At 45.4% G+C, this 72089-nt stretch overlaps 1 protein-coding gene and 1 pseudogene across 1 annotated transcript; both read left to right on the top strand.

Annotated features, from left to right (window-relative positions):
- The first annotated feature begins 33266 nt into the window (after positions 1–33266).
- On the top strand, positions 33267–39925 carry LOC121578474 (annotated as a pseudogene).
- A 1720-nt stretch (positions 39926–41645) lies between these two features.
- LOC121578215 (MAP kinase-activated protein kinase 2) lies at positions 41646–66804 on the top strand. Its single transcript, XM_041892420.1, has 10 exons — positions 41646–42456; positions 61545–61684; positions 62993–63057; positions 63185–63264; positions 63545–63671; positions 64207–64282; positions 64624–64748; positions 65372–65457; positions 65603–65683; positions 66152–66804. Exons 1-10 carry the CDS (start codon positions 42163–42165, stop codon positions 66305–66307), a joined length of 1230 nt encoding a protein of 409 aa, XP_041748354.1. The 5' UTR covers positions 41646–42162; the 3' UTR covers positions 66308–66804.
- Positions 66805–72089: the final 5285 nt, after the last annotated feature.

Here is a 72089-nt window from a genome sequence, read left to right as displayed (position 1 = left end):
AGCGTTAGCTAGGCTAGGGGTTAGGGTTAGGGTTAGTTAGGGGAAAGGTTAGCTAACATCCTAAGTAGTTGCAAAGTAGCTAAAAAGTAGTAAGTAGTTGTAAAGTTGCTAAAATTGTCTGATGAGATTCGAATACACAACCTTTGGGTTGCTAGACATTTGTGTTATACGCCCACCCATCCACCTTGACCATCCACCCTACTTTTGTTTTTGCTTTAAGTAACCTTCTGTCTCATGTAACTATACCAAACATACCATATCATACTAATTAGTATCTCAAATTTAGATTTAAAATGTTACGTCTAGTCTATGAGACCAGGCTGTGCAATAACATTTTAAAATGACCAAAATTACCCTGCATGGGATAGGCTTTTTTTCAGCCTGGCAGCACACAGACTGAATCCCAGACTCATCCACGAGGATTCCGTAAATGAGCGTGAGTAGAGTGTGTGAGGTAGTCTTATTTGCAAGGGCTCATGAACATGGTTAATGTGAACCAGCCGCATAGCACATACCAGCTAGCTCCATTACAGCACACAAACCAGGGCCTCCTTAATGGCAGGGTAGGAAATTCGTTTATCTACTTTTTCCTCCTGTTTTTTTCAGCCACAGTAATTCCTTATTACAGTTCTCTTTGATGCCCAGTTTGAAGGAACCTGAACCACTGACGAAAATAACCCAAGGGCACTCAATTCTTATGGCTTGATAGCTCATTGTCACACTATGATATACTGCACCATTCAATGTGAGCAGAACGAACCCAGATGACTCGGTGGCACGCAACGCGTACAAGGCAAGCAGGTACAAACTCCGCAAAACATTAGGATTCGACAACTCAGACTCGCGACGCATGTGGAAAGGACTACAGACTATCACAGACTACAAAGGCAAATCCAGCTCTGTGATGGCCACCAAAGCCTCCCTCCCAGACGAGCTTAACATATTCTATGCTTGCTTCGAGGCAGACAATACCGAGTCATCCAGGAAGTCTCTTGCTACTCCGGACGACCAGGTGCTTTCGCTCTCTGAGGCTGAAGTGAGGAAAACTCTTAAAAGAGTGAATACTCACAAAGCTGCCGGCCCAGATGGCATCCCTGTCCGCGTCCTCAGAGCGTATGCTGACCAGCTAGCAGGCGTCTTTTCGGACATCTTCAACCTGTCCCTGTCCCAGGGTTTGTCCCCACTTGCTTCAAGGAGCCCACCATCATCCCAGTGCCCAAGAAAACAAGGTGACATGCCCAAATGACTATTGCCCCGTCGCACTCACACCGGTCATCATGAAGGACTTCAAGAGGCTGGTCATGGCCCACATTAAGGCCAGCATGCCAGGCACATTGGACCCACTCCAATTTTCCTACCGCTCCAACAAATCCACGGAAGATGCAATTTCCATCGCTACTCACACAGCCATAACACATCTGGACAAAAGGAACACCTATATGAGAATGCTGTTCATTGACTACAGCTCAGCATTCAACACTATTGTTCCCTCCAAGCTTGACACTAAGCTCAGCAACTGGATCGACTTCCTGATGGGCAGACCACAGGCTCTGAGGATTGGCAACAACACCACCTCCACACTGACTCTTAACACAGGGGCCTCCCAGGGCTGTGTCCTCAGTCCTCTGCTGTACTCCCTATTCACCCACGACTGTGGCTTTGCACAACACCAACTCCATCATCAAGTTTGCTGACAACACCAAAGTTGTAGGCCTGGTAACCAACAAAGACGAGTCAGCCTATAGGGAGGAGATAAGTGAACTGGCATTGTGGTGCCAGGACAACAACCTCTCCCTCAACTTCAGCAAAACAAAGGAGTTGATTGTTGACTTCAGGAAGCAGAGGAGGGAACATGCCCTGATCCATATCAATGGAACTGCAGTAGAGAGAGTCAGCAGGTTTAAGTTCCTCTGCGTCCACATCACCGAGGACTTGACATGGACCAACAACACCACCACTCTTGTCAAGAGAGCGCAACAGCATCTCTACTTCCTAAGGTGGCTGAAGAAATTCGGCATGCCACCCTGGGGTCCTCTCCAAATACTACCACTGCACCATCGAGAGCGTCCAGACCGGACGATCACAGCCTGGTACGGGGATTGCTCCGCCCTCCAGCGGGTGGTGAAGAAAGCCCAGTACATCACTAGGATCATGCACCCACCCAGCCAGGAAATCTACTCGAAACAGTGCCTGAGGAAGGCCCGCAGCATCATCAAGGACCCCACACACCCCAGCCACGAGCAGTTCACTCCCTTACCGTTGGACAGATGGTATCGGAGCATGAGGTCTGATACCAATAGGCTCAGGGACAGTTTCTATGAACAAGCCATTAGACTGCTGAACACTTGAACTGGACTGACCACCTGCTCTGACTCTCCGCACACATGCACTCACTCACATACACACCCACACAGACATCCAATCATCCACACACACACATACAGTATATACATTCATGCTACACACACATCACAACTGCTGCTACCAGACTCTTATTATTATTGATAAATATTGCACAATTTAAACACCCCCACCCCCCAATCCCCCTTCTCCAAAACACTTGTAAATATTGGACTATAAATTGTCCCATTCTGTATTATATTATATTTATTCTATTCCACTGAGCCATTTACTTTATGTTCATATTCAATCTTTTATTATTTCTTAAGCATTTTGTTAGACGATGTGTACATTTACATTACATTTGACATTTTAGTCATTTAGCAGACGCTCTTATCCAGAGCGACTTACAGTTAGTGAATACATTTTTTTATTTTTTATACTGGCCCCCGTGGGAATCGAACCCACAACCCTGGCGTTGCAAACGCCATGCTCTATCAACTGAGCTACATCCCTGCCGGCATACTGCCAAATTCTCTAAAACGACGTTGAGGCGGCTTATGGTAGAAAAAGTAAAATTCAATTCTCTGGCAACAGCTCTGGTGGATATTCCTGCTATCAGCATGCCAATTACACGCTCCCTCAAAACATAAGACATCTACTCCGACCGCAAGGCACTACAGAGGGTAGTGCGTACGGCCCAGTACATCACTGGGGCAAAGCTTCCTGCCATCCAGGACCTCTATACCAGGCGGTGTCAGAGGAAGGCCCTCAAAATTGTCAAAGACTCCAGCCACACGGCAAGCGGTACCGGAGTGCCAAGTCTAGGTCCAAAAGACTTCTCAACAGCTTCTACCCCCAAGCCATAAGACTCCTGAACAGCTAATCATGGCTACCCGGACTATTTGCACTGCCCCCCCCACCCCATCCTTTTTATGCTGCTGCTACTCTGTTAAGTATGTATGCATAGTCACTTTAACTCTACCCACATGTACATATTACCTCAACTACCTCAACTAGCCGGTGCCCCCGCACATTGACTCTGCAACGGTACCCCCCTGTATATATAGCCTCCCTACTGTCACTTTATTTTACTTCTGCTCTTTTTTTTCTCAACACTTTTTTTGTTGTTGTTTTATTTTTACTTTTTTTGTTTAAAATAAAGGCACTGTTGGTTAAGGGCTGTAAGTAAGCATTTCACTGTAATGTCTGCACCTGTTGTATTCGGCGCATGTGACCAATAAAAATTGATTTGATTTGATCTACCCTGGACGACGACACTGGGCCAATTGTGCACCGCCCATGAGTCTCCCGGTTGCGGCCGGCTGCGACAGAGCCTGGATTCAAACCAGGATCTCTAGTGGTACAGTTAGCACTGCGAAGCAGTGCCTTAGACCACTGCGCCACTCAGGAGACATATGTGTACCATATTTATCCTGTACATATGACTGATGAACTGGATAGCCTACTAAAATAACTTCTCTGGACTTTATGCATGGTTGAATATATCCTCTATCCACTTTACCACATGCCTCTCTGACTTTGTATTAGCCTCAGAATCCTTTCTAATACAAGATAGTGATGCTCAATATTAAACACATGGCTTTCAAAGTGTTGATATACCACAGTGCTTCTATACTGAACAAAAATATAAATGCAACATATAAAGTGTTGGTCCCATGTTTCATGAGCTGAAATAAAAGATCCCAGAAATGTTCCATATGCACAAAAAGCTTATTTCTCTCAAATGTTGTGCACACATTTGTTTACATTCCTATTAGTGAGCATTTCTCATTTCCCAAGATAATCCATCCCCCTGACAGGTGTGGCATATCAAGAAGCTGATTAAATAGCTGGATCATTACACAGATGCACCTTGTGCTAGGGACAATAAAAGGCCACGCTAAAATGTGCAGAACACAATGCCACCGATATCTCAAGTTTTTAGGGAGTGTGCAATTGGCATGCTGACTGCAGGAATGTCCACCAGAGCTTTTGCTAGAGAATTGAATGTTCATTTCTCTATCATAAGCCGCTTCCAACGTAATTTTAGAGAATTTGGCAGTACGTCCAAACAGAGAGAGAGAGAGAGAGAGAGAGAGAGAGAGAGAGAGAGAGAGAGAGAGAGAGAGAGAGAGAGAGAGAGAGAGAGAGAGAGAGAGAGAGAGAGAGAGAGAGAGAGAGAGAGAGAGAGAGAGAGAGAGAGAGAGAGAGAGAGAGAGAGAGAAAGAAAGAAAGAGGGTCGAAACAGCAGGTCTGGGACAAGGTAGTTCCATAGCTGCAGGCAGAACAGCAGAACTGGATGAGCAGACTGGAGACAGGGACAGCCAGGAGTCATCAGGCCAGGTAGTCGTGTGGCATGGTCCTAGGGTTCAGGTCCTCTGGGAGGGGAGACATAGTGAGGAAGAGAGAGAGAGCGACTAAGGAGAATTATAGGTAGCATACCTAAGATCGCACAGGACACCAGATAGGACAGGAGAATTTGAGATCACACAGTAACCTGATAGGACAGACTGAACATAGCCCCTCGGCACATAGGGTATTGCAGCATAGATACTGCGGACTGAGATGGGGGTGGGGGGGTCAGAGGACAAGTTGGATGGGGCCAACCGGGCAGGATATAACCCCACCCACTTCGCCAAAGCATAACCCCCACACCAACAAAGGGAAATCAATATACCACTAACTTACTACCCTGAGACAAGGCCGAGTGTAGCCCACGAAGATCTTCCCCACCGCACGAGCCCAAAGGGGTGCAAAACCAGACAGGAAGATCACGTCAGTGGCTCAACCCACTCAAGTTGAGTATAGCGAAAAAAGCCTGGCAAGACGTGATGCGCCCTAGGGGCGGCATTGCAGAGTGGGAGCGTGAGCAAGCCAGTGACTCAGCCCCCTCCGCTGAATGCTTCTGATCTTTGCGCTTTAACATGACTTTGGTTCCTCCTAAAAGTCACAATGAGAAATGGGGCAAATGAAGAGGAGAAACCAAATGCAACTGTTCTAGAACTAGGTACAAGGTTTGGGAGATGCAAGGTTTGGGAGAAGCCCTGTTGCCACCCATTAAATGCTCTAGTTACGAGCATGCCAATCGTCCACCTGCGACTTGCCCCAACCCAAGGCAGCCACTTCATGCCCCCAGGAGGCACGGAGGTCACATTTAATCCGCCCTCACCAACCTGCCCGTCGTCAGTACCAACACTCCATAGGACATCCTTTCTTAAAACCCACAGCCATAAAACAATGCAGTGTTAATGTGACATTTGCTGCCCTAACGGTGTATCAATTTGATCTATTAAGTAGCATATATGACATTCATCTAGTGCATTGGTGTTGTTGTGAGTGCACGCCTCATAAAGACGAGAAATACTTTGAAAATGATGTGTTGCAATAGTTAATTGGTCGTAAAATCCAAGGTGTGACCATTTTCTAAAGTGTGTCCAGGTGTGGTATGCTCACACTTATTCCCGTCAGTCCCTCTATGATTAGTACTAAAGCACACCTCAGCTTCAGTCTGTAAGTGTGGAAGGGTTTTATATGCAAATGGTGCCTACAAACTATCCACAATGTTCCCTTGATTGGAAATACAAACAGCATCGTTTAGGTCTGAATTTAAAACAGCATGCATTAAAACAACATGCATACTATGTTATAAGATTACAAGAGGAACTAAACTTAGAATTGGGAAACTCAAAAACAAATGCCTCATTTTTTAAATGTCCTGCTACACACACATGCATGCTAGTATAATGTGCATTTACACACACTGGGGTGTGTCCACAGTTGTACTTGGCATGTAGGTTTTATAAGGAAAAGAAGGTGTGGGTATGTGTGTGACTGAGACCACTCAGTTCTTATGGTTCCCCAACAATGTGACACTGCTGAGGGGGGAGTCGGCAGTGTTTGATCACACCAGCCAACATCTGGTCATCAGGAGGAGCTAAGTTAGCAGCAGCACATGCTGCTCTCATTACTGTAAAATGGGAGTCACATTCATGCAGGAATGACCCCCACTACAGCCTAGTGCTGTAAAAGCAGGAGAGAAGGGGAATAAAGCAGAGCGGGTGGAAGCCAAGGAGAGAGCCTGGGTGAGAGATGCAAGAGAAGGGGGCATCGTGGTTGATGGTATGCCAGCTGGTTAATATGGGGATGGCTGCTACGGCGCTGGACTGCAGCGAGAGAGGGACTGGGAGAAGGGCCGCTGGGTGGATCAAAGCCATGACAAGCTTGTTAGATTTTAATCAGCTCCACACACCGAGTGCTGTTAAGCACACATCTGTCAGACAAAGCCGACACAGTGGTGGATTCTAGCTTCAGCTTTGACCACAGAGACACCGCCAACCCTGGCAGGCAGCCATGTTTGAGGACCACCACCCCATCAGAGACTCTGGGGCTAATATGGTTTTCTTTGGACCCCTCTGGATAATCCTTCTCATTGATCTCCTCAACATGATCAGCACCTGCTAATGAAAGGTTGTCAGCATCAAACAGCTGAGGGCTCTGTTAATGTCATCAGATGTGGGTTATTCCCTCATTGAGATCATTCACATGTGCGACAAAACTAGGGCCTGTAGGACCTGCCTTGTTGTTAAAAAGGCTGAGCAGCACTTTAGAATGGACAGACTTCTCCCCATCTTAGCTACTGTTCTATCAAGATGTTTTGACCACGACAGTTTACAATCCAGGGTTACTCCAAGCAGTTTAGTCACCTCAACTTGCTCAATTTCCACATAATTTATTCAAAGATTTAGTTGAGGTTTAGGGTTTAGTGAATTATTTGTCCCAAATACAATGCTTTTAGTTTTTGAAATATTTAAGACTAACTTATTCCTTGCCACCCATTCTGAAACAGACTGCAGCTCTTTGTTAAGTGTTGCAGTGACTTCACTCGCTGTAGTAGCTGACGTGTATAGTGTTGAGTCATCCGCATACATAGACACACTGGCTTTACTCAAAGCCAGTGGCATGTCATTAGTAAAGATTGAAAAAAGTAAGGGGCCTGGACAGCTGCCCTGGGGAATTCCAGATTCTACCTGGATTATGTTGGAGAGGCTTCCACTAAAGAACACCATCTGTGTTCTGTTAGACAGGTAACTCTTTATCCACAATATAGCAGGGGGTGTAAAGCCATAACACATACGTTTTTCCATCAGCAGACTATGATCGATAATGTCAAAAGCTGCACTGAAGTCTAACAAAACAGCTCCAACAATATTTGTATCATCAATTTCTCTCAGCCAATCATCAGTCATTTGTGTAAGTGCTTGTTGAATGTCCTTCCCTATAAGCGTGCTGAAAGTCTGTTGTCAATTTGTTTACAGTAAAATAGCATTGTACCTGGTCAAACACAATTTTTTCCAAAAGTTTACTAAGGGTTGGTAACAGGCTGATTGGTCGGCTATTTGAGCCAGTAAAGGGGGCTTTACTATTCTTGGGTAGCGGAATTACTTTTGCTTCCATCCAGGCCTGAGGGCACACACTTTCTAGTAGGCTTAGATTGAAGATATGGCAAATAGGAGTGGCAATATCGTTCACTATTATCCTCAGTAATTTTCCATTCAAGTTGTCAGACCCCGGTGGCTTGTCATTGTTGATAGACAACAATACTTTTTCACCTCTTCTGCACTCACTTTACGGAATTCAAAACTACAATGCTTGTCTTTCATAATTTGATCAGTTATACTTGGATGTGTAGTGTCAGCGTTTGTTGCTGGCATGTCATGCCTAAGTTTGCTAATCTTGCCAATGAAAAAAACATTAAACTAATTGGCAATATCAGTGGGTTTTGTGATGAATGGGCCATCTGATTCAATGAATGATGGAGCTGAGTTTGTCTTTTTGCCCAACATTTAATTTAAGGTGCTCCAAAGCTTTTTACTATCACTCTTTATATAATTAATATTTGTTTCATAGTGTTATAATGAGTTTCTCTGGCATCAAGTAATTCAGTATCCAAGAGAATAGTTAAACACTTAGATGGAGAGTTGGTTCAAAGTGTTTAATATTACAGTACCGGATTCAGCATAACGAACAGCACGTAGGTTGCCCCTCGTTATCTGAATGATAAGAATACAAAATCTCTCAGTTTATATATGGCTTTGCAAGCTAATTCCATCCAACAGTTGCCAAACATTATTGAGTGTCACTCCCAACAACAATAGTATAATCTTGCAACCCAGTCAGCTTGCACCCTAATAAGGATATTCCATCTCGTACTCATTCTAAGATGAACACAAGTGGGCCCCCTAGACCTCCTTGGCCCGCATACCTTCTGGCACCCACCAGTGACAGAAATAATTACATGGAATGTCCTCATCCTCCAAATCCTTATACAGCTCTCAATATTCCAAACATTAACTAATACTGTATAAAATATGTAATATCAATCCCCCATTTTCATTCTTTTTCTGTTGTAAGTATAATTCCACATATATAACATTACTTAAACCAAACAAACAAAACATACAAATGCATTCCTAACCTCATGACATCATCCCAGAAAATACCTTGATTCATGACAATTTCTAAGTTACATCTCTAGCTGTAATCACTAATCCCATCCTGTAGTTCTCTAATATTTCCCATAGCTTTAGTTAAATTCCCAAACCCTTCCCATTCTGATGGCAATTATGTACAACATGCATCTCCCCCTATAATCGCATACATTCCCCCTTTATCTACTGTAATAGCATCCAATGCTATGTGATTATCAATTGCATATTGTTCAATGAGTGACATTTCAGACCCAATTGCTTGAAAACCCATGACTGTTAATAGGTACCATGTTCAACTCTGTTCAACCCTGACTCTGTTCCCATAATATGCCTGAGGAGAGATACAAAGGATAACACTCTGGTTTCATTCACTGATAAATCAGTACAGCCTTGGATTAGTTAGGATTGAGGAATTCAACCAAATGTCAGATCAGATGAAAATAGCATAAACATTCCTATGTCACACACACCAAACCCCATGATAGGAACCAATTAAGTTATTGCATATCAACATAGATGTAACCCTATCTTAGTGTTCACTGATTAACTATGTTGATGTTATAGTTCACTGAGTCTGAATAAATGTAACTATAGTCTACTGAAAAATCATCAACATATACAAATTTAGAATGACAATGCTTAGTGATTCACATGGGCCTTATCAATCAAAGTTAACCCTCAACTTAGCACATATCACCACTCTCAGAATGTATACTTATATTACATACAGTATAACAATCCAGAATTCTAGTATCACCTTCCTCATTATGAGAATAACTACAGATCATTATCTCAATGCATTCTTAATCCCAATTACTATAAATTTAGATAAATCCAAATGAATTATGGACACAGCTGACCAACCCCTTCCTTCCCCGGCACGTAAATCTTCTGGTGTCTCTTCATTATGTTCTTCAGACAGCTTCATAGTTCAAAATGAATTGGCCATGACAATGTCCCAACTTCAATGTCTCATCCTAGTCACCACCATCTCTACAACCCCATTCTGTCTTGTCCATTTGCCAACCAGTATACCAACAACATGAGAAATGTTGTATTTTAACAGATCTCTCTCCATCCTCACTCCTCATGGACTCCTGTCACACTCCCGTGAGAAAAGCATGAGAGAAAAGCAGTTGATAGCTTCGATTGGCTGTTGTACACCTGTTGCAGGTAGAAGTGGTGCTGTACAGGAACGTCTTCAACGCCTCTGATGTTCATCTTCAGCCGGTTTAGAGTTTTTTTTTTTGGTTTACAACTTTGTAGGCCGAATTATCCCTGCTATGCATGAAGACACCATCTGTATTTACCTCAAGAGAAGACAGAACATAACAGTTAAATTGAGTTCATTTCTAATCCAAGAAATCCATATAAGCATTGACTATATGAGAAATTATTATGTTTTACCAATTATTCTTAATACCAATTTCTAATATAATCCCCTTATCACCCTATCAACTACACCGCAGATTCACAGGATCGAGAAGTTAGACCTCAATTTCTGTTAGGGAAACCCTCCACAGACAGAGAAATGAATGGTGTGAAAGTCAGGTGATTCTTGATCTTCTGGAAGATCCTGAAGTTCCTGGATGTTCTTGGAGGTCTGTCCCTCCGCCAAGGGAATCAGCCAGAGCACGTAGCTCATTAGTAGCATTCCCCTGCCATCGTCTCCCATCACCTGATTCTGGTCAGCTCCAGCGTCCTCAGCTCTGTTACAGTGGTTTAGATGATACCAGGTCGATCTCCCCTTTATCCATACAGCCGTTGGTGTAGCCTGGTTGACGATGTATGGTCCCTTTAGCTCTGAACCTTCCGCCGTCACTAGAGTCTCGGATCATGCAGAGTCCTTCTCCATTTATCAACATCGTTCTGTGGAGTGTGTCCTTCTGGCAGCGTACCAATAGGGAAGTTGAGAGTCACTGCTGCAAAGACACACAGACACAGACAGACACAAAATAAAACAATGCTCCGCCTTGGCGGTGCCATCTTCCTCCTCTGGGTTTGAACACTCCTACAGTGGGACACATGGATGCAGGTATCTCTCTCTGCTACTTTCCCCTCCATCGATATAGCCAGCAACACCTAGTACTGACCTCCCCACCTAGGGTTTGTCCATCTCTTACTTCTGTAATCCTTTACCGCCAGTCTCCAGGGCGCAGACAATGCTCATATTCCCCTGCTAGGTTTGGCAGAGAACCCTTCACCCGTGGGAAGAAAGTCTTAAGAACATTGTTAGGTGAGAAACCGTATGCTACTATACCCTGTCTTCTTATCAGTCAGGAGAAGCCTTGAGATTAGGAAGTGCTCATTCTTGCAGCTTATAGGTCACTAGTTTCAGAGACAGGCCTCCTCTACACCCTGCCTCCTACCACAAATACACTTGCACATAAAACATTTAATCTAACCCATAACACATTAATTACTTCTGCTCATATTCTTAATACAATTTGCATATTTACCAAAAAGCCCCATGCGACCAGTACTACCCCCCTTTGGACACATGACTCACAACGTGATTCATGCATTCAAAACAATAAAACAACAACATTGCCTGTTAAACCAAAATAATAAATTAAATTAGAATGACAACCTTTGATAATATCTTAACTTAATTGTATCCCATAAGGTAATTCAAGGAATAGTAAAATTGACTAGTGACAGGTGTCCCTCATTCAGGACTAGCTCTCTCACTCTGTCTTTGTTATGGTCCGAATCATATATAGGTCTATTGCCAAATTATAAACTTCTTCATAATTATCAGTATTACAAATTACCCTTAACTCGGTATAATAAATTACCTTAAATTCATCATCCTATGTCACTTTCCAGTGTGGGTGATCAAATCACACTAGAAAGTCAGGACAGAGGTCAGAGGTCATTCAAACCCTTCAAATAAGTGTTTCATTCTATAGTAGACTAATCATTAACAACAGTCAAAACATTTCATATATTTACAGTAAGTCCTCATTACATTTCTTCTCAAAAGAAATCACGTATTTACCCAAAACTCACTCATAAAACAAAAACTTCAGAAAATTCTGTGTGTGCCCCTTTAAGATTTATAATCTCTAACCCGTTAAAACCCCCTAAAATAAAAATAAAAACCATATATAACCATTATAATAGGTGGGTTGTGTGTGGTTATTTGAAAAACCATATTGGAAAACAACAAACAAAAATGGCCAGGCCTTATTTAATTTGGTAGCTCCCTCTTACAACCTAATCCCGATATCTTCATACTTATCAAACTGCCGAATGTAACTAACACCTCTTCACAAGACCACATACACGGGAACATCTAAATAAAGTTTACAAATTGTTAACATTTACTCATAATCATCAACAAGCATGGTGACGATAATTCCACTGTCTTCCCTTAACTCATTAATCGTTTGTTTGAAATTAAAAACTAACTTGACAACTTTCACAATCCTAGATTGCTGTTGTAGCTTCCTGTTTGGTTCAGTGTCTCTGTTACGATATTGGGTCAGTAAAATTTCTGTAGTGATCTCAGCTAAAAGTTTCTATATTCCTCAGTTAATGTTATCAACTTTGATCATAGCCACAGCTCTTATGAAACCACCAATCCGCCATTATTAGAAGTCAGCATATCTAGGTAACTGTCCTTTCTGATTTGGCTACAGGTAGTAAAACAAACATCTACAGTTTTTTTTAAATGATCATACATTCAATTTATATCCATATTATTAATATTCAATCTATTGATTGACATTACGCCCCCATTCACAGTAGTTTAAACTAGTAACTAAAAAAATTACTACCTCGAAATTGTCTCGCTATTCCGATGGCATAAGTGAGTCTGTCAATATGAACGAAGCACGCTGCTAAATCGTCCATTCTACATCACCAAACCAAACACTGTCTGCAGTATCTCTCTAAGCAACACATACCAACAGTTGATTTACACTCAGAAACCCAGATTTTACTCTATGCCATTGACCCAATGCTATTTAAATGACAAAGAAATCCCGCAAATAGCCCAATTACAATGGTTGGTCATCTTAACATCTGATCCATAATTAAATTCTTTCACTTCCTCACCTTAGCTCCGCAATGATAATTAGTTTAATGTAAACCCTAAATTGGCTTTGTACTGTATTATAAATTATGTTTATAAATTCCACTCCTTATGGGCAGTTTATTTCTTAAACCTTATCTCTATCAAATGATCCATCAACGGCACCAACTTAGAAAATGTTAATGTATTGTTTCCCATCCCTTACGTACGTCTACGTTTGGGTGAGTGAGTTAATATATAAATATTATTCTAATTATTACTTCATCACCTCTCCAGTAATCAATTACACACACATAAATTTCATCCTATTTTCATATCTTCACATAATCCATATAGAACGTTAGAAACTCCTAGGTACTCACATCAAACAATCCCTTCGTGTTTTTTAACGATTCTCAATCGACACAAATCAACTTCTTCAAACATACTCCCAGCGGAACCAAAAAAAACAGACTGTAGTTTCCCGGACACTGACCTTCCTGTCATGGGATCCTCATCGGTTCTCTAAATTCAGGAAACCACGTCAAAGTCAAGCCTCCCCTAAATATAGACTTTTACACTACTCTCTAAAATAACATCACGCTCTCGATACCACTCCTTGATATTCTATGACCTTATTCTGTTATATATCGAAACTTCTTATCCAAACTTATATCTAATTATCATACACATTTATGTAACTTATTATGCACCCTTTCAGATTAAAATTACTTTCTGCTCTTTGTTCATAAGATAACCTATGTTGTTCCATTCAATTACTTAACTTCGTTAGCTATCTTTTTCTCCTTATTAATTATATTTCTAGGCCATCATGCACTCATTAAGTCGCATGCTTTATACACCTCTTTCATATAATCTAAATCCCATTTAGTGTTGCTTACGGCGATATTGTCAATGATATATTTTCACGCTATCTGTAATTGATCCCTTTTAAAAATGCCTTCTTGAGGATACTCATTATCTGTCCATGCTGATACATCACTGAGATGTGGTTCCTCATAGACAAATCCTAATTTACTGTCAGGGCGTGTTGTAAGTGTAGTGTAGGAAATCAAACGCAGGACGCCGACTGAATGTTCCAAAAGCTGTATTACTGGCCCAAACACAGGCAACAGGACAACTAAGCCCGACAGCAAAAACACGCACGAAGGCGAAAGGCAAATGCGCACTAACAGGTGCGACAAAATGAAACGGTGCACACACAAGTGCAAATAAGCTCCAGCACAGTGGAGAAATACGCTCAACCGAGCAAAACACAACACTGACGGAAACAATCATACACAACACTAGACAAACACAACGAGAAACTTATAGGACACTAATTACGTACAAACAGAAACAGGTGCGGAAACAAACAGACAAAAGCAAACGAACATGAAACATCTATCGGTGGCAGCTAGAATTCCGGAGACGACGAACGCCGAAGCCTGCCCGAACAAGGGAGAGAGGCAGCCTCGGCCGAAACCGTGACAGTACCCCCCCCTTGACGCGCGGCTCCAGACGTGCGCCGACTCCGGCCTCGGGGACGACCAGGGGGACGCGGCGCAGGGCGCGTCGGATGCCTCCGATGGAACTCCGTCAGGAGCGACGGGTCCAACACGTCTCTCCTCGGCACCCAGCACCGCTCCTCCGGACCATACCCCTCCCACTCCACTAGATACTGGAGACCCCCCATCCGACGTCTCGAATCCAAGATGGATCTCACGGAGTACGCCGGTGCCCCTCGATGTCCAACGGGGCGGAGGAGTCTCCAAGATCTCATCTTCTTGGAGTGGGCCCGCTACCACCGGCCTGAGAAGGGACACATGGAACGAGGGGTTAATACACTTATACTCCACAGGTAGCTGTAATCTATAACATACCTCGTTCAACCTTCTCAGGACTTTAAATGGCCCTACAAACCGCCGACCCAGTTTCCGACAGGGCAGGCGGAGGGGCAGGTTTCTGGTAGAGAGCCAGACTCGATCACCAGGTGCGTACACCGGTGCCTCACTGCGGTGGAGATCAGCGCTCGCCTTCTGACGTCGGAGGGCCCGCTGCAGGTGGACGTGTGCAGCGTTCCAAGTCTCCTCCGAGCGCCGCGCCCACTCATCCACCGCAGGAGCCTCGATCTGGCTCTGCTGCCAGGGTGCCAGAACCGGCTGGTAACCTAACACACATTGAAATGGAGTTAGGTTAGTGGAGGAATGGCGTAGGGAATTCTGGGCCATCTCGGCCCAGGGAACGTACCTTGACCACTCCTCCGGCCGGTCCTGGCAGTATGTTCTGAGAAACCTACCCACATCCTGGTTTACGCGTTCCACCTGCCCATTGCTCTCCGGGTGGTAACCCGAGGTGAGGCTCACCGAGACCCCCAACCGCTCCATAAACGCTCTCCAGACTCTGGAGGTGAATTGGGGACCCCGATCAGCCACAATGTCCTCGGGTACCCCGTAGTGCCGGAACACATGGGTAAACAGTGCCTCGGCAGTTTGCAGGGCCGTGGGAAGACCCGGCATGGGGAGCAAACGACAGGCCTTAGAGAACCGGTCCACAACGACCAGGATGGTAGTATTCCCTTGGGAGAGGGGAAGGTCTGTTATAAAGTCCACTGAGAGGTGGGACCATGGCCGTTGTGGAACGGGCAGGGGTAGCAACTTACCCCTAGGTAGATGTCTAGGCGCCTTACACTGGGCGCACACCGAGCAGGAGGAAACATAAACCCTCACATCCCTTGCCAACGTGGGCCACCAGTACTTGGCACTAAGACAGTGCACTGTCCGGCCGATACCGGATGTCCAGAGGAGGGTGACGTGTGAGCCCAATAGATCAATCGATCCCCGAACCTCGAGCGGAACGTACTTCCGACCCTCCGGGCACTGTGGTGGACTAGGGTCGGTGCGTACCGCCCGCTCGAGTTCAGCATCGACCTCCCACACTACCGGTGCCACCAGACACGACTCAGGCAGTATGGGAGTGGGCTCCACGGACCTCTCCTCCGCGTCATACCGCCGAGACAGCGCATCTGCCTTGCCATTCTGTGACCCAGGGATGTACGTGATCTTAAAAGTAAACCTGGTCAAGAACATACTCCATCTTGCCTGGCGAGGGTTCAGCCTCCTCGCCGCCCGGATGTACTCCAGGTTACGGTGGTCCGTCAAAATGAGGAAAGGGTGTTGAGCCCCCCTCAAGCCAGTGCCTCCACACCTTTAGAGCCTGTACCACGGCTAACAGCTCCCTGTCCCCTACGTCATAGTTCCGCTCCGCCGGACTGAGCTTCTTAGAATAAAAAGCACAGGGGCGGAGTTTAGGTGGCGCGCCAGATCGTTGTGAAAGCACGGCTCCTAAACCGGCCTCCGACGCGTCCACCTCTACTTGGAACGGCAAAGAGGGATCCGGATGCGCCAGCACCGGGGCCGAGGTAAACAGGTCCTTCAGCCTCCCAAACGCCCTGTCCGCCTCGGCCGACCACTGCAGACGCACCGGACCCCCTTCAACAGAGACGTGATGGGAGCTGCCACCTGTCCAAAACCCCGGATAAACCTCCTGTAGTAATTTGCAAACCCCAAAAACTGCTGCACCTCCTTCACAGTGGTTGGTGTTTGCCAATTACGCACGGCCGACACCCGGTCTACCTCCATCTTCACCCCTGACGCAGACAACTGATAACCCAAAAAGGAGACCGACTCCTGGAAAAACAGACACTTCTCTGCCTTCACATACAGGTCGTGCTCCACCAGCCTCCGCAACACCCTGCGCACCAGGGCCACATGCTCGACACGGGTAGGTGAGTACACGAGAATGTCATCAATGTACACCACCACCCCCTGCCCCTGCATGTCCCTGAAGATCTCATCCACAAATGATTGGAAAACTGATGGAGCGTTCATCAACCCGTATGGCATGACCAGATACTCGTAATGGCCCGAGGTGGTACTAAAGGCTGTTTTCCATTCATCACCCTCCCTGATGCGCACCAAGTTGTACGCGCTCCTGAGATCTAGTTTCGTGAAGAAACGCGCCCCATGCAACGACTCAGTCATGGTCGCAATCAGCGGGAGTGGATAACTATACTTCACCGTAATCTGATTGAGACCACGGTAATCGATGCATGGGCGCAAACCACCATCCTTTTTCTTCACGAAAAAGAAACTCGAGGACGCGGGGGAAGTGGACGGCCGTATGTATCCTTGTCTCAGCGATTCGTCTATGTAAATCTCCATAGCTTTCTTCTCCTCCTGAGACAGAGGATACACATGGCTCCGTGGGAGCGCAGCTCCTGCCTGGAGGTTTATCGCACAATCCCCCTGCCTATGGGGTGGCAACCGCGTCGCCCTCGCCTTACTAAACGCAATAGCCAAATCCCCATACTCAGGTGGAACGTGCAATGCGGGCACCTGGTTTGGACTCTCCACCGAGGTAGCCCCTACGGAAACGCCCAAACATCTACCCGCACACTGAGCAGACCACTCCATCAGAGCCCTCTCCTGCCACGAAATCACTGGGTTATGGGTACTCAACCAGGGCATGCCCAGCACCACCGGATACGCAGGAGAGTCAATCAGGAACAGCTGAATCATCTCCTGATGATCCCCCTGCGCACACATCCTAAGTGGCGCCGTGACCTCCTGATTAAGCCCGTACCCAACGGACGACTATCTAGGGCGTGAACGGGAAAAGGAACATCAACAGGAATGAGGGGAATCCCTAACGCTAAACAAAACTTTTTATCAATAAAATTCCCAGCCGCGCCTGAATCTACCAGCGCCTTATGCTGGGAATGAGGTGCTACCTGTGGAAAACGTACAGGCATACAAAAATGGGCAACAGAGAGCTCTGGGTGAGTGGGGCGCCTACTCACCTGGAGGGAATCCCCAGTGCGGGACCTGTCGTCATCTCCCCTAGGAGGCCATCCCCAGCACCTAGCCGCGGTGTGTCCTCCCCGACCACAGTTGGTGCAGTGGATGGACCCCCTAGCCTGCCGACTCCTCCTCTCTCTAGCGCCAGCGCCCCGAGCTCCATAGGACAAGGCTCGGAGGCGCTGGAGGGTGGAATGGACGGCCCCTCCGCAGGACGTCCCGCGGGTAGCCAGCAGGGTATCCAGCCTGATGGACATATCAACCAGCTGGTCGAAAGTGAGGCTGGTGTCCCTACACGCCAGCTCCCGACGGACGTCCTCTCGTAGGCTGCATCGGTATAGATCGATGAGGGCCCGATCATTCCACCCTGCATCTGCCGCTAGAGTCACGGAATTCGAGCGCGAATTCCTGGGCACTTCTCCTCCCCTGCCGGAGGAAGACCAGACGCTCCCCCGCCGCTTTCCCCTCCGGGGGATGGTCAAACACCGCCCTGAAGCGGCGGAAGAACTCGGTGTACGTAATCGTTGTGGCGTCGATCTTCCTCCACTCCGCGTTGGCCCACTCCAACGCTTTTCCGGCCAGGCAGGAGATCAGGGCGGACACGCTCTCATGCCCTGAAGGTGCCGGGTGCACTGTGGCCAGGTATAGCTCTACCTGGAGCAGGAATCCCTGACACCCAGCCGCGGTCCCGTCGTAGGCCCTCGGGAGAGATAGTCGGACTCCTCGAGGTTCCGGCGCTGGAATGGGCGGGCTGGCCGATGGTGCTGGCAGGGCGGGCGGCGGTGGAGGCGAACCCCAGCCTCGGAGTGTGGTAATCACCTCCTGCAGGGCGGTCCCCATCTGCAGGAGCTGCTCTTGCTGGTCCCGAACCTGGGCTTCCAGTCTCGTCTGGGCTGCTTCGGCTCCTGCTGATTCCATTGGGGGTGTATGATTCTGTCAGGGCGTGTTGTAAGTGTAGTGTAGGAAATCAAACGCAGGACGCCGACTGAATGTTCCAAAAGCTGTATTACTGGCCCAAACACAGGCAACAGGACAACTAAGCCCGACAGCAAAAACACGCACGAAGGCGAAAGGCAAATGCGCACTAACAGGTGCGACAAAATGAAACGGTGCACACACAAGTGCAAATAAGCTCCAGCACAGTGGAGAAATACGCTCAACCGAGCAAAACACAACACTGACGGAAACAATCATACATAACACTAGACAAACACAACGAGAAACTTATAGGACACTAATTACGTACAAACAGAAACAGGTGCGGAAACAAACAGACAAAAGCAAACGAACATGAAACATCTATCGGTGGCAGCTAGAATTCCGGAGACGACGAACGCCGAAGCCTGCCCGAACAAGGGAGAGAGGCAGCCTCGGCCGAAACCGTGACATTTACTTAACATCCATTCGCGCATTCTCTGATTTTCAATACTTTTAGTAGAGACTTGTTTAAAATGCTGATTTGTCTGTAATAATTTCGTCATTTCCTTTCTCTCTCTTCGAGGTAAATGAAGCTCTGATTTATTCTTAATGGTGACTGTCTTGTCAGATACCGGTCTACTAAGTTGGCTATCCATTGCTTTTATTAGTTCATGCCATATTAGTAATCAAATAGTTGAATCAAATCCCCAACTTGATCTTATCAAAATTTAGTTTGCCTGTTTTGTCATTGGTGCCATGATTCAACATGCTCCTTTTGAGTAATTCACAAAGGACTAATTCTGTACTTCTTTTTATGATGATTTACCACACCAAAGGCCTGTAACCTATCTCTTTATAATGTCTCAATACACTAAGGGATACCTGTGCCCAATCTTTTTATAATGTACTTTAAACATTAATGGAATAAAACCCACTCACTCTTTATAATGTACTTTAAACATTAAGGGAATTCCTGCGCCCATTCTCTTTTAAGGGACTAACACCCACTCTCTTTATAATGCCATTACACATTAAGGGAAGTCCTGCGCCCACTCGTTTATCCTCTGTTGCTTTTTTACTCATTACTCTGAACACAACCTGTTTTGAATCATAGCACCATGTCATTATCTAATTTGATATTTCTCCTTACATATGTTTACATACTTGAAAACCACTAATCTATTCCCCTAAAAAAATATTGCATTTTAAATGTTTGTTACAGCTCAGCTTTACCACAGATAAGCAGGATTTAACCTAATCAAAAAATGAAAGTCTGCTTACCTGTTAGTTTGGCTGTAAACTGCATCCTGTTTGTTTAGACGCCAATCTGTTATAACGAGTTTCTCTGGCATCAAGTAATTCAGTATGCAAGAGAATAGTTAAACACTTAGATGGAGAGTTGTTTCAAAGTATTTAATATTACAGTACCAGATTCAGCATAATGAGGTTGCCCCTCGTTATCTGAATGATAGGCATACAAAATCTCTCAGTTTATATATGGCTTTGCAAGCTAATTCCATCCAACAGTTGCCAAACATTATTGAGTGTCACTCCCAACAACAATAGTATAATATTGCAACCCAGTCAGCTTGCACCCTAATAAGGATATTCCATCTCGTACTCATTCTAAGATGAACACAAGTGGGCCCCCTAGACCTCCTTGGCCCGCATACCTTCTGGCACCCACCAGTGACAGAAATAATTACATGGAATGTCCTCATCCTCCAAATCCTTATACAGCTCTCAATATTCCAAACGTTAACTAATACTGTATAAAAGGCGTAATATCACATAGTATAGTTTCTTCTTCTTTTTATTCAGTTTAGTCACATGATTTCTCAATTTGCAGTACGTTTGCCAATTGGTTGTGCAGCCAGACTTATTTGCCATTCCTTTTGCCTCATCCCTCTTAACCATACCATTTTTCAATTCCTCATCAACCCACGGGGATTGAACCATTTTTACAGTCATTTTCTTAATGGGTGCATGCTTATTAGTAACTGGAATAAGCAATTGTATAAATGTGTCAAATGCATCGTCTGGTTGCTCCTCATTACACACCACAGACCAACAAATATTATTTACATCAACAACATAGGAATCACTACAAAACATATTGTATGACCTCTTACACACTATATTAGGCACTATATGTTTGAGTCTTTGTTATCGGAAATGTAAGCAAGAGGATGATATAACCAGCCCCCCTGGCCCCATATGTTCATTAGAGGTGATGTGGCTCCATGGCCACAGCAAGTCAGAGGACCTCACATGGCCTCACTTTTAATTTTCACACGGATGCTGAACAGATCATCTCTCCCACCCCTCTACCCTCTTCCACATCCTCCCTATACCCCATTTCATCCTGACTGTCTTAGTCTGCAGTGTGTCATCTATATGTGACATGTGAGAGATCAGAAACATGAAACAACTCATTTGTGCTCTGTTACACAACCCCAGGCTGATGTGGTGGGTTTAGACCAGTGTGTGTGGTGCCTGTGATCTGCCATGGGAAACTGAGCGGGATATGGCACCCTTGTGACCCGGGAGTGTGGGGATGGTATGGGTCAGTGGGGTTTCTCCCCCTACCAGACACATTCAGGGTTGGACATAAAGGAATTGCTCATTTGAATAAAGAAACATGTCCATTCCAATGTTCTAGCTATCATTACCGTCATTATCATTACCGTCATTATCATCAGCAGCCGCATCATTGATTTGAGCTTTTAGGCGTTATCCCACCAGGAAGAAAGGCTTACATTTGAATTTGAATTTTCAGTAGGTCCACACCCGGATTGTAATGTATTTCTACAACTATGGCAGTTTTGGGGAAAATGTAGTACAGAACAGATAGCATTGCGACCAAATCTTCTAATATAATGATACTCTTTAGTTTGATCTGTTTTTCACACTTAATTTGCTAAACTTTAGATATACACACATTTGGTAGCACTAAACAGCAGAGGCTGACATAGAATGGTCTGTCTAGAGCCTTGTAGTAGGCCTACAATACAATACTCTCAGAGAATAGTAAATAATCGTGTCCTAAATGAGCAGTGAGCACTTTAGTTCTCTCTCATCTCATCTAACTATAACAAATAAATTATATTGTGTTCTTTCCACCGATGATGTGGATGTCGATTAAGGCAGCCCCCTGCACCTCTCTGATTCAGAGGGGTTGGGTTAAATGTGGAAGACACATTTCAGTTGAATGCATTCAGTTGTACAACTGACCAGGTATCCCCCTTTCCTTTTCTTTTGTGCTAAATTCTTCCAATATACATGTGCACTTAGCTATGCTATAGGCTACTCACTCCTGCAGTAAATCATCATCATCACAAGAGCTCTGGCACCCCCAGCTGTTTGATAGGAGAACTCAACTGTTGCTGCGTCCTACACTTGCGCACTTAGAAACCGAGATTTCAGAACAGAGGAATGGAAGTTGAAGGTGAATTTGAAGTCAACAACAAGTGGCAATTTTTATGTCTTAAAACTCATAGCATCTCCTAGATTTAATGTTCTTGAAAATATACAGGCATTTAGCAAGTGTCAAACGCTGTCATTACTTATTTATCATGTAGCCTAAATTGTTTTGCCAGCCAGCAACATTAGCTAACGATGTCAATATAAACTGCTCAAAAAAATAAAGGGAACACTAAAATAACACATCCTAGATCTGAATGAATGAAATAATCTTATTACATACTTTTTTCTTTACATAGTTGAATGTGCTGACAACAAAATCACACAAAAATTATCAATGGAAATCAAATTTATCAACCCATGGAGGTCTGGATTTGGAGTCACCCTCAAAATTAAAGTGGAAAACCACACTACAGGCTGATCCAACTTTGATGTAATGTCCTTAAAACAAGTCAAAATGAGGCTCAGTAGTGTGTGTGGCCTCCACGTGCCTGTATGACCTCCCTACAACGCCTGGGCATGCTCCTGATGAGGTGGCGGATGGTCTCCTGAGGGATCTCATCCCAGACCTGGACTAAAGCATCCACCAACTCCTGGACAGTCTGGGGTGCAACATGGCGTTGGTGGATGGAGCGAGACATGATGTCCCAGATGTGCTCAATTGGATTCAGGTCTGGGGAACGGGCGGGCCAGTCCATTGCATCAATGCCTTCCTCTTGCAGGAACTGTTGACACACTCCAGCCACATGAGGTCTAGCATTGTCTTGCATTAGGAGGAACCCAGGACCAACCGCACCAGCATATGGTCTCACAAGGGGTCTGAGGATCTCATCTCGGTACCTAATGGCAGTCAGGCTACCTCTGGCGAGCACATGGAGGGCTGTGCGGGCCCCCAAAGAAATGCCACCCCACACCATGACTGACCCCCCGCCAAACCGGTCATGCTGGAGGATGTTGCAGGCAGCAGAACGTTCTCCACGGCGTCTCCAGACTCTGTCACATCTGTCACATGTGCTCAGTGTGAACCTGCTTTCATCTGTGAAGAGCACAGGGCGCCAGTGGCGAATTTGCCAATCTTGGTGTTCTCTGACAAATGCCAAACGTCCTGCACGGTGTTGGGCTGTAAGCACAACCCCCACCTGTGGACGTCGGACCCTCATACCACCCTCATGGAGTCTGTTTCTGACCGTTTGAGCAGACACATGCACATTTGTGGCCTGCTGGAGGTCATTTTGCAGGGCTCTGGCAGTGCTCCTCCTGCTCCTACTTGCACAAAGGCGGAGGTAGCAGTCCTGCTGCTGGGTTGTTGCCCTCCTACGGCCTCCTCCACGTCTCCTGATGTACTGGCCTGTCTCCTGGTAGCGCCTCCATGCTCTGGACACTACGCTGACAGACACAGCAAACCTTCTTGCCACAGCTCGCATTGATGTGCCATCCTGGATGAGCTGCACTACCTGAGCAACTTGTGTGGGTTGTAGACTCCGTCTCATGCTACCACTAGAGTGAAAGCACTGCCAGCATTCAAAAGTGACCAAAACATCAGCCAGGAAGCATAGGAACTGAGAAGTGGTCTGTGGTCACCACCTGCAAAACCAGTCCTTTATTGTGGTGTCTTGCTAATTGCCTATAATTTCCACCTGTTGTCTATTCCATTTGCACTACAGCATGTGACATTTATTGTCAATCAGTGTTGCTTCCTAAGTGGACAGTTTGATTTCACAGAAGTGTGATTGACTTGGAGTTACATTGTGTTGTTTAAGTGTTCCCTTTATTTTTTTGAGCAGTGTAGTTGCCTGTAGTCAATCGCAGGCATTCAACTAGTTTTCTGCCAGCAGCAAAAACGATGACGTCACATGCATATGGTAATGAGGAAACCTTCAAAATAAAAGGCCGCATTTCAAAACATTGAAATCTGGATAACTGTCACGCCCTGGCTCTGGGGACTCTTATATTTTGAGCCAGGGTGTTAGTTTATATGTGTAGTGTCTATGTTTTGTTTTCTATGTGTTCTTTTCTAGATCGTGTGTTTCTGTGTTGGCCGGGGTGGTTCCCAATCGGAGGCAGCTGTGTCTTGTTGTCTCTGATTGGGAACCATACTTAGGCAGCCTGTTGTGCACTTGTCATTTGTGGGATCTTGTTCCGTGTAGGTTTGTGTTTGTTAACCGAGGACTTCACGTTTCGTTTTGTTGTTTTGTTGTATCGTGTGTTAAGTACTATTATAAGTATGTACGCATATCATGCTGCGCCTTGGTCCGCTCCTTTACGACGATCGTGACAGAAGATCCCACCAATACAGGACCAAGCAGCGTGTCCAGGAGCAAACGCCGGAGGTAACGCTAGTGGATGTCCTCCTCGGTTGGGGGAAGATCACCGAGGAGGAGGCCGTCCGCTACCGGAGGGCGATGAGGGAGGATGCCCAGGAAGGAGAGGAGAAGCGGCGCCAACCGGGCCGTCGTCAGACAGGCGAGAGGCAACCCCAAGACATTTTTTGGGGGGGGCACAAGGCATGGACGACGGGGCTGCTGGAGGCAGCTACAGGGCGAGTTTGTGGACTAGGAGAGGAGGCCACCAGGTTACGGGGGCCATTGGTCAGGAGGGAGAAGGAGAGTGTGGAGGCACGGCGAGAGGAACTGAGTAGGCAGCAGAGGGAGCGGAGGTTTATGAGGGAACCCAGTCCCGCTCCTCGCACCAAGGAAGTGGTGTGTGTCACCAGTCCGGTCCGGCCCATTCCTGATTCCCGCACAAGGCCAGTGGTGTGTGTTCCCAGTACGGTCAGGCCCGTTCCTGCTCCCCGCACTAAGTTAGTGGTGCGTGTTCCCAGTCCGGCCCGACCCGTTCCCACTCCCCGCACTAAGTTAGTGGTGCGTGTTCCCAGTCCGGCCCGACCCGTTCCCGCTCCCCGCACTAAGTTAGTGGTGCGTGTTCCCAGTACGGCCCAACCCATTCCTGCTCCCCGCACTAAGTTAGTGGTGCGTGTTCCCAGTACGGCCCAACCCGTTCCTGCTCCTCGCACAAGGCCAGTGGTGTGTGTTCCCAGTACGGTCCGGCCTGTTCCTGTCCCTCGCACCAAGCCTGTGATGTGCGTCGCCAGCCCGGCCCGGCCTGTTCCTGCCACTCGCACCAAGCCTGTGGTGCGCGTCGCCAGCCTGGCCCGGCCTGTTCCTGACCCTCGCACCAAGCCTGTGGTGCGCGTCGCCAGCCCGGCCCAGCCTGTTCCTGCCCCTCGCACCAAGCCTGGGGTGCGCGTCGCCAGCCCAGCCCGGCCTGTTCCTGTCCCTCGCACCAAGCCTGGGGTGCGCGTCGCCAGCCCGGCCCGGCCTGTTCCTGCCCCTCGCACCAAGCCTGGGGTGCGCGTCGCCAGCCCGGCCCGGCCTGTTCCTGCCCCTCGCACCAAGCCTGTGGTGCGCGTCGCCAGCCCGGCCCGGCCTGTTCCTGCCCCTCGCACCAAGCCTGTGGTGCGCATCGCCAGCCCGGCCCGGCCTGTTCCTGCCCCTCGCACCAAGCCTGTGGTGCGCGTCGCCAGCCCAGTCCGGCCTGTTCCTGCTCCCTGCACCAAGCCAGTGGTGCGCGTCGCCAGCCCGGTCCGGCCTGTTCCTGCTCCCCGCACCAAGCCAGTGGTGCGCGTCGCCAGCCCGGTCCGGCCTGTTCCTGCTCCCCGCACCAAGCCAGTGGTGCGCGTCGTCAGCCCGGTCCGGCCCGTTCCTGCTCCCCGCACCAAGCCAGTGGTGTGCGTTGCCAGCCCGGTCCGGCCTGTTCCTGCTCCCCGCACCAAGCCAGTGGTGTGCGTCGTCAGCCCGGTCCGGCCCATTCCTGCTCCCCGCACCAAGCCTGTGGTGCGCGTCGTCAGTCCGGCACAGCCCGTGCCTGGTTCACCGGTGCCTGGTCAGGTACCGGTCAGCTGCTCCACACCGGAGCCTAAGCAATCCACTCCACCGATGTCCAGTCCAGCTCCAGCCCACCCGGCCCCTCCCCTGTTGGGTTTAGTTGGCGCGGTCGCAGTCTGCGCCTTTGGGGGGGTACTGTCACGCCCTGGCTCTGGGGACTCTTTTATGTTGAGCCAGGGTGTTAGTTTATATGTGTAGTGTCTATGTTTTGTTTTCTATGTGTTCTTTTCTAGATCGTGTGTTTCTGTGTTGGCCGGGGTGGTTCCCAATCGGAGGCAGCTGTGTCTTGTTGTCTCTGATTGGGAACCATACTTAGGCAGCCTGTTGTGCACTTGTCATTTGTGGGATCTTGTTCCGTGTAGGTTTGTGTTTGTTAACCGAGGACTTCACGTTTCGTTTTGTTGTTTTGTTGTATCGTGTGTTAAGTACTATTATAAGTATGTACGCATATCACGCTGCGCCTTGGTCCGCTCCTTACAACGAACGTGACAATAACTAATTCAAATGATATTGAATTTTAATCAATTACCACTTTTATTGTGCCAACAAGAAAATGCATTAAGTAATTTATGAAAACAGATCAAAAAAGTTTTTAAAGACCAATAATGAAAAAATACAATGTTGACACTGGTATGTTGAGAATATTGGTATGTTGAGAATATTGGGCTGTAGAGAGATAACTTTTTGACCTGTCTCAGCTGATGTGGAGTGGGTCATACTCAGTAGGGTCTCTACTAACCAAATATTGTTAGTTTTGGAGGAGAACTTTGTCGCATGGCCGGCTGCTGGCTTTTCACTCTGTCCCCTCCATAGCCCCCAATGCAATGCACTGTATTTTAAACTGGGTGGTTCGAGCCCTGAATGCTGATTGGCTGACAGCTGTGGTGTATCAGACCATATACCACGGATATGACAAAACATTTTTTTTACTGCTCTAATTACGTTGGTAACCAGTTTGTAACAGCAATAAGGCACCTCTGGGGAAATCAGTCAATTTAAATAAATGTATTATGCCCTAATCTATGGATTTCACACACTGGGGAGCAAGGCCGAGGCAATCAGAATATGTTTTTCCCCACTAAAGTGCTTTGTTACAGACAGAAATACTCCTCAGTTTCAACAGCTGTCAGGGTGGCTGGTCTCAGATGATCCTGCAGGGGAAGAAGCCGGATGTGGAGGTCCTGGGCTGGCATGGTTACACGTGGTCTGCGGTTGTGAGGCCGGTTGGGCGTACTGCCAAATTCTCTAAAACGACGTTGGTGGCTTATGGTAGAGAAATGAACTCAACGACTGGTGGACATTCCAGCAGTCAGCATGCCAATTGCACGCTCCCTCAAAACTTCTGTGGCATTGTGTTGTGTGACAAAACTGCACATTTTAGAGTGGCCTTTTATTGTCCCCAACACAAGGTGCACCTGTGTAATGATCATGCCGTTTAATCAGCTTCTTGATATGCCACACCTGTCAGGTGGATGGATTATTTTGACGAATGAGGAATGCTCACTAACAGGGATGTAAACAAATTTGTGCACAAAATTTGAGAGAAATAAGCTTTTTGTGCATATGGAAAATTTCTGGGATCTTTTATTTCAGCTCATGAAACATGGGACCAACACTTTACATGTTGTGTTTATATTTTTGTTCAGTATACATCCTAGCCTATGAATGAAAGTTTACAACGAGATAAAAATAGGTGACAGACAGTGACACATACAATACCGCCTTGCACACGTACTCTTGCCTGCATTTAGCTGATCTAGTCCAACAGTTGAAAACGAGAGTTTCTATTGGACTAATTCAGGTATCGTTTCGTTCGTTCTGCTTGCTTCCATTTAAGAAACGTTTTTCAACAGAATCGGCAGAATGAATACACCCCTGATCACACGCCAACACAGTTCACTTTCATAGCAGCTAATGGGGATCCATAATAAATACAAATACAAATAGCATGATCATTTTGCTCGTTGTATAATTCCTTCGTCGCATCTATGCGATCTCCTCCTCTTACCTTTTCCCTTCGTTTGTGGACTTTTTTTTTTTTTTTTTGTCATTTAGCAGATGCTCTTATCCAGAGCGACTTACAGGAGCAATTAGGGTTAAGTGCCTTGCTCAAGGGCACATCGACATATTTTTCACCTAGTCGGCTCGGGGATTAGAACCAGCGACCTTTCGGTTACTGGCACAATGCTCTTAACCACTAAGCTACCTGCCGCCCATATCATAACCGCTAACCGCTACACACAGCCTACATCGTTGTCACCATATTAGCTAACATCATAGTCAACACAGCTACTAGAACTAACGTGTTAGTAAACCTGCTACAATCATGCACTACAGTGTACAGTCAGCAAGCAGTTTAGCAGTGGCAATACATTAATAAAACCTAAAGCTTAATTTGACTTGGAAGAGTTCCAGTGTTGGATAGCCATAGCCAGCTAGCTAACATAGCATCCCTCTCTGTTTGAGGAGGCTAAACTAGGTAGCTGCATTCACTAGCTAAGTGAAAGTGAAAAATAAAATACAATGAAATATAGCTATCTCTCTCTCTCGTTCTTGCTTTTCTTTCATTTACATTTTTTAAATAATTTGTTCAAAACTGTTCAACTATTTTTTCTCTCTCTAATGAGTCAACTACCCACCACATTGTATGCACTGAAGTGCTAGCTAGCTGTACCTTGTGCTTTCAGTACTGGATTCTCTGATCCTTTGATTGGGAGGACAACATGTCAGTTCTTGCTGCAAGAGCTCTGATAGGTTGGAAGATGTCCTCTGGACGTTGTCATAATTACTGTGTAAGTCTACGGAAGGGGTTGAGAACCATGAGCCTCCTAGGTTTTGTATTGAAGTCAATGTACCCAGAGGAAGACGGAAACTAGCTGTCCACCGGCTACACCATGGTGCTACCCTACAGAGTGCTGTTGTGGCTACTGTACAGTCGTGGTCAAAAGTTTTGAGAATGACAAGTATTGGTCTTCACAAAGTTCGCTGCTTCAGTGTTATGAGATATTTTTGTCAGATGTTACTATGGTATACTGAAGTATAATTACAAGCACCATAAGTGTCAAAGGCTTGACAATTACATTAAGTTTATGCAAAGAGTCAATATTTGCAATGTTGAACCCTTCTTTTTCAAGACCTCTGCAATCCGCCCTGGCATGCTGTCAATTAACTTCTGGGCCACATCCTGACTGATGGCAGCCCATTCTTGCATAATCAATGCTTGGAGTTTGTCAGAATTTGTGGGTTTTTGTTTGTCCACCCGCCTCTTGAGGATCGACCACAAGTTCTCAATGGGATTAAGGTCTGGGGAGTTTCCTGGCCATGGACCCAACATTTCAATGTTTTGTTCCCCAAGCCACTTAGTTATCACTTTTGCCTTATGGCAAGGTGCTCCATCATACTGGAAAAGGCATTGGTCATCACCAAACTGTTCTTGGATGGTTGGGAGAAGTTGCTCTCGGAGGATGTGTTGGTACCATTCTTTATTCATGGTTGTGTTTTTGTGAGTGAGCCCACTCCCTTGGCTGAGAAGCAACCCCACACATGAATGGTCTCAGGATGCTTTACTGTTGACATGACACAGGACTGATGGTAGCGCTCACCTTGTCTTCTCCGGACAAGGTGTTTTCCGGATGCCCCAAACAATCAGAAAGGGGATTCATCAGAGAAAATGAATTTACCCAAGTCCTCAGCAGTCCAATCCCTGTACCTTTTGCAGAATATCAGTCTGTCCCTGATGTTTTTCCTGGAGAGAAGTGGCTTCTTTGCTGCCCTTCTTGACACCAGGCCATCCTCCAAAAGTCTTCGCCTCACTGTGCGTGCAGATGCACTCACATCTGCCTGCTGCCATTCCTGAGCAATCTCTGCACTGGTGGTGCCCCGATCCCGCAGCTGAATCAACTTTAGGAGACGGTCCTGGCGCTTGCTTGGGCGCCCTGACGCCTTCTTCACAACAATTTAACCTCTCTCCTTGAAGTTCTTGATGATCTGATAAATGGTTGATTTAGGTGCAATCTTACTAGCAGCAATATCCTTGCCTGTGAAGCCTTTTTTGTGCAAAGCAATGATGACGGCACGTGTTTCCTTGCAGGTAACCATGGTTAACAGAGGAAGAACAATGATTTCAAGTACCACCCTCCTTTTAAAGCTTCCAGCCTGTTATTCTAACTCAATCAGCATGACAGAGTGATCTCCTGCCTTGTCCTTGTCAACACTCTCAACTGTGTTTACGAGAGAATCACTGACATGATGGCAGCTGGTCCTTTTGTGGCAGGGCTGAAATGCAGTGGGAATGTTTTTTGGGGATTAAGTTCATTTTCATGGCAAAGAGGGACTTTGCAATTAATTGCAATTCATCTGATCACTTTTCATGACATTCTGGAGTATATGCAAATTGCCATCATCAAAACTGAGGCAGCAGATTTTGTGAAAATGTGTATTTGTGTCATTCTCAAAACTTTTGACCACGACTGTAGACCATTGCAAAACTGTGTTTTAATCAATTATTTGGTGACATTAATGTATTTAGTATAGTTTTAGCTAAAAAGGATAACTTGTTTAATGTTTCACAATTTAAAAAAATGAAATTCACTGAGGAGGATGGTCCTCCCCTTCCTCCTCTGATGAGCCTCCACTGCTGTACATTAGATACATATTGGCTTGTAGAAAACCTTTGTACCTGTCTCAGCTAAAGTGGGGTGGGAATACTCAGTAGGGTCTCTACTAACCAGATAGCACTTCGTTCTCCACCCCCTCCAGTGCATGCTGGAATGCTTAGCTAGCTAGCTACTAACTTTGGATGCTTATTTTGTAAGGCAGATATCTACAGATGTGTCTGAAGATGGAAGAAAAGCAAGTGCACCAAAACCATCCCCATGGGTTTGGTGGAGCCTATTTTTGCCACATATCCCTAGAAAATCTACAGAACACAAGTTACCCCCACTGCAAAAACACAGGAGCAAACTCCCCCCATGTCAGAAAGTACCCTGGGCCTCATTTATAACCGTTTCCTAAATGTAACACTAAACATCTACGTGCACAATTTCTGAAAAGACACAAAAAAATATAGAGATTTATAAACTTGGTGCATGCCATACTCTTGTTTCCGGTCATGGCTAGAAGGGTTCTCCTAACCTGCTACGAAAAGTCAAATCTGACGTTAATTACCCTTCTAGCCATGACTGTGTTTCCCCATTATAAATCAGACCTGTCCGAGTTCCCAGTAGCTGTAAACACAGCATCTAGAGTTGTGCGCCAAGCACGCTATGAGTCCAACACTCCTTAAGGTTAGACTGTTACCCAGGGCCTCTGTTGGATAATAAACATAACACTGAAATACATCAGCTACTTAATAAATAATAATATGCCATTTAGCAGACGCTTTTATCCACAGTGACTTACAGTCATGTGTGCATACATTTTTACGTGTGGGTGGTCCCGGGGATCGAACCCACTACCCTGGCGTTACAAGCGCCATGCTCTACCAATTGAGCTACAGAGGACCACGCTTAACATTTCTGTATGTGTAAATATGTATTGGTATAATCTGCCATTAACAATTTCTTTATCTGTATTCTGTTGCTCAGTAGCCACCTTCCAGACTCCATTTGACCTGGTTGAGAGGGACAAGTGTAGCACATGGATGTGTGAAACTTCAGGAGAGCGGTCACGTGTGCTAGCAAGGCAGAGGTCCCGAGTTTGCGCTAGGTATGGGCTGAATCGGGAGGAAGTGGTACTCGCTAAGCAAAGCAGCGTGATGTCCTTTACACAAGCATGGACCCACCACCCAGCACCAGCAGAACACTGAGTTGTCTGTCCACTGGAGGTTACACAGCCTGCCTGGATAGAGAGGTGTGTGCATCTGTGAGGGTCACAGCTAAATACACACACAGTATGGGGTAGTTAACGATCTGAAATGTGTTGTTTTTCCTCTCAGGCGCAGACAGGAGTACCTGCATCTTGACATTGCCCAGCTCCTGACAAAGCAAGGCATAAACTCCAATCTCCTGATGCCTCAACACCAGAGAATCCACTCCCACCTGTGTCAAACTACCTGCATCTGGAAGTGAGCTCCTCAAACATCTTCATATTTAAAACTTACATTTTCTTCTAATAAAACACTATTACAATGTGGTCCTTTTTTGACACACTCTTATTTCTTGGTTTTCTCCCCCAGCTGTTTGACAATGAGGAGTTTGACTGTCACACTCCTCAAGACCGGCTTGCCCTGGGCTATGAGAAAGGATTAACTGATCGCAAACCCGCAACTGCCAAAGCTCTGCTGGCCACCACTGACAAGATACCACCAGGTCGGTGCTTTGAGAATAGCTCTTAATTTGAAATGGTTGTTTACAGAGGGATGTCCCAAATAGAAATGATGGTAACCTACAGGTTGTGTCTGTTGTATTGAACAGTGTACCATATAATTCTTCAGAAAATATAAAATAGTTTGAGACAGCTTAGTGATGAGCTTTTCTCTCGTCCTCTCTGGTTCTGTAGAGGACCCAAAAGCCCCACCCTGGAGTACAGCTGGCAGTTTGTTGGGGTTCTTGACTACAACCAGGAGAAAGGGTTTTGTCTGGTCCAGAAGGCCAACAGGAATGGCAGAGTGAGTGATGCCAAGGGAAAACCAGTCCTTAATGGAGGACAGAGAACTAAAGGCAATTAATCATGTTTACTTCTAGTGTGTCAATGCAGTATGTTGTTGACCAGCATACAACATACACAAAGTCTCACTCTTGCTCAGCGCTGCAGAGAGAACACAGAGGCCCTGCTGCTCTACCATCTGTCTGTAAACTGTATGCCAATGAGGAGCGCCACCTCGTCTCTCAATGCACAAAGCCTTGCTCGTGTCTAAGAGCATGCCCTGTCTACCCCTGGCCTCCGACTCAAACTGTGAGGGATATCCCTCATTTTCTTATCATATACTTATATCTTACGGCCTTTCTTTCATGGTAGAGACTGTTTAGCTATATTTTTCTAAAGCAGACTGACCATCAGGCTGTGTTTGTTGAATAAGAGCAGCATATGAATGTCACGGTTCCCCAATAGGGGACCGAGTGGCACAGCGGTCTAAGGCACTGCATCGCAGTGCTAGAAGTGTCAGTACAGACCCGGGTTCGATCCCGGGCTGTATCACAACCGGCCGTGATCGGGAGTCCCATAGGGCGGCGCACAATCGGCCCAGCGTCTTCCGGTTTATGGGAGGGTTTGGCCGGGGTAGGCCATCATTGTAAGTAAGAATTTGTTCTTAACTGACTTGCCTAGTTAAATAAAGGTTAGGTAAATGGGTGATTTTATTTGGCCCCCCAAGTTTGCAGAGGAAAAAAACTAAATGTGTGCGTGCAGTGGTCTGGAGGACCAGCTGCTGGGTCGGGTGGTGGCTGAGGAGAGGCCTGAGGAGGCTAAGAACCAGCTGATAGTGGGTAGTGCTCCTAGGAGCTGAAGGAGACAGAAGACCAGATCCTTTTCTGCCTCAGCTCCACAGAGGGAAACCCTGTGGACGATAAGGAACTCATACGGGTGCTGGGAGCCTCCAAGGTCAAGTCCTCAGACTCAGGGAGCAGTGTGACCACCACACTTCAACTTGATCCCTTTGGATTTCCCAAAAATAGGCTTTTACATGTTATTCCTAAATGTATTTTAACTCTGTCCCTTTGCGAAGAAGATACTGATACTGTTACTGTTGAATCAACTGTTGAGTCATTGATGAGGCAATATGACAGTCACACACAGGCTGATGTCATTGTCAGGCCAAAGTGATAGTGCTGAGGAGACAGAGCGTGACATTGATGCCACACGTCTGGAGTATGTCCCCGTGGCCGTGCGTACTCAGATCCTTTTCTTCTGCGTGTTGGACCTGTCCAACGTGGACCCCATTTACCAGTACCCCCTGGAGTGGTTCCTGGGCATCTTCATGTCGTTCATTGCCAACTTCGAGATGTCAGGTAAAGAGAGCTCACACACCCACATAAATGCAGACACATATTTGTACACATGTTATGACAACCCTTTCACAATTGAATGATAAAATATTAACACCACAGCATTGTCAAAATCTTGGCCAAACACTTTTTTATAGCATATATCATTGTTATGCACCACATTTAACATGAATATATCCAACCCCCTAATAAACTCTTAATAACCTGCTCCTGTTTGCATTGTGTTGGCCCTGTGTGTCCCTCCCGGACACGGTGGAGTAGAGGATCATCAACAGTGAGTTCTTCACCTTCAGCCTGTACATCGAAGTGCACCGCTCATGTTCGCCTTCCTGCTGTGCGCTTGTATCATGATGAACAAGAACAAGATCGATATGGTAGGAGGAGGAACTGGTGGTGTTTGGTCTGTATTGTTGTGTTTACAGTGTATCTGTGCTCATACTCTGTCTGTGTCCCCCCTGCCAGTATGAGTGGCAGTACGCGCTGGCAGGGGGCGCGCCCTAGCAGCAGCTGGCCAACCCTGCAGTGAGCTGGCTGTCTGAGCGTGCCTGGCAGGACATCCTGGGCCTCAGCGCTTTGCCCACCTTCAACAGCCTGGCAGAGAGCTTCCCCAAACACTTGCTGGGTTTCAAGGGGCTTTGACAGCAGCCAGCCAAACAGGTCTTTCCTCAAACACACACCACACACAATTCCTTACAGATTCACAGAGGTGTGCCATATACACACACAAACACACATTTATCATAGACACAATTAGGGTTGTCACGATACCAGTATTGCAATACCCGATTTTCCATGGCAAAAAAGAAAACACCAAGCAGACTAAACTTTATGGTCCTCTTAGAACTTGCTTTATGGAAAATAAACAAATGTGACTCTTAGTGACATTATAAGACTGTTCCCAAGATAAGGACTGTTTTCTCTGGAAACTTTGTCCACTACATGTTTTGTTTCCTTGCCACGATACTTCTGAGTACCGTGACAACCCTAGACAACACGTTAGTTTGTTGTGTGTCAATAGATGATGCACATAGCTGACTGGTGTGTGTGTGTGTGTGTGTGTGTGTGTGTGTGTGTGTGTGTGTGTGTGTGTGTGTGTGTGTGTGTGTGTGTGTGTGTGTGTGTGTGTGTGTGTGTGTGTGTGTGTGTGTGTGTGTGTGTGTGTGTGTGTGTGTGTTGATCCTGCGCTGCCTGCGGGCTGATCACTTGACTCACAGCCTGCAGGACTTTGTGTCTGCTCAGCTGTGTCAGCGCTTCATGGAGCCACAGGTGCTGTACCAGCACTGTTTCACATTTGCCTTTTCGGACAGTGAAGACATCGAAGTTGCATTTTCCTCACTGCTATTGTCAATGCCATCTATGGTTTAATTTTGGTTCGGCCTGTATCCATCGCAGTGTAAACACTTTGCTACCAGGTTTATTCTAAAGCCATTTGGTTTAAATATTTACAATCACTGTAGAGCTCATCAGATTTTTTCCCAATGTAGCTCACCTCATTGTTTATTTGATGTTTCTCAAACACCCTTCTGTACTGTACCTCTCTCCTTCCTCCCTCCCTCCCTACCTCCCTCCTTCCATCCCTTTCTCCTTCCTTCCATCTCTCCCTCAGGCTTCAGATCTGTCTGTGGTATTTAAGGAGTTGTCCCCCTCCACGCTCCTTATCTTCTGCCTCTCCCCTGGTACTGACCCAGCCGCTGACCTCTTCAATTAGCTGATGTCATGAAGTTCTCCAAGATTAGTGCCATCTCCCTGTGCCAGGGGCAGGTTAGCAGGGCCTGGGGAATGCCTGGGAAAACTCACTATTCACACCCAAGGGACAGCCCACTGTAAATCAGTCCTCCCAATGAGATCACTCTCATTTGTCATGCTAAGAATAGCTTAGTCTCCCCACCTCAGTGCTAATTACCAGTCTATTTCTAGCCAGAGGACTACTCTGTTTCCTGTATCCCCTACTAAAGAAATGCTACATTCACCATCACTAAGCGTGCAAGCCAGTCTGAGAAATAACTGAGAAAGAGCTAGGCCCAGGCTCAAAGTCATGAGGTTTGAACCTAAGCCTGGTGATCTCTACAGTTTTACCTGTCCATGTTGGTATCATCTGAGACCGCTGTGTAACTGGTCCTGTGTGTTGTGGTTGTGTGTCATGGTCCCTGGGCTGAGGCCATGATACACAGTGCCATGGAGAGGGGCAAGTGGGTCTTCTTCCAGAATTGCCACCTAGCACCCAGCTGGATGCCCTCTGTGGAGAAACGAATTGACAACATTGACCCAGATAAGGTGGGCTCACCTAGAAGAACACACACACACACACACAAAGCTGAAGATATACAGTACCAGTCAAAAGTTTGGACACACCTACTCATTCAAGAGTTTTTCTTTATTTTTACTATTTTCTACATTGTACAATAAAACGTTTGACTGGTACTGTTAACTGAGTGTACAAAACATAAAGAACACCTTCCTAATGTTGAGTTTCACCCCCCACCCCCTTTTTGCACTCAGAACAGCCTCAAATCGTTGAGCATGGATTCTACAAGGTGTCGAAAGCATTCCACAGGGATGCTGGCCCATGTTGACTCCAATGCTTCCCACAGTTGTGTCAAGTTGGCTGGATGTCCTTTGGGTGGTGGACCATTCTTAAAACACACAGGAAACTGTTGAGCGTGAAAAACCCAGCAGCGTTGCGGTTCTTGACACAAACCGGTGCTCCTGGCACCTACTACCATACCCCGTTCAAAGGCACTTAAATCTTTTGTCTTGCCCATTCACCCTCTGAATGGCACACATACACAATCCATGTCTCAATTGTCTCAAGGCTTAAAAATCCTTCTTTAAACTGTCTCCTCCCCTTCATCTACACTGATTGAAGTGGATTTAACAATTGACATCAATAAGGGATCATAGCTTTCACTTGGATTCACCTGGTCTGTCTACAGTGCATTAGGAAAGTATTCAGACCCCTTGACTTTTTCCACATTTTGTTACGTTACAGCCTTGTTCTAAAATGTATTACATTGTTTTCCCCCCTCATCAATCTATACACAATACCCCATAATGACAAAGCAAAAGCAGGTTTTTAGAAATGTTTGCAAATTTATAAAAATAAAATAATAAACTGAAATATTACATTTACATAAGTATTCAGACCTTTTACTCAGTACTTTGTTGAAGCACCTTTGGCAGCAATTACAACCTCAAGTCTTCTTGGGTATGACGCTACAAGTTTGGCACACCTGTATTTGGGGAGTTTCTCCCATTCTTCTCTGCAGATCCTCTCAAGCTCTGTCAGGTTGGATGGGGAGCGTTGCTGTACAGCTATTTTCAGGTCTCTCCAGAGATGTTCGATCAGGTTTAAGTCCGGGCTCTGGCTGGGCCACTCAAGGACATTCAGAGACTTGTCCCGAAGCCACTCCTGCGTTGTCTTGGCTGTGTGCTTAGGGTCGTTGTCCTGTTGGAAGGTGAACCTTCGCCCCAGTCTGAGGTCCTGAGCACTCTGGAGCAGATTTTCATCAAGGATCTCTCTGTACTTTGCTCCGTTAATCTTTCCCTCGATCCTGACTAGTCTCCCAGTCCCTGCCGCTGAAAAACATCCCCACAGCATGATGCTGCCACCACCATGCTTCACTGTAGGGATGGTGCCAGGTTTCCTCCAGATGTGACACTTGGCATTCAGGCCAATCTTGTTTCTCATGGTCTTAGAGTCTTTAGGTGCCTTTTGGCAAACTCCAAGCGGGCTGTCAAGTGTCTTTTACTGAGGAGTGGCTTCCGTCTGGCCCCTCTACCATAAAGGCCTGATTGGTGGAGTGCTGCAGAGATGGTTGTCCTTCTGGAAGGTTCTCCCATATCCACAGAGGAACTCTGGAGCTCTGTCAGAGTGACCATTGGGTTCTTGGTCACCTCCCTGACCAAGGCCCTTCTCGCCCGATTGCTCAGTTTGGCCATGCGGCCAGCTCTAGGAAGAGTCCTCATGTAATACTTATGTAAATAAGGTATTTCTATTTTTGTTTTTTTTATAAATGTGCAAAGATTTCTAAAAACCTTTTTTTGCTTTGTCATTATGGGTTATTGTGTGTAGATTGCTGAGTAACATTTTTTATTTCATCAATTTTAGAATAAGGCTGTAACGTAACAAAATGTGGAAAAAGTCAAGGGGTCTGAATACTTTCCGAAGGCACTGTATCTCATGGAAAGAACAGGTGCTCATAAGGTTTTGTACACTCAGTGAAGCGAGATGTAGAAACCTTTGTCACTCTTAAACCTGCCAACACCCCTATTCACCCCTCTTCAGGTACACCGGGATTTCCGTCTGTGGCTCACCAGCATGCCCAGCAGCAAGTTCCCAGTGTCTATCCTCCAGAATGGCTATAAGATGACCATAGAGCCTCCCAGAGGCATCAAGGCTAACCTGTTGAAGACTTCCCTGAGCCTGAATGATGACTTCATCACTACCTGCACCACGGTCTGGCTCCTCTCACTTCCATACCATACTGTGACTGTATTGTGTAATTCAAGTGGAAAACAACATATACAGACCCCTCACCTAACACTGTCCCCTGCTCCTCCTCTTCTTTCCTTTCCAGGCTGCAGAGCTTAAGTCCCTGCTCCTGTCTCCGCCTGTTCCACGGGAATACCATTGAGCGCAGGAAGTTCGGCCCACTGGGGTTGAACATCCCATATGAGTTAATTGACGGTGACCTGTGCATCTGTATCAGCCAGCTCAAGATGTTCCTGGAGGAGTACCAGGACGTCCCCTACAAGGTGGGGAAGACACTCTCTCTCTCTCTCCCTTTCTCTTCCTTTGGTATTTATCTTTTCATCTCCCCTCTCCTTCTTTCTCTTTTGTCTCCTCTCATGTCCTACCCTTTTATCTCTGGTCCTTTTGTGCTAGCTATTCTCCACTCCACTATTCATACACTTCTCTCCTGTCTGCAGTCCTGTAACTTATCTCTCTTCTCTCCCTGTAATGCTTTACACATCCTTGTCCTCTGTCTGACACACTGCACATATTCCAAATTGGTTCCTATTGTCATTGAAATGTCATTCTTATTACATATATTTGAACTATCAACTGAAACAAATACCGCTAGCAAGAGTATGCATTTTTTGTATGGTTCAGAGTCCTTATTTCTGTTGTGTGTCTGTGTGTGTGTCCTCTCCTTTGTCCTCTCTCGCTGAAACTCTACCCCAGCAAGAAACCGGTTTTGAACTTGTCTTACTTATATTTGTTGCTTATATAACTCTTACTGTTTTAGATGTTAGACTTTGCAAAGATCAACAGATTTGAGTTTAAGCTTAACAGAGAACATTGGTTACATTCTTCTTGTTAACAAAAGCTCATAGGAAATGCTCAAGATACCATTCTGTTGACATGCTAACATAGCTTAACTAATCAGTTCTGTACAAGGTCACGGCCCCACCAGCCACCGGAGGGGGGGGGGGCGTGACCTTGTACAGAACTGATTAGTTAAGCTATGTTAGCATGTCAACAGAATGGTATCTTGAGCAGAATGGTATCTTGTATTGAGTTATTGTGCGTTGTAAATTTGAATGACTTAAGGCTGGGCTGGTAATGCGTCTTGTTTGTCTCTATGTCCCCTATCAGTGTTCAGGATGTGATGACTAAGTACCCAAATCACTGCTGAAGTCCCTAACATCCTGTCAGTGCCATATCTTCTTCTCCCACCATTAACCTCAAGCCAATTCCAGTTACCATCCCAATCCTCCATATCAGAGAGCTCTTCTATAGTTATACTATATCTTCTTAATTATTGTCACATACACCTGATAGGTGTAGTGAAATGTGTTGTTTCACAGGGTCAGCCATAGTAGTACGGCACCCCTGGAAGAAATTGGGGTTAGTACGGCGCCCCTGGAAGGTTAAGTGCCTTGCTCAAGGGCACATTGACAGATTTGTCACCTTGTCGGCTCGGGTATTCAAACGAGCGACCTTTCGGTTACTGGCTCAAAGATATAACCGCTAGGCTAACTTCTGCCCCATATTCTCTATCTCTTTCTAATCCCCCATCCACCCACCCTTCTCTCTCAGGTATAACCGGTTGTTAGCGGTCATATCCCAGAGCCTCAGTGATATAGTGAAGGCCCTAAAGTGCTTAGTGGTGAGGTCATCAGAACTGGAGCTTATGGCCAACAGCCTGTTCATCAACAAAGTACCTGACATGTGGCAGGCCAAGGTACTCACAAGAACACATACACTACATGACCAAATGTAGGTGGACACCTGCTCGTTGAACATCTCATTCCACATTCATGGGCATTAATATGGAGTTGGTCCCCCCTTTGCTGCTATAACAGCCTCCATTCTTCTGGGAAGGCTTTCCACTAGATGTTGGAAAATTGCTACGGGGACTAGCTTCCATTCAGCCACAAGAGCATAAGTGAGGTCGGGCACTGATGTTGGGCGATTTGGCCTGGCTTTCAGTCGGCGTTCCAATTCATCTCAAAGGTGTTCGATGAGGTTGAGGTCAGTGCTTTGTGCTGACCAGTCACGTTCTTCCACACCGATCTCGACAAACCATTTCTGTATGGACCTTGCTTTGTGCAAAGGGGCATTGTCATGCTGAAACAGGAAAGGGCCTTCCCCAAACTGTTGCCACAAAGTTGGAAGCACAGAATCATCTAGAATGTCATCGTATGCTGTAGCGTTAAGATTTCCCTTCACTAGAACTAAGGGGCCAAGCCCGAAACATGAAAAACAGCCCCAGACCATTATTCCTCCTCCACCAAACGTTACAGTTGGCACTATGCAGGTAGCTTTCTCCTGGCATCCGCCAAACCCAGATTCATCCATTGGACTGCCAGAAGGTGAAGCGTGATTCATCACTCCAAAGAACCCATTTCCACTGCTCCAGAGTCCAATGGTGGCGAGCTTTACACCACTCCAGCCAACACTTGACATTGCGCATGGTGATCTTAGGCTTGTGTGTGGCTGGTTCGGCCATGGAAACCCATTTCCTGAAGCTCCCGACAAACAGTTATTGTGCTGACGTTGCTTCCAGAGGCGGTTTGGAACTCGGTAGTGAGTGTTGCAACCGAGGACAGACGATTTTTACGTGCTACGCGCTTCAGCACTCGGCGTCCCGTTCTGTGAGCTTGTGTGGCCTACCACTTCATGGTTGAGCCGTTGTTGCTCCTAGACATTTCAACTTCACAATAACAGCACTTACAGTTGACCGGTGCAGCTCTAGCAGGGCAGAAATTTGGCGAACTGACTTGTTGGAAAGGTGGCATCCTATGACGGTGCCACGTTGAATGTCACTGAGCTCTTCAGTAAGGCCATTCTACTGCCAATGTTTGTCTATGGAGATTGCGTGGCTGTGTGCTCGATTTTATACACCTACCAGCAATGGGTGTGGCTGAAATAGCCAAATCCACTATTTTTAAGTGATGTCCACATACTTTTGGTCATGTAGTGTATATAGAGGGGTGGGTGTAAGGAGAGATGGATGGATATCCTTGAAAACTGAAGCAGGTGGCATCACCTGCTTAGCTAACACTGGCAGTCATTTTAAACACCTAATCCAACATATACAGTAATCTGACATCTGAGTATAGAATTTATTGCATAGAAACTAGCCTACTTGTAGTTAGTCTTCAGGGGAAACATTTTTATTTGATTCCATTCAACTCAACCCTACCCTGACTACTAATTATTTGCCAACTGTACCGCTCCTTTAAGAGACAGCCGGTAGAGAAATATGATTTAAGTAGAGGGTAATGCTTACGCAAGCTCCCCAGTCAGTAGCCCATGTGAATGTAACGGAAGGACGTTGGAAAGTGACGAGGCCAGTTTAACCGAAGTCATCAGACAAGAAATCCCTATTTTCTACTATAGCCTACTCAGATGTGGACATGTTTATTGTGATATTTTTTTAAAACCCGTGGATATACAGGATTATTGAATTGAACTTGAATTGAATAATTGGTTGAAGAATGTCAATAGGCTACTGTAGTATATAAGCCTCCTGTAAAGTATTTTTCAATTTTATTTTTCAATTTTTGAAAACTTTTAGTATAAAACTTTTTTAATAGTGGGACTATTGTTTCGTAGGCTGTTGTCTTTTCAAGTGTTTTAAACATCCCAAGGCACACAGGAACTGGCCAAGCGAAAGTGACTACCGAATGCGCGCCCTTTGCGGTGTCTGGGAGTCATTTCTGCTTGGCGTAAATTACGGACAAGCGCGTCATTTCACTTGCGAATCATATTAGCCTATTGAGGTCCGTTCTTTTATCCTGGGGGACCACTCACAGAGACACGACATCTGTGTGACCATGCTACAAAATGGTATTGGTAAGGAGAAACTTTCAGAACCGCCGAAGGCTGAGCCAGAACCAGACTTCCCATCAGAACCTCCAACCCAGCCAGCCCCAACTGACAGCGCAGTGTCGACGGCACAGGACACGGATTCCACGCACTTCCCCATGTCCGTTTACCCCAAATTGGAGATAAAGCGTAACGCGGTGACAGACGATTATAAGATATCTAGTCAGGTCCTTGGGTTTGGGATCAATGGGAAGGTTCTGGAATGCACCAATAAGAAGACGGGGGAGAAGTGCGCACTGAAGGTAACATCACCTACCTATGGAAATAGGCTGTTGCTCACTCGGAGTTTGAGTCCTGATGCCATTTGGTCGTATTGAGATTTTGCATTTTCCCCAGTGAAGATCAAATCAACTAGAAAAACTAATGTTCAACTTAGGAACTTTGACCTGAGTTTCTTATCAGATTTCTCTCTGCCTATACAGATGCTATCTAGAACATAAAAGGGTTATTTGATTGTCTACATAGGAGAACCCTTTGAAGAACCGTTTTTGGTTCCAGGTAGAACCCTTTTTGGGTTCTACATGGAACCCAAAACGGTTCTAACTGGAACCAAAACAGGTTGGGGACAGCTGAAAAACCTTTTTGGAACCCTTTTTTCTAACAGTATACTAACTCATTCACCATGTGCCAAGTACTAGCATGACATTGTAAATAAGTATTATATTGGGGAAAAGCAAGGAAAGCCATAGTGGTGTAATAACACAGTAATAAACATGGGCAACTAGTGTCTGTAGTGTACCGGTATCCAAGTGTGTGTAATACATCTTCTATGTGTGTGTGTGTGTGCTGGCTGGCAGGGGCATCACCAGAGTTTCATAACATTCAGGGCTCAGCCCTGAACACCAGGGGCTGAGGGAGGACGGAGGAAACAACTCATAGTGGATACACTATGAGTTGGAATTATAGCCCACCAACTTTCCAGTGGCACTCACTCATCTTTGTATTTATATTGTGAAAGGCCTTTTAGCTACTGCCTACTGTTCATTGACAGCCACATTGTCAGCCACAACTCAACAATCAGCTGTTTGATATTTGTGCAAAATACGGAGCGTAGGGGTTGGTAATGTTCTCTAGTTGCGCCGTGATTGGCTCAGGGTTCTGTCACTCATGTCACCGCCAAATCTAAGGGTAGAGCTCGAAAATTCAAGCCCCTTGGGTGCTGCCATAGAGTTACATTAGAAGTGCCCATCCAAGAAGGCTCAAGGTCATTGGCCACAGATAAAATGACGTCAAATCACATTATATCTACAGTAGCTTTGATTGGACTGATCATGTCACCATCATACTTTCAAAATTTTAGCTAGCAGTCATCATCACGAATCAAGTCGACAATCTACTGGCAAATCCTCTTTAATCCTTGTCATATGAAGAGAAATAATGAAAATAAATTATAGATAAAACGTATCGGTGCTCATCGGCCATTGGACGAGGATAGTGCTGGTAATGAAGCGCTGGACATCTTGTTGTTATGACATGCATTATCTGAATTAGGCCCACAGAATTATACCTACGGAGGAGCAGCTTCTATGAAAGAACTTTGAATGTCTTTGAACTTCAAAGAGTTGGTTTAACTAACGTTGGACATCAGTAGCTACAGCAGACTATTCATGCTTCGGAGGGAGGGAGAGTGGCAGGCAGCCTACACACACACTGGTAAAGATTTTCAGCTGGCAGGCAGGCAGACACTGGAATACGTTTTTGAGTGACAGTGAGGGCTTTGCATAGGTGCTTTGTTTTTCGTTTTTTGTGGGACTGGAAAACAATGCCCAGAACGTAAAATAATGTTATTAACCAGTTCCCGTGCTTTTAAAATAATGGTTCTGTTCCAGAACTGTATAGATCCCTTTTGTTCTCGGTTTTGGTTCTGTTCCTTGAAAATGTTCATTATTTTCAGGTTTTGGTTCTGTTCGCTGAACCGGCTCCAACCCCTGCACGTGTATGCTTTGCATGTTACTATTCTGGTTGAGCGGCAACAACATTGGCATGAAGCAAGACACTGTTAGCCTACTGAGCTAAAGCATAAGTTTTCTCATCACACACCACACAAACTCATGTTGTTCTGGCCAAGCAATGGAAAGCTGTCACCTGTCAGTACAGGGTTACAGAGGCAGAGATTTACTGCCTACAGCAGGGGTACTCAAATACTATTTCAGGAGGTCTGGTCACACAATTTCCTAGGTGGCAAAGGTCTAGATGGATATTGTTATTTATCGGCGTAGTAACAAACCCCCACCTGCGCAACCCTTGCAAACCCAAACTGTTCACAACCATCTTGTTGGCAGATAAAATGTTTTTGCAGTTTTAAAGCTCATTTCCTGCAATTCTACATTTTTGCCATGTAACGAAGGGAAAATGTAGCAGTTTTAAAGCTCTTTTCTCTTTTATGTGTGTTCATATGATACCAGGAGTTGAATCTCGACTGAATTCATAATAAATAAATACCTATATTATTTTAATAGTCGGGACCCGTGGTCCGTATTTACCCTGTTCTGGGTCCAGATCTGACCCGCGGTGCTCCTTTTGAATATGGCTGGCCTACAGTAATCCAGACGGATCAGAATCCCCAAACCAGGAGCATAGAGTCACACACAAAGGACAAGAGGGGGGCGGGGGTCAGGATAAAAAGATTGGATACAGTACAGAATCGGAGAAGAGAGAGATAGGAGAAGGGAAGAGAGCAGGTCATTTTACAGGGGATGACAGAAAAAATAGTATTATGTGTCCGGAATTGTCCTGAATTCAAATCAATCTTGTCAATCTAGAGTTTTTCAATTTAAATTATTATACAAAATTCTTGCAACCAATAGAATGTTATATATATAGAATCATTAGATAATTTGTTTTGGTATTGTCCATATGTAGCTTGTTTTTGGTCGCAGGTTCAGGAATGGCTGAAGAATTGCAACATTTACCAGGAGCTAACTCTGCAAATAGCACTGCTGGGTGATTTAAAAAGTCATAGTCAATCGATCAATAATGTAATAATACTCTTAGCAAAAATGTGTATCTTTAATTTACAATGTGTAGAAACTATGAGAATAGAAAGATTCAGAACATTTGTGAAACATAAGTTGAAAAATATATGGCAAATAGAAATCAAAACTGGATGGTGTTCAGAGATAGATGGAAGGGGTTGAGGGTAGCTGAAGGATGAGACTAAAAACAAACAAAAGATAACTATTGTAAAATATACTGTGTCCGTAAAATGGATATAGTATGAATAAGCCGGAAGTAGAAGTCTAAGTGTTGTTGTCCATTAGTTTACTCCAATTAGAGGGGGGGTGGCAGGGTTAGGGGAAAATAATAAAGGAAAATATATATTTTTTATTTATATATTTTATATATATATATTTACAAAAAAAGATATGGGGGATTGGAAGTGATGCAGACAATTTCATTGATGGAAGCCACAATCTATCTGCAGTATTAAAGCTGATCTATCCCCTAAAAATATATATAAAATAAACTATTATTATTATTATTAGAGGTTATTTCCAGTGTTTGAGACAACATACAGCAGAGTGCAATCAGTCAGGACTGAATGTTGGCCTGCTGACTTACATTGTCTGGTATAGTTGCCTATTGCTCATAAGAAGCTGTGTTAAGCATTTTAATTGCAGTCATAGCTGGGTGTCTCACCAGGTGCCTGATCATAGCTCCCACGGTCAGAGAGGACCCGGAGCAGGTCACAGCAAAGATGATCTATTATATTCACAAGATGGTTGACTGACCACTCTAACAATGGAAATACATGTCCGCAAAGGCGAAAGATAGGCGGGAGGAGGCGAGATCAGGTGGGAAAGTTCTAGCTAGCCATTGATATTTCGTAGAAAACATATCAATACACTTGTAAAAAACCTAAGTATTATGAAACTTCTATTTGTTCAAATAAGCCTCACCTATCAAAATAGCAATTCACTTTTTATCTTGACCAAATTCGACACTCTCTCATTGCCCCCCATACAAAAACTCCTTACTTGGTCTGCTTAACACTATAATCGTTAAGCAGACCAAGTCTGCTTAATCTGTGCAGACAGATTTTGGGCGGAGTTGACCCTCTCGCTTCGCCTCTTCCTCTCTGGTCACGGTGACCAGGAACTACCCATGGATCCACAGGGCAAAGCTGCCCTACATGGGCTCTCACTCAGATCCAATTTAAGAGCTTGGAGAGTGAGAGTAATGGAAAGCATTTCAATATTGACTGCAGGGAATGGACACCACCCACTGTATGCCAAATAAAACACAAAGTGTGAAATGTGGATTGGAAAATATTCTGGCAGGGGTGTGGTGGTGTTTGTGAGTTTGCGTTTATGTTTTTGTGATTGTACAGAAGCCAGCCTCTGTTTGTATAAGCCTGGGTGAGCCTTGTGCATAAAGTATCACATTGACACTCCTGGTAATTTACGACTCAATTTCCCCTTTATTTTTAACCACAATACAAACAGGCATAGACAGAACGAGTCATGGGGATGAAGGGCTGTCCAGCTCAGTCACTTTTTAATTAAGTCCACTCTTGAGTGCTAAGTGTAATGGATGGGTATAGGTTTAATCCACTCTACTAAACCTGAAGGGAAGCCATCCTTTTAATCTAATTCAATTACAGCGATCAGGGTTCTCTCGTCTTAGACTTGCCTGGCTGCCAGCTCTAAGAGTCTGTGTCTAGCCTAAAAAGACCCATTGTTGTTCCATGAATGAACTCCCGAGATTCCATTCACTGTATGTTCCATTATAACCTTTATTTGGCAGGGGAATGTTCCATTCTGGAACTCCAGTTTTCTCCAGCCAAACTTTTACTGCACTCTCTTCATAGCCAAGCTCTCCTTCTTTCAAATTGTTTTTTGATTAATCTCCTTTTAGGGATTTGCATCTATGTGGTTTTAGCTCACTCTTCAGCTTCCTCAGCTTCTGTTTATGTTTGTGGTTGTTGTTATTATATTATAAACCACTGGCAGGGTTTATACTTATTGGCAGGGCTTATGCAACTTCTTGGCTGGGTTGGCAGGGTTGTGGTCCATCTGTGCTTCCGTTGAGGCCCACTTAAATGACTATGGTTTTGTTTCACATTAAAGTGATTTGAGAGACTGTAGTTGCAGTTAGCCTAGAGGCAGGTAGCCTAGCGGTTAAGAGTGTTGGACCAGTAACCGAAAAGTCGCTGGTTCGAATCCCCTTGCCGACTAGGTGAAAAATCTGTCAATGTGCCCTTGAGCAAGGCACTTAACCCTAGTTGCTCTGGATCAGAGTGGCTGCTAAATGGCTAAAAATGTAGTGTGTAGCAGAGTTAACCTACTAACCTGAACTCTGGCCCCAGCCCCAGGAAAGTCGGTTATGAGTATAAAAACTGTTAGTCAGAGATGGATGGTGTGATGATAAGCATTATAGTAGAAACATGTTCTGTTCAGGTGAATGTATATTTCAGGATTATACCTGGCTACATACCACAAAGTGGTATTACTATATTAGTACAATGCCTACCTGTGTAGCCTATATGTAATTACTATAGATTTAGCTACATTTGGCTTCTAGTGGAATCCTGTTATCTCTTGAGTATCATATAAGGCTCCTAATCTAATATCAGCAGTAGCTCTTCCTCTTAACATTCTCTCCAGCACACCTTCAGGATACGTGTTAGTTTATGTTATTTTTAATTACTGGAGTTTCATCTGTTCTTCCCTAACTACTTACTACAGCAGTATAAATCCTGCAGTCTCACACCTATCTCTCTGCTTTATTTACTCTTTCACTTTTATGACCTCTGCTTTATTGGCTGGAAAGAATTATAAAGGGAAAGGTAGGGTAACAAGCTCTGTTACTGAGACACACACATCAATATCCAGACTGCCCTCAACCTTGAACAGTCTCTAAACTTCCTCATTTGCAGCAGTGTGTGAAACTATTGATGCTGCATGTGCCAGTGTGCGTGAGAAGGTCTATGGAGGTCTATGAAGGAAAATATGAGATTTCCTCTGTGGATAGCTGTCACGAGTTACAAAGCCAGAACCCAGAAGCAGACCAGGACAAGGTAAGTTGAAACGAAGGTGAGTGTTTATTTACAAATTCAAGAGTGATGCTGAATAATCCAGGGAACAGAGCGGGCGGCGTTGATTAGTTGTTGGGGGTGCAGTGGTTGTTCCAATCATGGCCCGGCAGCCGCCGACCACCAGGCAGAGGTTGGATGAAGGTTCCGGACGAGTGATGTTCATGGCTAACGATCCGGCAGGGAATGGATGTTAGGCCAGAGCCTAAGAAGGGTGATGATCAGGACCAGGTGTGCAGATTGCTGATGGGATGCAGGTGCGGAAATCAAGAGAGCTCCCCGGAGCGTTCCAGAACCCTCGGGAAACTGGAGATCCCGAGCAGAAAAACTAGTCCACAGACAGGACCCGACTCAGACTGCCGGGATCGTTACAGTACCCCCCCTCCGACGAACGCCACCGGGCGGACTCCCCGGAGCGCCAGGATGGAGGCGGTAGAAGTCACGGATGAGGTCAGCATCTAGGATCTGTCGCCGCGGAATCCAACTCCTCTCTTCAGGACCATACCCCTCCCAGTCCACGAGATACTGGAAACCCCGGCCCCGCCGTCTGGAATCCATGATGCGTCGCACCGTGTAGGCAGGACCACCTCCGATCATCCGAGGAGGAGGAGGAGGAGGCGGAGGAGGCAACAGAGGACTGAGGAAAACAGGCTTGAGGCAGGAGACATGAAAGGTGGGATGGACTCTGAGCGTCCTCGGGAGTTTGAGTCGAACTGCCACCGGATTGATCACCTTCTCCACCACAAACGGACCAATGAACTTCGGTAACAACTTCCTAGATTCAGTCCGTAAAGGAAGATCCCCGTGTGGCCAACCAGACCCTATCTCCGATGGTGTAGGTGGGAGGCGGGGATCCGGCGACGATTCGCCTGGAGCTGATACCGGTCCGAAACTCTAAGGAGTGCCTTTCTGGCCCGATGCCAGGTCCGGTGGCAACGGCGAATATGGGCCTGAACAGAAGGCACTGAGAGCTCCTTCTCCTGAGAAGGGAACAAGGGAGGTTGGTAGCCATACAGGCACTGGAAGGGAGACATCCCAGTGGCAGAGGTAGGGGAGAGTATTGTGGGCATACTCAACCCAAGGCAACTGAGAGACCCAGGAGGTGGGGTTGGAAGAGGCCAGGCAGCGTAGCGTGGATTCCATCTTCTGGTTGGCTCTCTCCGCCTGACCATTAGATTGGGGGTGAAAACCAGATGTGAGACTGACTGTAGCTCCAATGGCCAAACAGAAGGACTTCCAGACAGCAGAGGTAAACTGAGGGCCACGGTCGGAAACGATATCACTGGGCAACCCGTGGACCCTGAAAACCTCCCTAACCAGGATCTCGGACGTCTCCGAGGCAGAGGGAAGCTTGGCAATTGGCACAAAGTGGGCGAACTTGCTGAATCTGTCCACGATAGTCAGAACGACCGTGTTCCCCTCAGAAGCGGGCAACCCAGTGACAAAGTCCAGGGCCAGATGCGACCATGGTCGCCGGGGAATAGGAAGGGGGTGAAGTAGTCCAGAGCTGGGCCGATTGGTACTCTTATTCTGCGCACACACTGGACAGGCAGCAACATAACCCCGAGTATCCTCGGCCATGGCAGGCCACCAAAAACGTCTGCGAAGAAACGCCATCGTCCGAGCCACGCCAGGGTGACAAGCCATCTTGCTGGCGTGGGACCATTTGAGGACCGCAGGACGAACCGACTCAGGCACAAACAACCGACCGGGTGGACCGTTACCGGGACCGGGCTGCGTCCGAAGAGCCGCCATCACCTCCTCCTCAATCTTCCACCTAACAGCTCCCACGACGCAGTTCCGGGGGAGAATTGTCTCGGTCTTGGACCCACTCTCCTCCGTCTTGGAGAACATCCGAGACAAGGCGTCCGCCTTGCCGTTCTTAGATCCAGGTCGGAACGTCAGGGAAAAATTGAATCGTCCGAAAAACAACGACCACCTGGCCTGACGGGAGTTGAGACGTCTAGCCGATTGCACGTAAGCAAGATTCTTGTGGTCAGTCCAGACAATAAACGGTTGCTCCGCCCCTCCAACCAGTGGCGCCACTCCTCCAAGGCAAGTTTCACCGCGAGAAGCTCCCGGTTACCCACATCGTAATTCCTCTCCGCAGGCGAAAGGCGACGAGTAGTAGGCGCAGGGATGGAGTTTACTGTCCGTGGAGCATCGCTGCGACAGGATGGCGCCAACTCCCACATCAGACGCGTCCACTTCAACGACGAACTGACGGGCCGTGTCCGGTTGAGAGAGAATCGGTGCGTTGGTGAATCGCCTCTTCAAATCCAGAAACGCTCGATCCGCCTCCGGATTCCACTTGAAGCTCCTGATACTGGAAGTCAAGGCAGTTAACGGAGCGGCCACACGGCTGTAATCCCGGATGAATCTGCGGTAGAAATTCGCAAACCCCAAAAATCTCTGGAGCTGCAATCTCGTACCGGGCTGGGCCCATTCCAGAACCGCTCTAACCTTCTCCTGGTCCATCCTAATCTCTCCCCTGGAGATGATGTACCCGAGAAAGGATGTCGTGTGGGTGTGAAACTCGCACTTCTCGGCCTTCACGAACAGGCGATTCTCCAACAATCGCTGCAGAACCTGCCGGACATGCTGGACGTGGTCGGAAGGTTCCTTCGAGAAGATCAGAATGTCATCCAGGTAAACAAACACAAAGAGACCGATCATATCTCTCAGGACGTCGTTCACCATACTCTGGAATACCGCTGGAGCATTGGTCAGTCCAAACGGCATCACCTGATACTCGAAGTGACCCATCGGTGTATTGAAACCCGTCAACCACTCATCTCCCTCTCTGATCCGGACCATGTGATACGCATTGCGTAGGTCTAGCTTGGTGAACACCGTAGCACCCTGTAAGGAGTCGAAGGCAGAACTCATCAAGGGCAGGGGATACTTGTTCTTGACCGTGATGTCATTCAACCCCCCGATAATCAATACACGGTCGAAGAGAGCCATCCTTCTTACCCACAAAGAAGAATCCTGCCCCCAGGGGGTGATGACGAGGAGACGAACGAGACCAGCAGCTAGGGACTCCTTGATGTAGGTCTCCAAAGCCTCACGTTCAGGGCGGGAGATACTGTATAACCTTCCCTTGGGGTAGACAGCTCCAGGGAACAGGTTGATGGCACAATCATATGGTCGGTGGGGAGGGAGTGACAGAGCCTTCTGCTTACTGAACACTTCCCCCAAATCGTGATACGTCTCGGGAACCAGGGACAAATCTGGGGGTTTAGCCTCAATCACCTGACTGGGAACCGAATGGGGACAGGCAGTCTTGAGACAGTTAGCATGACAATCAAGGCTCCAACTCGTTACCTTGCCCGTCACCCAATCGAACGTGGGATTGTGTTCCTTCAGCCAGGGGTATCCAAGGACCAGAGGAACATGGGAAGACGGCAGAATGAAGAATGAAATCATCTCCGAATGATTCCCCGACAACAGCATCTTAACCGGTTCAGTCCTCATCGTGATACGTGCCAGACTACTGCCGTTCAGAGTGGTCGCTTCAATGGCTTCCGGCAATTGCTCCTTGGAAAGCCCCAGCTGTTCCACCAACTCGGCATCAAGAAAGCTTCCATCGGCACCTGAATCGATAAAAGCGTTAATCGCTAAGCTCTGATTCCTGTTCACAAGGGTAGCCGGAAACGGGGTCTGACAGAGGTACTGAGAGGTTGAAACTGGCTCGCTAAAAGTCCTCCCAACTTTAGCGAGCCGGGCAGTTTGACGACCGCCGGGAACAAGTGGAGATGTAATGTCCCGAGCTACCACAGTAGAGGCAGCAGTTGGTCTTACGTCTATGTTGACGCTCCTCCTTGGTTAACCCGTGCCGCCCCACTTGCATGGGTTCAGAATCGGGAGAGAGGACCTCTCCACTAATCCTTTGTGGTGGAGAATGATCGACGTGTTCTGGTCCAATCCCCGACCCGACTGGAACCTGAGAAGCTGATCGATTGGACGGAACCCATTGCTTCTCCCTCCTTCGCTCTCGGACTCGATTATCCACCCGAATAGACAAGGCTACCAAGCTATCCAGGTCACTAGGCTCCGGATAGGAGATCAACTCATCCTTGAGCTGCTCCGACAGACCCTGGTAAAAGGCCGCTTGCAGAGACTCCTCATTCCACCCACTCTCCACAGCCAACGTCTTGAACTCGATCACGAAGTCGGCCACGCTGCGAGTTCCTTGGTGAAGCGAAAACAGGCGCCTAGCTGCGTCCCTCCCTCGGACGGAATGGTCGAAGAGCTTCCTCATCTCGGCCGTGAACCCCTGGTATGAAGCCATGCAGGGGTCTTGTCGTTCCCAAACGGCTGAAGCCCACTCCAGCGCTCGACCACGCAGTAACTCAATCACGAAGGCTATCCTAGCCTTGTCTGTGGCATAAGAGTAGGGCTGTAGATCGAACACTAACCCACACTGCATAAGGAAAGAACGGCATCTTCCCAGCTCCCCCTCATATTTATCCGGCGTCGGAACCTTGGGCTCACGGAAGGACACAGCTCCAGAAGCGGCAGGCGAGATGGGTGAAACCGGTAGTGGATCCTCCACCGGAAACTTGCGCTGGTTCTGGACCTCCGTCAGACCGGTAGAAAGGTTCCGAACTGCCAACGCGATCTCCTGTAGCTCCGTGCTATGATGGCCCAACATCTTCTCCTGATGGGTAATGGCATGGCGAACAGAGTCCAGGTCCGCTGGGTTCATTACTGGCCGGATCGTTCTGTCACGAGTTACAAAGCCAGAACCCAGAAGCAGACCAGGACAAGGTAAGTTGAAACGAAGGTGAGTGTTTATTTACAAATTCAAGAGTGATGCTGAATAATCCAGGGAACAGAGCGGGCGGCGTTGATTAGTTGTTGGGGGTGCAGTGGTTGTTCCAATCATGGCCCGGCAGCCGCCGACCACCAGGCAGAGGTTGGATGAAGGTTCCGGACGAGTGATGTTCATGGCTAACGATCCGGCAGGGAATGGATGTTAGGCCAGAGCCTAAGAAGGGTGATGATCAGGACCAGGTGTGCAGATTGCTGATGGGATGCAGGTGCGGAAATCAAGAGAGCTCCCCGGAGCGTTCCAGAACCCTCGGGAAACTGGAGATCCCGAGCAGAAAAACTAGTCCACAGACAGGACCCGACTCAGACTGCCGGGATCGTTACAATAGCAGGACACAATGCTATGTTAGGAGGGGCTGAGCTATTTACAGTTTTTTTCAATTGCTTAAGCACAATTTTGAAAACAGGGCCCGGTTTTTCAAACCCCTTCACACAATTAGCACAACACTACACCAAAGTAGCACAACACCTCAGATCATTTGCAAAATGGAACACTTTTGTCAAAACTATACGATGTCTTATAAAAACCTTATTTTGTTGTCATAACATAAACCCAACCATCATATGGTCTGATTCTGTTTGAATCAGTTAAACACTCCTGTGCTCAACCTAAAACACTTTTAGCATTTACACTGAGAAAGTGTAAAAATAAATTCACCAACACCACATGACACCAATTGTGCAGACTAATGAAAATATGTATTTATTTTCATGTACTCAAGTCAGTCAATACTGAACATTTCAACAAAACATTCATAACAAAACATTTTCCAGTTTTCATACAGTATTACTGAACGTACCATTGTACTGTAAGCTTACAGTAATACTGTAACTTAAATTACATATCCAGTTCAGTACCGAATAAAAAAGAAAAATAACCTAAACATCTCTCCGCCTAGCTGGATCTGGCCACAGGGCCTCGTCAACATCACAGGCTATATTTTCATTTGCAAGGCAACGTGGGAAGAATCTTTTGGAGTGACGAATCCACCCTTGTATGGATGCTGCTTCAATTTCATCACATGCTTCCACCATAGCTTGAATGAGGGCCATCTGGACATAGGGCCGGAGATCATAAACCTTCCACCGCCATGCTGAGAAGAACTCTTCGATGGGGTTTAGGAAGGGGGAGTATAGTGGAAGGTATTGAACTGTAAATTGTGGGTGTTGATGAAACCAGTTTTGGACCAGAGCAGAACGATGGAAAGCTACATTGTCCCAGACGACAATGTATTGCATCTGGTCCCTTTGGTTTGCTGCTGTGATAATATTGTGTAATATGTCTAAAAATGTAAGAATGAGGTCAGTGTTGTAAGGACCCAAGTTGGCATTGCGGTGGAGGACCCCATTCTGTGTAATGGCAGCACAAAGGGTAATTTTACCCCCACGTTGCCCTGATACATTGACAATAGCCCTGTGGCCAATGATGTTTCTTCACCTTCTTCTCACTGTTGTCAGGTTAAATCCAGCCTCATCAATGTATATAAACTCATGCGGGACTTCCTCTGCATCCATTTGCAAAACTCTGAAATACAGCAAAAGATCACATTGTGTAGATCAATGGACTGTAGGTCTGCTATACAGTAAAATTACATGTACAGTAAAAAGGTTATGTGTGCAGTACACAATACTACAGTCAGTGAACAAAACGTACCACCACATATTCACGCCGCAGGCCTTTCACCCTGTCTGAATTTCTTTCAAATGGCACTTTATACAGTTGTTTCATCAGAACTTGATGTTTTTTAAGGATACGGGCTATTGTTGACAGAGAGACCTGTTGGATATTATTGAAAATTCGGTGATCATTGACAATATGGGCTTGAATTTCTCTAAGTCTGATTGCATTATTGGCCAAAACAAGGTTTATGATCTCTCTCTCTTGCTCCTGTGTGAATATGGGGCCCCTCCCTCCTTGGTGTTCTCGACGTTCAATCCTATGTTGGCCAAACAAAATACATGTAGCTTACTATAAAATGATACAGGAATAGATACCAAAACTGTTGATATAGTACATGCAGTAAACTATGGATTTTCTGTTGACAGAAGATACGTTTCTCACCTGTGCTCTTGACGAAATGTCCGAACTATTGATGCCACCGTGTACCTGCTTAGGTTAGGCTGTACTCTCAGTCCAGCCTCCCTCAGTGTTAGTCCGTGGTTTATTACATGGTCCACAATTGTAGCACAAATTTCATTAAACAGATTTGGTTGTCTTCTTCTTTGTGCATGTCCTACCCCTCCTCCAGGTCTTCCTCTCCCTCTCCCTCTTCCTCTTCCTCTTCCTCTGACACCGTCCATTTTTTTTGAAGACAGGTGAACTTACCTGTTGCCTTTTTATAGTGCTTAAACCTGATTGGTGTGTCTACAATTACAGTTTTTTTTGATTGCTTAAGCACGATTTTCAAAACAGGGCCCGTGTTTTCAAAACACTACACACAATTAGCACAACCACACACCCAATTAGCAAAACACTACAGATCCTTTGCAAAATTAAACACTCTTGTAAAAACTATACACTTCTTTTTAAAAACCACACTTTGTTACCATATGAAACACACACGTTTCACATTACTATACTCTGTTTGCACGAGTTACACTCTGCTGTGATAAACCTAAAACACTTTTAGCACTTCTACTTCCCTATGATTAGAGTAGGCTACTCTCAACAAAGTACAAATATAATGTAAATTCACCAAACACTACACAAGACCAATGTTGCAGACTGAAGAAACTCATTTATTTCTCAACACGCCCAAAATGTTGACATGGAGATTCATAATACTGTAACCAAACGTCACTTTACGTATTGTAAGTTTCAAAAAAAATAAAAATAAATAACTAGACATTGTCTCTTCGCCTAGCTGGATCTGGCCAGAGAATTTCATCAACATCGCAGGCAATGTTGTCATTAGCAAGACACCTTGGAAAGAAACGTCTTGAATGACGAATCCATCCTTGCATTGCTGCTACCTCCATCTGGTCACAGGCCTCCTCCATGGCTTGGATGAGGGGTACCTCAGCCTGGAGACGGAGATCATATACCTTCCACCGCCATGCCGAGAAAAACTCTTCTATAGGGTTGAGGAATGGAGAGTATGGTGGAAGATATAGGACAGTGAAATGTGGATGTTGCTGAAACCAGTTCTGAACCAGAGCAGAGCGGTGGAAAGACACATTGTCCCAGACAACAATGTATTGCATATGATCGATTTGATTTGCTGCTGTTATGTTGTGCAATTGGTCCAAGAATGTAAGTATGAGTGCTGTGTTGTAAGGGCCCATATGGGCATGGCGGTGGAGGACCCCATTCTGTGTAATGGCTGCACAGAGTGTTATATTACCCCCACGTTGCCCTGGGACATTGACTATAGCCCTGTGGCCAATGATGTTTCTTCCCCTCCTTCGTGTTCTCGTCAGGTTGAACCCAGCCTCATCTACGTAAATGAACTCATGCTGGATCTCCTCTCCATCCATTCGTAAAACTCTCTGAAAAACAGTGTCAGGCAAAATTGTGTAGTTCAGTGTAGATCTAGTATACATATTACAGTACAGTAAAAGATTATGAGACAGTATGCAAGATCACACTGCTAAAGTGAATACATACCTCTGCATAATCATGCCGCAGTCGTTTCACCCTTTCGGAATTGCGCTCGAAAGGCACTCGATAAATTTGCTTCATTTGAATATGTTATTTTTTTAGGATGCGTGCCAGTGTTGATGTTGAGACCTGATGGATATCGTTGAAAATGGCGTGGTTATTGACAATGTTAGCTTGGAGCTGCTTGAGTGTTATAGCATTGTTGGCCAAAACCATGTTTACTATCTCCCTCTCTTGCTGTTCTGTGAACATAGGAGGCCTTCCCCCTTGTCGTCCCTGACCCTCAATCCTATGTAGAAAAAAAAACAGTATACAATAGTACAGTAATTTCACAGGAAAAGGTAACAGAAGTGCTGATAGTGCATAGAATATAGTACTGTAAGCAGTTACTGAAACCGTGCAGATGTTTTTGATATGATATTTTTACAATACCTATTTTCCAGTCGAAATGTTCTCATCACACTTGCCACTGTATATCGGCTTAGATTTGGCTGTACTCGCAGTCCAGCCTCCCTCAGCGTCAGGCCGTGGTTGACAATGTGGTCAACCAGTGTTGCGCGGATCTCATTTGTCAGATTCGGTCCTCTTTGAGCACCTTCTTGTCTTCCTCTTCCTCTTCCTCTTCCTCTTCCTCCCCTTCCTCCTCCTCCTCCTCGTTCTCCTCGTCCTCCTCCTCGTCCTCCTCGTCCTCCTCGTCCTCCTCGTCCTCCTCGTCCTCCTCGTTCTCCTCGTTCTCCTCGTCCTCCTCCTCCTCGTTCTCCTCCTCGTCCTCCTCGTTCTCCTCGTTCTCCTCGTCCTCCTCGTTCTCCTCGTCGTCCTCCTCCTCCTCCTCGTCTTACTCTTTCTCTGACTCTTTCCATTGTGCTTGAAGACCGATGAACTCACCTGCTGCTTTTTATAGTGCTTATACACCTGATTGGTGTGTCTACAATTAAGCAAACAAGTGTTTGCACACCTGATGACTGTGTTGAACCAATTGGTTGGACGGTGTGGTAATTTGACAGTCAGTGCTTTGGTATTGCAAGGACGTGACTTCATGATAGATTTTTGTGTGTAATGTATGTTAAGTGTGTTTAGTGTTTTGCAAATCACTGTGTGTAGAGTTTTGCAACAAGTGTAAGGTTGACAATGTGCTTATAGTTGTGCAAATATGGGCTGATGTTTTGCTTCTTGAGTGTAAGGTTTTGCTAATAGTGTACTACTTTTAATTTTAGTGTGTAAGCAATCCAAAAAAACTGTACTAATAGCACCAGTGTGTGTGCACACCTGGTGGCTGTGTTTAACCAATTGGTTCATGGGTGTGTTCATTTGAAAGCCTTTGCTTTAAAATTGCAAGGAAATGACATCATTATACATTTCTGTGTCAAATGCATACAAGTGTGTTTAGTGTTTTGCAAATCACTGTGTGTAATGTTTAGCAAAAAGTGTGAAGCTGACAATGTGCTTACAGTTGTGCAAATCTAGGCCGGTGTTTTGCTCCTTGAGTGTAAGGTTTTGCTAATTGTGGGAAAGTTTTAATTTTAGTGTGTAAGCAATTGAAAAAAACTGTAAACAGATTAAACCTGACTCACTCCCGGGGCCTCAGTGGAGAAGGATCTGATTGTTTCAAGGAAGTGGTGGGAGACTGTTGATTGGTTTAGAGAGGAATCAGGGACAGGTGTGCTCTTAGCCCCCATAGTGTCTGTCAACTCACATTAGAAATGAGTCCGTCTGAGGATTAACTCACTCAGCTTTGTGTGTGTGTGTGTGTGTGTGTGTGTGTGTGTGTGTGTGTGTGTGTGTGTGTGTGTGTGTGTGTGTGTGTGTGTGTGTGTGTGTGTGTGTGTGTGGGTGGGTGGGTGGGTGATTGGGTGGGTGGGTGTGTGTGTGTGTTTCTATGTCTGTGTGTGTGTGCGCACATAGAATTTCTCTGAATTTTCCCCCTATGTGGAAGCTAGATGGATTGCAACAGCACTAGGCTGCATTCAAAGTATTAGAGTGTCTGCTAAATGGCTAAACATGTAGTGTGTAGCAGAGTTAACCTACTAACCTGAGCTCTGGCTCCAGCCCCAGGAAAGTCGGTCATGAGAATGTGTGTGTGTGTGTGTGTGTGTGTGTGTGTCCGTGCATGCGTGCGTGTGTGTGTGTGTGTGTGTGTGTGTGTGTGTGTGTGTGTGTGTGTGTGTGTGTGTGTGTGTGTGTGTCCGTAGGTGTGTTTCTGCATCCATTTGTCTGTGTTTGCGTACATAGAATTTCTCAGAATTTCTCCCCTATGAGGAAGCTAGATGGATTGCAGCAGCACTAGGCTGCATTCAAAGCAAGTCTCCCACCTCCACCACATCACATTTCCCCATAACATGGCGGAGACTCACGCTTGAGCCTTTTACTTTCGGCAGTGCTGTAAAGTACTTAAGTAAAAATACTTTAAAGTACTTAAGTAGTTTTTGGGGGGGTATCAGTACTTTACTTCACTACTTATATTTTTGTCAACTTTTACTTTTACTTCACTACATTCCTAAAGAAAATAATTTACTTTTTACTCCATACATTTTCCCTGACACCCAAAAGTACTCGTTACATTTTGAATGCTTAGCAGGACAGGAAAATTGTCAAATTCACACACTTATCAAGAGAACATCACTGGTCATCCCTACTGCCTCTGATCTGGTGGACTCACTAAACACAAATGCCTCATTTGTAAATTATGTGTTGGAGTGTGCCCCTGGCTATCCATAAATAAATAAAAACAAGAAAATGGTGCCATTTGGTTTGCTTAATATAAGGAATTTGAAATGATTTATACTTTTACTTTTGATACTTAGTATATTTAGTATATATATTTAGCATATTCAGACTTCACTTTTACTTGAGTCATTTTCTATTAAGGTACAGTATCTTTACTTTTACTCAAGTATGATTGGGTACTTTTTCCACCACTGACTTTCGGTTTTGGTCCACAAGCTTCAAATAGCTGTAAAAAGTATATTTTTGGGTATTGAAAATATATTTCACAGCGATTTAGATGTAACAATGATTCCCTACACTATTCAGCACTGAAATTGAGTGAACAGTGTAGAATTTTAGCAAGCAGGAAATGACAGAGAGATTTCTACATTGGCTGCTTGCCCCGGTTTCCACTAGATAACACAGCCACAAACCGCTTCCCCATTTTGACAACAGAAGCCGGCCCGGCGGGAGAAATCAATAGGTGAATATCACAGCCAATCACACATCATTCCACTATTACTGCAGATATATTATGGACATTTTCTGAAATTACAATACAAAAAAATCATACAAATCCCATGTGTAGCACCTTTAATCCCCTTTGTTTCTGGAGGAACATAGGGCCTGTACTAAAGTTTTCCAACATTTCCAGTCTTGCCTACATTACATTTACATTTAAATCATTTAGCAGACGCTCTTATCCACTATACAGGAAATGTAGCGCACAAGGCCCTAAGCTATCTGTATCTTCATATGAGAACCCATAAAACACAATAAAGTAGCCAAGACTCTCTCTCACATGCTCTCCAGATACAGGGCCGAAATGAGGTCCACTCTTTTATAGTTACCCTGGGTACTGTGGGTTGTGAGGTTAAGTTTAAACAGACATCAGTTAAAGAGGCCACTTTCAACACACTCCCAGCAAAAGGGGAAGGACTTCCTCTTCAGAGAAAGACTATCACTATAATGCTAAAGAAATCACAACTAAGCACATGTGCACGATAAACACACACATAAAAACACACTCATTCACAATATAAATACCCAAAGATGAAGAATCCCTCATTATGTTGTGTGAAGTTGATATGAAACCTAGTTCCTATAGTAACATTGTATATCTTAAAAAAGGGTTGATGATTGTTCTGGTTGAAGTTTGACCTGTGTCTTTTATTAGCTGCTCTTAACAACATGTGCCTTGGCCACTCATAAGCCATTTAGTTTGGATGGATGAATCAATGAGGATACGATGAGAGCTAGTCTCTTAGGGCCAAATCCTAACTTTTGCATACTTTCCCTATGTTCAAGAAACGATCTCATTAATTGTTAAGTGAGGGTGTCAGGTTTTCCAGTTATTACTTCTATTATTGAATGAGACCATACAAGTCTGTTTATTGCCAGTCGTTCTAAAACCCCAACTTCCTAGATGAAACTCCATCTCCAAAAGTGCAAGAGAAATGTATGTACAGTAGCTTCCACATTTCTCACCATCCACGTTATCATATAATTGAAGCTGTAAAAGGTGTGTTAAAGAGTGTGTAAGGTTGTGGTAAAGGATGAGTGGTTTCCAGACTGTCTGTGTTCTGTTCTGTTCTCAGCTGCAGCTCTGTGACTGGGCTGGCATGGTATCCGGCAGGAGCCCACTCTGTCACTGTCAGCACCCAAAAATATCCTCTGATGGAAGACGGGTGCTATGTCAAGGCCTGCCAGCCGTCTACTGTGTGTGTGTGTGTGTGTGTGTGTGTGTGTGTGTGTGTGTGTGTGTATGCATGCATGCATGCACGTGTGTGCATCTGTGTCTGTGTCTATGCATGTGTGATGTCCATTTCAGGTCAGGGTGTGTGAGTGCAATGGCTTAACAGGCCCCCTAACATGTGTGGTAGGGAACTGGAAGAGGGAAAAGATAACATTGAAGTCCTGTTACGGACAGGTCAAGCAGATCAGGGGACTTGTTAAGTGTCATCATGATTAACACTTTTACATGTAAATGGACAGGTTCGGCTGCATGGCCAACCAGCCTCTTTTGTCATGATTGATCAATTCCCTTCAGGACAGAACGAGTGCCTGGTTGGAATTCCAAGTAATTCAATCTCACTCTCTGCCCTTCCCCACACTCCAACACATTACACCTCTCCCTGTTTCTCTCTCTTTCCCAGATCCTCTATGACAGTCCCAAGGCGAGGCGGGAGGTTGAGCTACACTGGCGGGTGTCGGGGGGGCCTTACATCGTTGGTATTCTCAGTCTGTACGAGAACATACATCATGGGAAGAAGTGCCTGCTCATCATCATGGAATGGTAGGATCCTGTCCTGTCAGCTCTTTGACTACCTTACCCAGAATCCTCTGCAATGTGGGAATACAAGTCCCATCTCTCTGTCCTCAGCCGCTAGCCATAAACTATTGACATAGTGCCAATCCCTCATAGCTTCTCTCTGATACCATTAGCCTTGATGGAAAGGTCAGTCACTTGGCCTTGGTATGTCTATGCAGGCCAAGTATGTGGGCAGGCCTGGGCCACGGCTGGGGCTCCACCTGTGCCTCACAGATTACCACAGGTTCTCCTCAGTACTCAGAGATGACACCCGACTCTCTTGATATACTGTAGTATTCTCTCATAGTCTGGTCAATAGACCACTCAACTTTTAAGGAAATAAAGAACACATGTTTGGAGCAGTGAGATAATGCATTAACTCAAGTGTGTATGTGGAATTTTTAGATACTAACAATGATTTCCCCTGAGGTGCATTTCTAAAGACATGGGAGTATAGTGTACTGGTCAGTCATAGACAGGGATTGTTATGGTTCAGAGCTGGAGGTGTATGTGACGTGTGGTACTCCCTGTAAAGTAATCTCTCTTTATGATCAGCTCTTTCCTGTCTCAGAGACGGTCAGAGGAGGATAGCAGCTCAGCTAAACTCAGCTAGCTTAATGAAGGAGAATAGTCTGTAACTGAGTTTGACTTGGATCGCTCTCTCCTACTCACTTCCTCCTTCTCTCGCTCACTCTTGCTATCTCTCACATGCATACACACACGCACAATCAAAATAGCATATCAACAATTCTTTCCACATAACAGAAAGTGATTCATCGTGTTTTTCTAAAGACAAAGATCATTGAGGAGGATCGAGGAGTCACAGTCTGTATGGATTTTTTGAATGTCAGCATGTGTATAATGACAGAATGGAAAGACAGAGGGGCAGATGAAGTGCTTGTGCATAGCAGACTGTTCTGTTCCCAGTCTAACGTTATCCCACTAACATCATCCTCATCAAGAGTGCTCCTAAATGGTTCCTGTTTTAACTATTATTTTAGAGCTTTTTATTCAAGTAGCAGAGTTTATCTTTTTGAAACATTTCTAATGTAGGAGAGTTATAATAATATGCCATTTAGCAGACGCTTTTATCCAAAGCGACTTACAGTCATGCGTGCATACATTTTTGTGTATGGGTGGTCCCGGGGATCGAACCCACTACCTTGGCGTTACAAGCGCCGGGCTCTACCAGTTGAGCTACAGAGGACCACAATAGGCAGTGTTATGTTTAGAATGATAACTCCATAACAGCATCTCAATATTACCTCAATGTATGTGTTTCTCTGGTTCCAGTATGCAAGGGGGAGAACTGTTCAGCCGGATCCAGGCCAGAGGGGACCAGGCTTTCACTGAGAGAGGTGAAGGGAGGGGGCCAAGGAAAAAGGATTGAGTCTACATGTTTCTGGGAATGGACATACTATGCTGTATATGTGTAATGTTACATACAGTGTTGTCCTGAGACTGTGTATCTCTGCTCTCCTCTAGAGGGCTCAGAAATCATGCGGGATATTGGCACAGCCATCGAGTTTCTCCACAACATGAACATCGCACACAGAGACATCAAGGTGAGCAATAATAATATGCCATTTAGCAGACGCTTTTATCCAAAGCGACTTACAGTCATTCGTGCATACATTATTTATTTTTTGTGTAGTCCCGGGGTTCGAACCCACTACCTTGGCGTTACAAGCGCCGTGCTCTACCAGCTGAGCTACAGAGGACCACATGCGCAATGTGACACTGACACACAGATCAAGATAAGAGCAGCAGATAATGACAGAGTTGCCATACATTTAGTAATACTATGCATACAGTGACAGATACCTTTCACTTCCTCTCCCTCAGCCTGAGAACCTGCTGTACACTCATCAGAAGAGCAACGGTACTCTCAAACTGACAGACTTTGGCTTCGCTAAAGAGACCACGCTACACAACCTCCTGCAGACCCCCTGCTACACCCCTTACTATGTGGGTAAGTTCCCAGCTAGCACATTTGGTTCCTTGGAAGTTGTGGGAACGTACATTTTTGGTTTCCCATTGGTTCTGGGAACGAAGCTATACGTTTTCTGACCGTAAAACATACCGTTTTTTTAAAGTTCTGAAAACAGAAGTGAACATTTTGCCTGTTCTGGCAATGTTAATTTTTAGGTTGCACGGAAGTTCTGAGAACGTTTTACTATGGTTCCCTGAAAGTTTTCCTGGGAATGTTACTTTTATTTTGTCAAGTTCCTTAAATGTGCTGAGAACATTTCCAAAGCCAAGCAACTGTCCTGCACCATTCCCAGAACATTGTGGGAAGTGTGTATGCAAAGTAACCATAGGAAAACCACGCTTTCACCAAGCTCTAAGAAACATATGGTTCTCAGAATGTTATGTGCGAGTTGGGTTACAATACTAAACTACTGTAGGAATAGGAATATGTGTAACAATCAGATTTATGTCACTATATTCTGCATATATTGGACAAGTAATTGTATTTTCCATATGTCTGTGTTCCTGTTTATAAGCTCCTGAGGTTTTGGGCCCGGAGAAATATGACAAGTCATGTGACATGTGGTCTCTGGGCGTCATCATGTACATCCTGTGAGTACAGTGTGTGTGTGTGTGTGTGCATGCATATTACATTTACATTTTAGTCATTTAGCAGACGCTCTTATCCAGAGCGACTCACAGTTAGTCACATTATTATTATACTTTTTTTTTATTTTTTTTATACCCCCTGTGGGAATCAAACCCACAACCCTGGCGTTGCAAACGCCATGCTCTATCAACTGAGCTACATCCCTGCCGGCCATTCCCTCCCCTACCCTGGACGACGCTGGGCCAATTGCGCGCCGCCCCACAGTGCATACATACTATATAATTGTTTGAAAGTCAGTGCAACCTAATAACTATCAACCTCTACGCAATTGTCTCCTGTGTAGGCTGTGTGGGTTCCCGCCGTTCTACTCTAACACGGGCCAGGCCATCTCTCCCGGGATGAAGCGGAGGATCAGGATGGGCCAGTACGAGTTCCCCAAACCTGAGTGGGCTGAGGTGTCAGAGGAAGGTGAGACTGGGTCGTGTCACCTTTCCACTAGACAAGGGTTCCCCAACTGGCGGCCCGTGGGTGGTTTTATTTGGCCCCCCAAGTTTTATGAGCAAAAAATGTTTATTTTTTTGCTTTTTCTTTGTTGGACATAAAAGACGGTAAAAACACCAGGAAATCAGCTCCAAGTTATTTACATTTTGGAAATCTGTTCCCAAGTATTCCCACACATAATAGAAAGACACGTGGTTGTATACAAATGTAAGCAAGGTTATAAATTATTATGTTTTCGTCAAATATTATATCTGTTTGGGCTTCTTGCGGTCAATTTGCAGTTTACAAATAATTATTTATTATGTTCCAGCCCCCCGACCATCCGCTCAAGAAACAAATCGGTCTGCAGCTGAATCTAGTTGATGATCCCTGCACTAGACTATTAGCCCTGGCTTTTGTTTTTTGTTAGTATAGCAATGTATTCCTCCAATGTTGTCACTGGTGCCTTATTCCTAAACAGAAGCCTTGGCTGGGGCCTGGTGTGTGTGTGTGTGTGTGTGTGTGTGTGTGTGTGTGTGTGTGTGTGTGTGTGTGTGTGTGTGTGTGTGTGTGTGTGTTTTGACCTCTATCCTCTTATTGGTTTCCCTCAGCCAAACAGTTGATCCATCAGCTGCTGATGACAGACCCCAACGACAGAATGACCATCTCACAGTTTATGAACCACCCCTGGATCAATGTGAGTGTGTGTGTGTGTGTGCGTGTGTTTGTGTGTTTGTGTGTTTGTGTGTGTGTGTGTGTGTGTGTGTGTGTGTGTGTGTGTGTATGCATGCATATACAGTGCATGCATACTATATAATTGTGTCTGTGTTTTGTCATTGCAGCAGTCCATGGTTGTTCCCTCCACACCGCTCCACACCTCACGGGTCTTGACTGAGGACAGAGAGATGTGGGACGACGTGAAGGTCAGAATCAGACCAACACTGACACCCTCTGGTCATCCAGGAACTTCCCAGGATCATCATAGAATGCATTGAGTTTACATCCAGACAATATTTTAAATACAGTTGATACAATGAAAATTACACATGGTTTCCAATGTAGATATCTCCAAATGTGAGTGGAATTTCAGTCCTTTTGTGGTGTGAAAATATTGAAATGGAATTGCTCCCAACCCTTGGAGATGACTCTGGAGTGGTTGATCTTCCACAAGGCAGACATCACAGTCTGAGGCCATCTTAAGAAACAGAGGGCTTATTCCCTCCTCTCATCTTTATTACGCTGTCGGCTATATTCAGAGCAGAGCTTTATCTTCTGTCTATCTATCTTATTCTATCTATCATGAAATAAACCCTCCCTCACTTTGATTCTTCTTCTCTCTCTCTTCTCTATTTCCCACCCTCCTTTTCTCCATAACCCTCTGTGTGCTACAGGAGGAGATGACCAGTGCTCTGGCCACCATGCGTGTGGACTACGACCAGGTGAAGCTCAAAGACCTGGACACCTCCAGCAACCCACTGCTCAACAAGAGACGCAAGAAGGCCACTGCCGGGGGAAAATTGGGAGGTACCGTCTGCAACAGCCAGTGAAAGACTGAGGTGGGAGGGAAGCCACAGCCGGAACAGCAGAAAAAGAGGAAGGGAAGCCCAGAGGACACACCTGGAACAGCTGGGAGGAAAAAGGCTGTGGGAGGTCTGGGCAGAAACATGCAGAAGAGATTTATCAGGGGGAGTGTGTTCATACTTAAATCAGCAGAGGGAGAATAGGGGAGGCATAGAGGAGGGAGGGGGTACTGTTAGGGAACAGCAGGGAAATGGGATTTGGAGATGCTCAGCAATCAGTCGAACTGAAGGACACATGAAGTGATGACAATGTCTGAATCTCTTTTCAGGCAAGATCAGCAGGCCTTCATACTGTAGGCCTTCCATCAGTTTTTAATGTCATTGTGTGTTAGTGTGGATGTGTTATTTTGAAAGATCGTTCAGGATCTGCTCTTTATATGTTAAGGTATGTTTGTTGTGTGTGTGCCTGTGTGTTTATGTGTGTTATGACCAATGTTCCCTCTCATTTTTTTCGGAACTGAGCAAATTTCAGGTCTACTGAACGCAAATTCTGTGCAACTTCCAGAGCGCGTTTACTGTGTACACTGAGGCTGTACCCGCTTTAAGTTACCATTTTAAACAGTGACCAAGTAGGCTACTGTGGCTATAAGATCATAATGTAGGCCTACCAGAGTGGCCTACCATCAAAAACAATGGAGAAAATGCATCCCATAACATTTTAACATGGAAATCGCTGTTCTATCATTCAGCCTGCAGTAGCAGCCAATATGTGGTGTTCAATGTAAGCATACATTCCATGAGACTTTTGAAAAAAACATGCAGGGCTTGACAATAACCTGTTTATCCACTTGTCCTTCAGACAAGGAGGTGACGGAAAATGTTGTTGTGTTGTTTGATGCAAGAAACCACTTTACAAAATAAAATGTATTATTATTCCCATACTATTATTACAGAGAATCAGACAAATTATGCTACCCTCTGCCTATTGGCTACTTAGCTTATTCAAGCCTGTCTCAAAATACAACACTGTCCCTTTAAGACAAAACAAAAGCTCTTTACCTGACTCGCTTTTCAAAGATGCCTAGAAATGTACACATTTTGTGCTCTTGTAGGAAGCAATCACTCCCCTATTGCTGACTACAAGGTATCTATAACTGGGCTAATAACTCACTAACTAGCAAAGGATATTAACAAAATGTGCACACGTGGCTACATGCAGCTCTCGCTTTGATCTCAAAACAAGCGCATCTACTCACGACCGCTCATGCTGTAAACACAGTCCAGTTCAAAGTAAATGGCACAGATTCATATGAATTTGTGCCATTGGTCTATTTGCATATAGGCCTACTGCAGCTCTGATTGGTTATCCTGCACCGGTCTGTGTAGAGCAAGGGTTGAGTGGTACATGTCAATGCAATAGAATCCTACTCCGATGCATTCTGCGTACAAGAAAATGTCTTGCATAGTTCATTTTGTTTCGATATGTTGCAATGAAAGTGGCTAATATTGTGTTGATTCGATCACAATTGCCACAGTAAAGGCACAACTTTGATAGTGTTAACAGGGAAAACTCTAGAACAGTGGTCACCAACCTTTTCTGAGTCAAGATTACTTTCTGAGTCTAAATGCAAGCAGAGATCTACCGCTCAGATTTTTTTTTTTTACATTACTTAAAAATATGTAAGCCTATGCAACTTTAACCAATTAAAAACATGACTGTAGCAATGAGGTTTGTGCAGTAAGCTATAGGCCCAATACATTATCATCGCATATTGGATTTTCTTGAATTGCGCTGCAAATGCATTGTTGTTCGGGACATTTCTTTAAATTATATTTCAAAATTTGAGGTAGGCTATATGATCACACCGGTAATAGATCCGTTGTTGTATTACTTGTGAGGCACAGCTGAGTGAGCATACATTTCTATAATTAGCTTTTTATTTTTATTTTACTGGGTCGATGGTGCCTGCATCTGATGGTCAGTCTCAGCGGAGGGAGAGAGCAGCAGACTGAGGGTCCGCCTCTCAACATCCCTCTGCTCTCCCTTTCCTCCACTGACACTGACCAAAAAGGGACACCGTCTTCCAGCTGATGGCGAAAATTCGAGTCGCACATCATTATTTCTGCCTCATGCACAAATTCATGTTGTTCCTCCTATGAACAGAGAAAGTGAAATATTCCTTGATATTTAAAAAAACCAAGCCGCTAATAATAATAAAGCAAGCCTATCGATACACTTTCCTACTCAATCATTACTGCTGCAGTGCTTGTTGTAGCGCTCAGTGGAAATTGGAAGAACGCACATGTTATGGCTTACAAAAGTGTTGAATACAGTGTTGACCGTGCTGAGTAAGAACTTAAACATGAACTCACACATAAAAACAGCAGCTCTTTGCTGTATTCGTTGACAGTCTCTCTCTAGTCATGGTTTTGAAAGTTTTGACATTTCACAGTATCAACTTTGCTGTAGCTTTCTTTTATGCCTGCTACATTACTGCAGACACAGTAATCTAAGCCATCTGATTGGCCAGCGGTAGGCCTATAGTGCACTTGATTTGCTCTCCAGGCCCGCCGGGAAGGCAGAGTTTGTACTTTCAGACAAATGAAATAGTTCAAAATGGCAACAGTTCGCCTACCCGCCGTGCAGGGCAGCTGAATCGGGTGCACCTACCGCCAACAGCCAGAGACAAATAAAACAAATAGGAACACAAGCCTTTATCGTTGTTTTTTTTTACAGAAATGTTTGGTGATTGACTAGGAATGCCTTGGAGATCGACCGGTTGGTGACCACTGCACTAGAAAGTGCGAAGTTCAATCTCGTGCTTCTCCCAGTGGGCTGATATTTATTCTGCACGGCAGTCCTTGGGGAGTTGCGCGGCAGTCTCGGGGCTACTGCGTGCAGTTTAGAGGGAACATTGGTTATGGCGAGCTGGGCTGGATTGCCTTTCCATTTCAGGTTCTTTCTATTACCCATGCACTATTGAGCACACTCTAGAGGAGCACATATCACAGATCATACACCTTCTTAACATTTTCGTGCATGATGGAAATGATGATGAGGAAACTCGACAGACCAACCATGGACTGTCTGAAACCAGCACACTCTGGTGGTGAATTTCTACCTGAGACTTACCCCGGTGTTTTCCTTCAAAGGCCTGGCTCCAGTGTCTCACTGGGCCATGGCTTCAGTGGACCTGCTCTGACTTGGGGCCAAGGCCAGGCCACTGGTACTTTTCAGCTAGTATTTACATAAATGGCTAACTGAGAAAATGGGTTAACACCTTCCATGGTTAACACCTGCTTACTAAGCAACTGTCTTGATGACGCAGACGTTGATTCTGCTTGCCCCAAATCTTTAGTGTCACACTCCTGATGGAAACACAGTTCCCTAAAAAAAACACTAGAGCTTAAATTACCATAAACACTGACAACACACTGGTGTGGGGTAAGTCTCAGGTGGAAATGACCCATAGGTTATCTGTGCTGTTTTATTACAACGTCTTGGTCCTTTTTTCAGGGATGAAAACAACCTTTGAAACAGTTTGTCCTGTCAATTACTTATGCCTAAATAGATGACACAAACTCAGGGTTATGGCAGTCTCACTAACACAGAATTGTTTCACAGGCCTCAAACTCAACACAGGCAACTCAAATCGTCTGACAAGTTTCCTCAAAGGAGTCTTCTTCCCAACTAACTGGATGTCATTAAATGCTGGCTGGGAATTATAGTTTAAAACGGGTACTTCTACAGGCTTGCTTGCACTACAATGTCTGTTTTTATCAAGGTCCTTCACGCAGACCAGGGTAATCTCTGTATTACCCTGATAGATACTGTAGAACAACAGTCACTGTCCTGGTTGTGAGATCAGGGCAGCCTTATGTAACCGGATGGTGGCTCAAGGTTGTGATGTGGAAAGCTGACTTGTGTCAGCCTTGAGAAATGGCTTCTTTGTTTTTGTTTGGGTTTAGTGGGTTTAGGACAACTTCAGTAGAGCCTAAAGCCTTTGGTGCCTCTCTACTCTATATATTTTTTATGTTTCATCCATATAAGGTCGCTGAAAGGGGCTTGGGACTGTCTACAGATTTTATCAAAAGTCTATTTTTAGGTTATGGAGAGAATATAGGCTACTTGGTGTACCTGTCAACCAAGAAATAAGACATTGGCCTTAATTGGTCTCCAAACTGTAAAACCAGAGTAATAATCATACCAAGGACATTATTGACTGTTCCTTGTGAACAGAGATTTTTAATGAAGCTTTGCAAGGTAGTTATAAATGGGAGCTGTGGAGCTGTTATTTGGAACACAGCCATTTGACTCTCAGAGTTCTTCTCTGGACGGTCATCCTTGTATGTTTAGAATATACCACAATAAAGCACCTCTGATATTTGGGGAATGGGATTGGGAGGTTAGAGTTTAAAATAGTCTTGGGCTTTACAAAATAGATATTGGCCATGCTTATATGTGGCTCAAACAGATCATGACCTCACAGCTGTTGTATGGTTCTCATGGATATTTTCACAAACAGATTCTCAGATATGACTTTCTACACCAGAGGAATTAGGGCATAAAAGGAAGGCTTTGAGTGACAGTTCACAGATAGTATGCCACTTCATTTAGCCCTACTACAAAGCTTGTGTTTTACCCTTTACATTTTGTTGGATGAAACTAAAATACATTAAAAAAAGAAAAAAAAAGAGAGAAGCTGTATTTTTCCTTTCTGAGAGTAATTTCTTCCTCAGGTGTGACAAGAAGGTATTTCATAATCAAAACTGCAAATGTACTCTGTCACAATGGATGATGAAACCTGGGACATTCTCTTTCAAAACTGTTGTGGGTAAAAGATGGTGTTTGGCATGATGACTCGCACTGGACTGAAGACAGATGCACTATCAACTCCTTAACAGCATGTGTGTGACCAGAATAACTTAAGAGGGGGACTGAGGGGGGAAAAAGGGATGCTTATCACTATGGCCTTTAGGAAGGAATGTGGTGAGGGACAGGAGTCAAGCCTTCTGTCTACGCTTGTGAGGAACATTGCACAGTGATCTTGATTTCTCTCTCTCTCTCTCTCTCTCTCTCTCTCTCTCTCTCTCTCTCTCTCTCTCTCTCTCTCTCTCTCTCTCTCTCTCTCTCTCTCTGTTGTTCTTTCCTCTTCTAACTTGCTCTATCTCTTCCTATCGGGCTTTTGCTCTAGCTTTCTTTTCCTCTCTGCCATTATGATGATCCCCTAATTTATCCACCCCTCTATCTTGTGCTCACATACCAGCCATAGACTAGGCGTAAAATAGTAAACATAAATCCGTGGCACTCAAAATAGTATGGTATGTTACGTTTGGTATGGTTACATGAGACTAGGGTTGTCCCCAACTAAACAAAATCTTGGTCGACCAAGAGTTGACTGTTCTTTTGACCAGATTTTTCAAATAGGCTACGTTGAGCAACTATTGTCATTCTCAATTGATGTAAAAACAGACTTTGTTTACTTGCTGTTTGAGGTGAAGAAAAAATAACTTTGAGATGCTCAACTGTGGTGGTGAGTTAAGACAATCAGAAATACTATCAGATCCCCAAATAGGCACATTTATAGGTCTACATTTGCACGCAGGCCAGGTATCCTAGGCCTACTTCTATGCATAATCAGACGCGCGTCCTTAATCAACATTGACTCGAGCGCTACAAACAAAAGACAACTCTGTAAATGGATTAAATAAACCAAAACATGTTCCTCACAAGCGTAGACAGAAGGCAAAAATGTAATTAGGGTGGGTAGGTGGATGTACAATGTGAACGTCTAGCAACGCAAAGGTT

This window comes from Coregonus clupeaformis, chromosome 12 (genome assembly GCF_020615455.1).
Source record: "Coregonus clupeaformis isolate EN_2021a chromosome 12, ASM2061545v1, whole genome shotgun sequence".
NCBI lineage: Eukaryota > Metazoa > Chordata > Actinopteri > Salmoniformes > Salmonidae > Coregonus > Coregonus clupeaformis.
The sequence above is the reverse complement of the archived record's forward strand: the minus strand, read 5'-3'. Positions and strand labels throughout refer to the sequence as shown.

Bases quoted from the DNA above. Each gene is read 5' to 3' on its own strand.
- LOC121578215 (XM_041892420.1), top strand. From the start codon at position 42,163: ATGCTACAAAATGGTATTGGTAAGGAGAAACTTTCAGAACCGCCGAAG. The intron at 64,283-64,623 runs GTGAGTACAGTG...TCTCCTGTGTAG, and splicing joins GGCGTCATCATGTACATCCT to GCTGTGTGGGTTCCCGCCGT. The intron at 65,458-65,602 runs GTGAGTGTGTGT...TTGTCATTGCAG, and splicing joins TGAACCACCCCTGGATCAAT to CAGTCCATGGTTGTTCCCTC.